General features: G+C 37.1%; 5 protein-coding genes across 6 annotated transcripts; 3 read left to right on the forward strand and 2 right to left on the reverse strand.

The window, feature by feature from the left end:
- Positions 1 to 770: 770 nt before the first annotated feature.
- On the forward strand, positions 771 to 24,455 carry LOC308699124 (immunoglobulin-like and fibronectin type III domain-containing protein 1; the record flags this gene model as incomplete). Its single annotated transcript, XM_081379712.1, has 41 exons — positions 771 to 807; positions 1,266 to 1,388; positions 1,729 to 1,868; positions 1,980 to 2,079; positions 2,231 to 2,272; positions 2,366 to 2,417; positions 2,513 to 2,702; positions 2,914 to 3,027; positions 3,106 to 3,274; positions 3,368 to 3,640; positions 3,750 to 4,205; positions 4,336 to 4,460; positions 4,539 to 4,680; positions 4,795 to 5,088; positions 5,171 to 5,470; positions 5,563 to 5,742; positions 5,939 to 6,067; positions 6,151 to 6,230; positions 6,320 to 6,512; positions 6,970 to 7,170; positions 7,437 to 7,667; positions 13,397 to 13,519; positions 14,245 to 14,268; positions 14,380 to 14,425; positions 15,956 to 16,142; positions 16,235 to 16,348; positions 16,424 to 16,592; positions 16,806 to 17,078; positions 17,478 to 18,341; positions 18,436 to 18,560; positions 19,299 to 19,440; positions 19,765 to 20,058; positions 20,332 to 20,628; positions 20,741 to 20,920; positions 21,004 to 21,132; positions 21,247 to 21,555; positions 21,648 to 21,733; positions 22,112 to 22,304; positions 22,425 to 22,721; positions 23,999 to 24,325; positions 24,451 to 24,455. 41 exons carry the CDS (start codon positions 771 to 773, stop codon positions 24,453 to 24,455), a joined length of 7,755 nt encoding a protein of 2,584 aa, XP_081235838.1.
- A 1,115-nt stretch (positions 24,456 to 25,570) lies between these two features.
- On the forward strand, positions 25,571 to 29,461 carry LOC308699404 (uncharacterized protein). Its single transcript, XM_081380183.1, has 4 exons — positions 25,571 to 25,991; positions 27,200 to 27,678; positions 27,803 to 27,950; positions 28,027 to 29,461. The coding sequence occupies exons 1-4, from the start codon at positions 25,728 to 25,730 to the stop codon at positions 29,116 to 29,118; spliced, it is 1,983 nt and encodes a 660-aa protein (XP_081236309.1). The 5' UTR covers positions 25,571 to 25,727; the 3' UTR covers positions 29,119 to 29,461.
- Positions 29,462 to 30,739: 1,278 nt separating this feature from the next.
- Positions 30,740 to 34,724, forward strand: tarbp2 (TAR (HIV) RNA binding protein 2). The gene is made up of 7 exons (XM_081380187.1): positions 30,740 to 30,980; positions 32,234 to 32,545; positions 32,658 to 32,727; positions 32,993 to 33,110; positions 33,227 to 33,354; positions 33,430 to 33,631; positions 33,768 to 34,724. The coding sequence occupies exons 1-7, from the start codon at positions 30,928 to 30,930 to the stop codon at positions 33,923 to 33,925; spliced, it is 1,041 nt and encodes a 346-aa protein (XP_081236313.1). The 5' UTR covers positions 30,740 to 30,927; the 3' UTR covers positions 33,926 to 34,724.
- On the reverse strand, positions 34,425 to 44,715 carry tespa1 (thymocyte expressed, positive selection associated 1). Of its 2 annotated transcripts, XR_014031186.1 has the most exons (12): positions 44,524 to 44,715; positions 42,399 to 42,564; positions 41,636 to 41,678; positions 40,656 to 40,696; positions 39,916 to 39,969; positions 39,018 to 39,057; positions 38,795 to 38,890; positions 37,985 to 38,193; positions 37,331 to 37,900; positions 36,951 to 37,241; positions 36,497 to 36,581; positions 34,713 to 35,974 (listed from the first exon to the last, which is right to left on the reverse strand). XR_014031186.1 is itself a non-coding variant. In XM_081380184.1 (11 exons), exons 2-11 carry the CDS (start codon positions 42,550 to 42,552, stop codon positions 35,880 to 35,882), a joined length of 1,767 nt encoding a protein of 588 aa, XP_081236310.1. In that variant the 5' UTR covers positions 42,553 to 42,564; positions 44,524 to 44,715; the 3' UTR covers positions 34,425 to 35,879. The 2 variants fall into 2 exon arrangements, 1 of the variants encoding a protein (XP_081236310.1); XM_081380184.1 differs by having other exon boundaries at positions 34,425 to 35,974; positions 36,951 to 37,900.
- Positions 44,716 to 46,509: 1,794 nt separating this feature from the next.
- oxtrb (oxytocin receptor b) lies at positions 46,510 to 55,327 on the reverse strand. Its single transcript, XM_081381844.1, has 3 exons — positions 55,216 to 55,327; positions 53,527 to 54,583; positions 46,510 to 49,390 (listed from the first exon to the last, which is right to left on the reverse strand). The coding sequence occupies exons 2-3, from the start codon at positions 54,446 to 54,448 to the stop codon at positions 49,164 to 49,166; spliced, it is 1,149 nt and encodes a 382-aa protein (XP_081237970.1). The 5' UTR covers positions 54,449 to 54,583; positions 55,216 to 55,327; the 3' UTR covers positions 46,510 to 49,163.
- Positions 55,328 to 71,717: the final 16,390 nt, after the last annotated feature.

Genomic DNA, 71,717 nt, shown 5'->3' on the forward strand with positions numbered 1-71,717 from the left:
TTGTAAAAGCATTGCTGAGGATCCTGTGAATCTTGGAATGCCAATAAGTTTTTTACCAGTCTAGAATTACGCAATGATATGCATCCAATCAAATTCTTAATATATCTTTATTGGTTAACTTTTTTAAGGTCACAGCATGATGCATCTTCCTGAGAACCATTCGGAGCAACAACAACAACAACAACAACAACAACAACAACAAAAAAAGATTCTGAGAAAAAAAATATGCCGATTTAGAGAAAAACAAAACAATCACAATATTACTGTATACAGCAGGAATAGGTCACTGAGAAAACAGTGCAAAAAAATATCTGCAAAAAATGAATGGAGAATGTAGTTAAAATGATACTTTAGGATAGGATTTACCAAACAAAGAAATCTTTTGGTGCATCAGCACAGTAATTATTACTATATGAACCCTCAGCAGAGAATTTAACATATTCAGTAGAAACAAACATTCATGCTCCACTTTGCTGTTCTCAGCCATTTCACTTTGATGTTACTTTCATAACAACTTCTAGTTAATGTGTGTCGTTGTGTCGTTGTCTCGGTACAAGTGGTTGGAATCATCAGTGTGTTCTAGACTCTGTACTCTAGTGATTAAAAGGCAATCCCTGACTTCATTTTTATGCCTTACTGTTTTACTAAATAAAAGCCAACCTTGGTTCTAATGCCATGGAAATATTTAAAATATTTATTTTTCATATACAGCCTAAATTCATAAAGTGACCACTGGAACAATATTGGAACAAGGGTAAAACATTCTGAAGATGTCACAGCCTGCAGAAGAGATTCCTGGTGGTCAGGGTAAGCTATATTTGAATCAAAATGCTGTAAATGCAATTATTTACATGTATTGTAAAATGTTAATTAAATATTTCCCAGACAAAAATTTAGGCCTAGGCCTATACTGCATGTGTTTGAAAGCTTTTAGTACTTCAAAATCTCAACATCTGCTAAGTTAACAACCCAATTTTAGAGCAGTTTCAAGTCAATTGCCAAGAGAACACAAATTTTACTTTTCACACACATATAATAAATGCACCCTCAAGCCTAAAACATTTATGGTAGGTAGGTTCAAAATGTTTTCTTAATCTGTTTTTTTATACCCCTTTATTTGTTTTGGTCCAAACTTTAAAGGAAACATTGCCCTCATGTGGTTAAATGAATATCAATTGTAAAGGCAGTGTATCTGGCAGTTCAATTTTGAATGACATATGCATATTTAGTGTATGGGTGGTAATCACATGATTTAATGATTCAAGTGGAGATCAAGAAGAGATCTAGAGTGCCTGGTGTTATGATCACCCAGTACGTCAAGGAACTACCACGTGGAAAAACTACACCTGATTTCAGCAGGAAGCCAATCTCCTTGACAGTGCAAGAAGGTAAGATAATAAATGTTGATAGTTAAAAAGCATATATATATATATATATATATATATATATATATATATATATATATATATATATATATATATATATATATATATATATATATATATATATATCCATGCCGTATTTAAATGAGTTGCTCTGCTCAGTTGTTAAATTTATGGTACAATTGATATATAGTCTATTAGACTATATTCTGTGTATTAGATTAAACATTTATGTGTTAGTTGAGCAGTCATTTAGCTATAATGAAAAAGTAGTAGCTTCGGGTAGTAGATGCTTCATAAGCATAAAACTCAGAAATGATGAATGGGTTGCCTTTCTCCACTGCAGGCAAGGTGGCCATTTTCAAAGCAATGGTGAGTGGAGATCCAACACCAACTGTAACATGGGCTCGCAACAAGGGTGACACTTCTGATCCAGAAAAATATAAGTTAAAATATGATGAAAGGACTAGAGAACATGCTCTAGAGGTAAGATACTGTACCAAACTCCAAAGATTTGAATCTGAACATTCAGTATACTACGAAGATGGGTCCTACTACAGCAAAAACTTGTATAATTTGATGTGTTGAAAACAACAGATACTAAATGCGCAAGTAGACCAAGCAGACACGTACAAATGCTTTGCTACAAATCCATTTGGAAAAGCAGTGTGCACAGCTGCTTTGAGTGTATTTTCAGGTAGGCAACATATTTTCATTAAACAAAGGACAACATTCAATAATATTACCACATTCAATGTGCATAACTAGGCAATTAGAATATGTTGTATAATCTGATTCTGAATGCATGTGTTCTTGTTCTTGTGGTAATTACTTTCTCTGTCTTTTAGTTGGATTCAAGAAAAAGAAAACTGACACATCCTCAAACAAAGGTCATCTAAAATGATAAATGAATGTATAGATTTTGTATTGATATTGTATGATATTTTCTTCTGTTTTGATCATTTTGACCATTTTCTGTTAAGATGGTCAAACCAATGATCCCGAGGACTTCAGGAAAATGCTTAAGAAAACCACGTAATTGTTTTACCACAATGAATCAAGTGTTTCAGAAATGTCTCTTATAAAAGCACAGCTGCTTTCTCTCTAATCAAAATAAATCTTCCATCTAGAATTGTCAAGAAGAGAAAAGAAAAACCCAAGAAAGAGGGAGAGATTGATCCAAAATTCTGGGAATTGATGCTAAGTGCAAAAAAGGCAGATTATGAGCGCATCTGTCATGAATTTGGAGTCACCGACTATCGCTGGATGCTAAAACAGCTTAATCTGAAGAGAAAGGAGAAGGAGGATGAACAAGCAAAGGTTACTGTCAGGAATTTAATTATCTGAGGCTGGGTTGTCAGTCAATTTCCACTCTTTTTGATTTGGATAGTGAAACTCTGCCTTGAGACACTTCTGTAATTGCAACAGTGCTTTTGGTCAATTTCTATAATAATTTACAGTTGTTTTTTAAAGAATATGCGGTAAAGTCTTAAATTTACTTCTGAAATCCAATTTATTTTATGTCTTACAGGTGGTTCAAAACATTGACAATATGAAGCAGATTGAAGTGAAGACAAGTGGCAGAGCTGAATTTGAGTTTGATATGAAGCTTAAGGACCAAAACAGTAAAATGTATCTGTACAAAGTAAGTTCTAATGTTTTTACATTGATAACAAACAATGTTATCCAGCAAAAAACACTTAAAACTCTTTACTCTTTCCAGAACGGTGAAATTATTGATTATGGTGATGGCACTGATGATTCCTCTAAACATATTATGAAGAAAACTGGTGATAAGTACAATTTTAGCATTAAAAATCTTGATTTAGATGATAGTGGACTTTACCAAGTGGATGTTGAGGATGTCAACATTTTCTCAACAATCTTAGCAAGTAAGAAGGCATTTAATTCTCAGATTTATTTATTTATTTATTTATTTTTTGCATTTTCAGTATACATCTGCTTCATTAATCATTTCCCCACAGTTCCTGATGTGGAATTCGATGGTATGCTAAAAGATACTAAAGTGGTTGAGGGGCAGGATGCAGTGTTTGAGGGTGTTTTTTCTGGTCCTGTACCACAAATCACCTGGTGTGTCAATGACATCTCTGTTGAGCATGGAGACAAGTACAATATCACAGTCTCTGAAGACAAGCTCAGCCACAGATTAGTAGTAAAGAACTGTAGCCAAGAGGACAAGGGCGTGTACACGGCTATTGCTGGGATTAAATCATCCAGGGCCACCCTTGCTGTTGATGGTAAGTCTTCAAGAGGAACAAAGAAACAAACCACCATCGTCAGCATACTTCTGCAATGCAATGTATATGAATCAGAATAATGTTCTATCATTTCTCTATGCCACATCAGAGGATCCTAACGCCAGGGGGAAAGGTCGAGGTGGTGCAATGGATGGAGCAGGTGATCTTGCAAGACGTCTGGCAGAAGAACAGGCAAGAGTGCAGAGAGAAAAAGATAAAGCACGCAAGGGTACGGATGGGAGTGGTGATGGAGCGGATGGCCATGATGGAACTGATGGTCGTGGTGACGCAGCAGATGGACGTGGTGATGGAGTGGATGGTCGTGGTGACGCAGCAGATGGACGTCGTGATGGAGTGGATGGTCGTGGTGACGGAGCAGATGGACGTGGTGATGGAGTGGATGGTCGAGGAGGACTTGGCTTGGGAGACGGAAGTGGAGGAAATGCAACAGGGAAGTACAAACAAGGAGGAGAGGGTACAGAAGGAAGTGGGGAGAGTGGAAAGGGTTCTGGAATGGGTTTGGGAGCAGATGGATCAGCGGTTGGATCTGGTGGTGACGGTACAGGTATGTTCATGGCAAAAATGTACAAAAACTCTGTCAGCCTTTTACATTGCTTATTCTTCAAGTTCCATGAATAACTTACCACTTAGTCAAAGTCAAGTTATTATAATTCATTCAAATGCATTCGTTCCAGATGATAAAGTGCACTTCGCAAGTGGATTATCAGACAAAAATGCCCTCCGTGGCAAACCTGCAGAGCTAGTGTGTAAACTAAATACTGACAAAATCGATGGTGTGTGGTATAAAGATGGAAAGAAGGTAAGTTTGTGTGTCGTAGCAGTACATCACTGACAGAGTCAAATTCATGTCAAATTCATGTAAATCTTTTTTCATCAGCTGACTTCCAAAGATGGAGTGGTCATCTCTAAAGATGGTTGTACACATAAGCTCATTATAGAGAACTGCAAGGATTCTGATGCAGGTCTATATCATTTTGAGGTTAATGGTTGCAAGACAGAGGCCATGGTGAGAGTGGGAGGTAATTACATTCCAATTTTTTTTTTTTTTACATTTGACTAAAGCATAAGGATGTTACTGTCAGTTTGGAAATTACAATTATATTTTCTGCGGTATATTGCTTCTTTTTTCCCAGATCTTCCAGAATTCGACCCAGACGCTTTGCAAAAGTTCTCTAACCCCGTGATAGTGAAAGCAGGCCAGAGTGCATCTTTTAAGATGTCATTTCCTCCACAAGCCTCGTTGGAGATTAAATGGTTTAAAAAAGGCTCTGAGCTTCTTGATGGAGGTTCAGTTAAAGTGGTGAAGGAATCAAACCACAGTCGTCTTCAAATGAAAGACTGTCTGCGATCGGATACTGGTCAAATCAAAATCCAGCTAAAAAACCCCTTTGGTTCTATTGAGGCTTTATCAAGTCTTATTGTACTAGGTGAGTACAATATTTGCAATTAAACTGTTTAAAGGTATACTGTTACTATATTTTAAGTAATACACATCTGTGCCCCTGACAGACAAGCCAGGTCCAGCACGAGGCCCACTAGAAGTGAATGAAAGCACATCTGCAGTCCTTGAATTGAAATGGAATCCTCCGAAGGATGACGGTGGCTCAGCAGTGACAAACTACATAATTGAGCGTCAACAGGTTGGGCAGAGTACCTGGAAAAAGGTTGGGGATATTTCAGCTAACCATCTAACCTTCAGAGATAGAAGCGTGTCCCTTGGCAAGAGGTACATCTATCGCATCTATGCTGAGAATCTTGAGGGCATCAGTGAGGCGATGGAGAGTGAAAAAATCATGGCTGGCTCATTAAGTAAACTCCTTAAGTCTTTACTGCTGAATTTTCCATATTGAGAAGTACTTAAATCATCTAATATTTATGCCTATATTACTATGTATTGGCAGTGTTCCCTGGTCCACCAGCCCCACCAAAAGTGGTCAGTGCGTTCAAAAACTGTATTAATCTAACATGGACTCCACCAAAGACAGACGGAGGGAATAAAATCTTGGGCTACCAGCTAGAGAAATGCAAGAAAGATACAAACCAGTGGGTGACTCTGAACCCAGTTAGTGAACCTATCCAAGGTATTTTTATTTTATTTAATTTTTTTTTCAAAGTTCCACCTTCAATGAAAAGCACTGACTTTCAATTCTAGGCTGTAAAAATGTTCTGGAAAACAATTGCTAGGGCAAATCAATAAATAACCATTAGCAAGCACCTTGCCTGAAGTTCAAAGACCTCAAAATATAAGATAAAATAAGTGGTCTCTACTTCTTACAGCTCTGAAGTATGCAGTGAAGGATGTGTCTGAGGGGTCAGAGTACGAGTTCAGAGTATCAGCCATTAATATATCTGGGGCTGGAGAACACAGTGGTCCCTCTGTGATGGTCTGCGCTAAAAACCCCAACAGTAAGTCACAGACATATATCAAGAAATCAAGATAATCTCTGAGATAAACGCAAACATATTTACTGATTTTGACCAATTTCCAGTGAAGCCCCATTTCAAAGATCCTGAAGACTTTATGGTTGTGAGATCGGGATATTCTATCAGAATCAAAATTGATTATGAGGTAAAAGTGCACATCTAGACACATTTTACACATTCCTTCCCTCTATGTAGTCAATCATCATCTTCAAAAAATGTATATTTGACACACAGGGCTCTCCACCACCAGACATTACGTGGCTTAAGAATGGTGAACCTGTATCTCCCTGGAACAAGATCATTCATTCTGATGGCACGTGCACGCTTGTCGTACCCTCCTCAAAGTACGACGATTCTGGTGTCTACACCATTGTGGCTAAAAACTCAATGGGGCAAGCCAGCTTTGACATAGAGGTCAGAGTAACAGGTAAAATCATGCTACATTATGTAAACTATAAAAAGGTGTAATCACACTAGTTTTTCTTTTTTTCTTCTGCTTTACTAACTTTCATTAATATTAGTGGGAATGCAAGTATGTAAATGGTTTAGTCTTTTGCTGCATACAAACTCTAACCTGCAAATTTGGGTAGCATCATTACAGGATCTAAACTTCACAGTAAATAAAATCAGCAAGAGAATTTAATTGAATATTATTTAATACAATTCAACAAAAACAGAAATCATGAAGTATAACTTTATCTCCTGTTGCAAACATTTATTGCAGGGTCCAAAGTAATTTTGCATGCTTTATGCCATAGGTGAGACCACACCTTGAGAGACTAGAAAAGAGCATTTGTCAAAGAAACAAAGAGTTACTCATAAGTGAAAATAACTATTGGATAAATATTCCTAACACTATAAAATTACTCTTTATGCGACTGCAGATGAACCCAAGCCTCCAGGCCCAGTGGAGCTAGAACAGGTGGTTTATGGTAAAGTCATTATCAAGTGGGGTCTGTCTCCAGACCATGAGAAAGATGACCGACTGCACTACATGGTGGAAGAACATAACTCCAACACACGCATTTGGCGCACAATAGCCGACCACCTACTCTGTACAACCTACACTACCAGCATTCAACCAGGTCGAGAATATCACTTCAGAGTCTATGCAAAAAATGATATGGGACTTTCTGATCCTTCAGATTCACCAACGTGGGGCGTAAACAGCAATAAAGGTAGGTAGTAGGACCACTACCAATGTAACTTATTTTACTGCACAATGCTAAATACTTAGAACTTTTCTTTCCTTCCTACCAAGTTGTAGCACCCTCAACAATGCCGCCTGTAACCAATTTAGAAAGGCCACCTTCCATCCTGGTTCCACTGAAATACCACACTCCACCAAAAGGATACCAGTGCTACATGACTTGTGCTGTACGCGGCTGCCCCAGCCCATATATTGCATGGTACCATAACGGGATTTGCATCAACTCTGACAAAAACTACTACATCACAAATATATTTGGTGTCTGCTCTATGTACATCCTCAGAGTTCGCCCCGAATATAGTGGCGAGTACAAAGTGGTGGCAGTCAACTCATTTGGCAAGGCAGAATGTTCTTCAACATTAAAAGTGAAAGGTATGACAGGTGCAGTGATCACTTAGAGGCTTGAGAAGTGTTTATCAGAGTCACCTGATTTACATACTGGTTTGTCCTTTGTGATCGAGTCATGTTGCTAATAATTTATAACATGGTTACGTAATGTAAGTGGGCAGATTGGTCTATAGCCTATGCCAAAGCCCATCAAAATGTGACCTGCGGGGCAAATATGGACCGTCAATCATTTTTATGCGGTCATAGATTGATTTAGACAAATTAGCTACCGCTTAATGAACACAAGAGCGCTTTCTGTGCAAATCTCTATGCTGTGATCAGAAGCACTAAGTGGTCAGCAATTAAAAATAAAAAACTAATCTTAGAAGACAGATTACATTAATGTCCGCAACACTGTCCCTTTTGACAAAATTAAGAATCCTGTGTGTACTTGCATTGCATTATCAATTCCAATATGACTTATTTTGAAATGCAACAACAAAAAATTAAGCTTGAGTAACCTTACTTGCATAAACTATGTTTCAGTTCTGAAAATGAAAATGCTACAATCTGATAATTACTCAAAAAAATAACTCTCATTTGGATAATATGGCTCTCTGAAAAAGTAGATGGAGAGCCATGGTCAACTCAATGCATTACACATGTAAATCAAAGTACTTTTACAGATGCGATTTTCTATTCAGCTTTTACAAAGAAACCAAGGTTTAAGACAAAAACGAAAAACTCTTAAATCAACCAATCTTGTTTGCATAGAATAGGTAGTAGTCATTCATTTTATTCTTTCTTCTTTTCTCTTCCCTATATTTCAGATTGATCTTCATTCTGCTGGACGTGGCAATTTTTGCTATGCTTCTGCCACAACTAATTTCATGCATACATTTTAAGCTAGGGCAGTGCATGCATATAAATGAACATAGCTGTTGTGGATTGCAATTGAGAACACATACAATTTGCTAATATACCACAATATGTACCAAAAATATAAGCAATTAGAATGTATTTAAGGACTTCTCAATAAAAAATAAAACATTTTCTGACAAGCATAGTTTCTACCATATTATTCTTTGAAATGTTAATCATCTCCAATAAAGTCTAGTTGAACCAGTGAACTATACTAGAGATTATTCTTGAAAATGGTTGAAAAAGCTTCACAGACATTTAATCGCACACACGTTCAACTTCTCCAGCATTATCCTTCTGATTGAAATTACAGTTTGAAAAAATCCAACTGACATGACAAAAATAAATAAATCCAAAGACATGCAGTAGAGTAATTCCATGTCAAATCAACCAAATTTGGCATACTGTACAATTCAACAAAGATGGCTAAAGTTGACCTATCTATCTCGGTGTAAAAATAAAATATAATGCCATCTTTCTAAATACATTTTTACCCTCCCTGTAATTTGGCTCCAAATCTTAGGTGAAAATTCTACAAAATAGTAGATTACTCAATAAATATTTATTCATGACATTTCATATTTTGCCTTTCTTCTTCGTATACAGTATAGTATGTATGTCATTCACCATAAAACAAAACATTTGAGCTGGGGACTTCTGGTAGAGTTGACACGGAATGACCCAGCACTCAATTCCAGTCTCAGCAAGGTCCCTTACATAAACAACTCCAATGTCCGTAGGCATCCCTGACTTCTTAGCAGTTGAAACTGAAACCACTATCAAAAAGCAAATGTATTTTGTAACATTTGTACAATAACAAATACAACAGCCTATAATGTTACATATTTCCTACTGTTTGGGCTTACATTTACATAGGCTACTACTATACTGAATTTGTAGGAGGGACTGACTCAGATTTGTAGATGACCATTCAATGACTGGTGTTCTTCCATTTTAAAGAATATCCAGACCACTTTTTTAACATGATGTAAGTGAATAAGGACTGGCTGTTATACTCCAAAACAGACCCACAAACATATAGGACTCTGTCATTGAAGTGAGTCCTCCTATATCATTAATAAAATTGGGCATGATATTCTTCAAAAATAATGTTTTTGTGTGTTTCACGGGGAGACAAATACATACTAGTTTGGAACAACATGAGCAAATGTGACTTTCATTTGAAGTCAATAAGGATGACTATCATTTTAAATATGAACTGTCGCTTTTGGAGTCTTCATAGATGGGGCTAGGACAGTCTCTCTTACATAGTTGCTACTGACTGACTGACAGCTTGTGATACACTCACCTGAAATCAACACTGCCTCGTCGTTGCTCCAATAAAGCAACCACACCTGCTGAATACCGGTATTCCGCGTGCATGAGTTCTCGTCATCCAGTGAAAACAAGACAGCGCCCACGCGCACTTTTGGATTTACCGCACTTCTGTGACCTTCCACCAAACCAGTGGTAGTTCAAGAATCGCGCATGCGCATTTGCGGTTGCGCTTTGATCCCTCACAAAGGAAAATGTTGAGGTGAATGTAAGATAGGAAGAATTGTTTGTATGTTCCTATTTCATTGTGTATGTTGAAGTTGGAATAATAATAATACTATTTAAAAGGAAAATAATGAGGAAATAATAAGGCAAGGCAAGAAGTTATGTCTCTGAGTCTGGAAGATTAATGATAATAGTAAAAAAAGAGAGATGTAAAGCTAATTTTTACTATGGCAATTAATACAGCTACTACTAGCCGCACTCCTCATCATAAATTGTTATAGCCTAAATTGGCTTCCCTGATATTGATAGCGCTGCAGTGATGATATATTTTTGTAGTTACATTGGAAGTAACACTGGTCTCACTGGTTCCCTTGACAAACCCCAATTAGATTTTTCCACTGGCTTTTGGATAATTGCATGAAATAATTAAGCTCAGTGACCCTTCAAAAACTAACACAACTCTTATTAATTTTTAAGTCTAAATAAATAAACAGAAGTAAAAAGCTAAATGTTGGCTATAAATCAACTACACCACTGTCACATGACTTTAACGTCACCGTCACAAGCTTCCGACAACTCTTTCAGTCTTTACGTTAAAAAATATCTTATTTCAGGCATTTAGCTTAGGGTCGATGGAAGCATGCTAAAATGCTAGCTAATTTCAAGGCTTTGGCCTACAAAAATACGTCATCCCCTGCGGCACTCTCTTGGTATCGGGACAAAGTTTCAAGTCATAAGGTTATGTATTTTATTGGGCCCAAATAATGTGACCACTATGTTTGTGAGAGCTGCTAAGCTGTCTGGGCATATAAAGCATGGTCAGCTCCTGTGCATGTGAAATGGCTCCTGCCTTCTGAGGCTACATACCCAACACATAAGTCATAATATCAATTTATTTATTTGTGCATCATTGTTATAAATAGCATGTCCCATTAAAACAAGAATTTAACATAGGCTCTCATATCGCCAAACATTGCCATACAAATTACAATATATGGTGTATTACTGAGATGAGTGCTGCTGTTGTGGTACATTCCAACATCACTTAGCTTATTTCTTATTTTACACCTAATGTAAGGTCATTATATAGAGATGGTGTTAGATGGTATAACTAACAACTAGTAAACTAGGCATAAATTAGATCCTTTTGTTTTCTGGCACAGGTGAGGTTTCTGGCATCTTGTCCCTGGCAATGGCAAATGAACAGTCATCATAAAAGTAACTTGAATGTCACCCTCACTATTTACAGAATAAGTATGACCATGGACCACGGACAGGGCATCTGTCTCTTTGCCGCTGTAAACCTCGCCCAAATAACAGATTTAATGTGACAGCTAATATGACTGCAGTGCTTGAGAGGTTTCAATTTGGCCCACTACTGTTTTATTGCTGAACAAAATAGAGAGACCGCAATAAATTGTGGTTGTCGAACACGGTTGTGTTGACAGAGCAAGTTAGCTACAAGTGAAGGTGAGTTGCTTCTCGTTCTTTCTTCTTTTACTTCCTTTTTTCAGATGAGAACATGAAAATAGACAATATGATACATCATCATGTATTAAAAGTTATATGCAAAATAATTTAAAGCATTTCTAAAAAATTGCAGATTTCAGGCTTGGTTTATAAATGGGAAGATACCTAGATCTGATTCTAAGTAGTGATGCATAGATCAGATTCCAGATGGTACTCTGTTGTGATGTTAAATTGCTTTCTTACATATAAATAATCACAAAAGTCAGACTGAATACATTTTCATACTATAGTAGCGTAGTTACTGTATGTTGAGTGGGTTATCAGTAAAAGATCATTAAATACAGTACCTTTTCTTGTAAATAGTTACATAGCGATTCTCCTCATATACTTCAAAACTTTGGGGAGTAAATATTATATAATTTTATATTTTCATTAGTATTTTAAATACGATTTGAACTCCAAAGCCAAAGCATAATTGGTCTGGTAGCACATCTCTGATAAGTTTATGAGGTATGTGACCGATCAGAGGCTAAGGGGTAAAGCTAGCCTTGCTTGTAAAGTCATTGAAAAGGATCCTGTCAATCAAAAGATTTTATGTCAGTCTTGTGTTACTTTACGTGCAGAATGTATAATATCACATCCTAATATATCTTTATTGGTTCAGTTAATGGCATACAGCATGCATCAAAACAGTAAAAAGTTATTATTTACATGTACATGTACATAGCATTTTACCATGTGCTTAAAGGTATGGTTTACAAAAAGTTTGACAATGTTTTTGACAGAGGGCATATTGCTTAAATTTTACTATCTTGTAAAAGGTGCATTCATGGAACACCGATTGACGTCCACAAGGTAGGCTATAGGGACATATAGCTGTCAGATAGAGTTTCATAATCCTTTTTCACACATAGGCTACTGTATCAGGCCTTCATCCGTGGAAATCCCTTATGAAAATATGGTTCTTAATGACAAAAACAAGAGTCTCTCTGTGAAACAAGAATAAAACAAATGCAGCTGCTTTTTAGAGTTAATCATATCCATTTGCTATGGTGAGTAATTGGCTTTTTCTAATATGCTATTGGCAAACTGGGACAGAGCTTTAGTTGCTCACTTCTGTCCAGATATTGTGTGACATGCCCCCTGAAATGATGCCAGAACAAAATAAGCCCTTTTGTGTCATCGCATTTTAGATTTGGATTCAGTTATTACTGATTTTAATGGAAGAATAAAGATAATTTAGCTTAGGTGTTCTACGTCAACCTTTTTTCACCCTATAAACTGCTATAAAGACAATTATAGTAATAATGATTACATGTGCAATTGAATGTTTTTGCCCTCTCTTTTCTCTTTTTGTAAGACACTGCAACCATTACGAATTCTGAATTTAAAGGCAAATCTTGCATTTTGAAGATGTCGAAGCCAGCAAAAGGAACGGGCGGTAAGTTAAAATCATGATACGAGACAATGCCAAATGACAAAATTCTTTAAACCATATGAATCATTTACTGTAGATTTGCTTTGTTCCATCATCAATGGCCTTATTGTTGTTAACCAAGCAGTAGATGTCCGGATCAGGAAGTATTCATGACGGAGGTTGTGATAAAACATCGCCATCATGTGGTCAACAAAAAGTCCACAGCTTCAAAGATCCTGCAACACTTTCCTGAAGCATGTTAATGACTTCACTTCATATGAATGCAACATGCTTCAGGAAAGTGTTGCAGGATCTTTGAAGCTGTGGACTTTTTGCTGACCACATGCCATTTGATGTTTGTTGGCCTTGACTCTGTATAGATCCAAGAAAACATAGGCCTATTCCACTGTTCTACCAAATTAAACATCATGGAATTGTTTTTGAAAATACTGTTCTGCTACTTCAGTGGCAATTAGGAAGAGATCCAGAGTGCCTGGTGTTATGATCACACAGTATGTTGAGGAACTGCCACCTGGATGTACTACTCCTGATTTCATCAGAAAACCCATAGCCTTGACGCTACAGGAAGGTAATTGTTTTCTTCATTTTTTACTATGGAGCATCTATCTATCTATCTATCTATCTATCTATATACAGTATATACGGTATATATGTCTATCTGTCTGTCTGTCTGTCTGTCTGTCCTTTATATAACATCACAGTTACCTGTTTCGTTTAATTTGCAGGCAAACGGGCCTGTTTCAAAGCTATTGTTAATGGAAATCCAGAACCGGAAGTTTCATGGGGACGTAACAAGGGAGACATCTCTAATCCAACAAAATATGTTTCACGATACGATGAGAAGAATGGAGAATATATTCTGGAGGTGAAATGAAAATGTGAAGTACCATGTTATCAGCTGTTCCATTTTTGTTCTACATGTTTATATTGTACCATTAGTACCAATTGATATTGGTAGTTAAGAATAAGATAATATATTTTATATAAATAATATAAAATTAATTTATGTATTAATTATATAAGTTTATTTCTGTGTTTTGCTTTCCCTAATCATATTTGGTTTGGCTTTTACTTCTTTCTTTAGATACCAAATGTAAATTCAGATCAAGCAGACACATACAAATGTTTTGTTATAAATCCATTTGGAAAAGCTGTTTGTACTGCTGCATTAAATATCATTGAAGGTAGGGAATTCATAAAGTTAATTTGAACATAATGATCTTAGTAGTCTTCCATTTATGATTAAACTTAAAGTATCATAGGCATGAATCAATCTGTTTCTCTTCTTTTCAGTTGGATTCAAGAAAAGAAAGCCAGGTATGTATGTAATTCAGAGCTAATGATGCTTGAAATGAAATAAACAAAGACCTATTGATTGGTTAAAAGAGTTCAGTGTCAAAATAACTTAAAATATGTCTAATTTTTCAGCCCCCAAAAGTGACCCTGAGGAGTTCAGAAAAATGCTGAAGAAAACGTAATGTATCACTGCATCATATATGTACATTTTATGCACATGCAACAAATATGATGCAATGGGGGGAGAAATAATAAAGTAAGGGAACCAGGGTTAGTTAGTTATCATAATAAATATTTTTCAGGGTGGGTTTTTATTTATTTATTTAGGCACAGAAAACCTATTATACATTTCCACCGTTATTAAAAGAAAAGGATACAGGTGATTACATTCGCATTGACCACGGGGGCATGTTGTCACACTACATTAAAGGGATACTTCAGGATTTAGCATTAAGCTTTGTATTAGTAGAAAACCTGTAGTATTTTCGAATTACCGTGCTTTCCACCCTCATATCCCCCTGAGACGAGAGATTTATGTATTTTTTGTCTGGAAAAAATCCTCCGATGATGCAAAAATCGTCATTTTGCGTCATCGGAGGATTTTCTGGCCAGAGGCTAAAGACTACAGCCAGTAGTAGGAGCAGTTCCGCATGTGTTCAACCCGCCAGTAGAGGGTGGGATCTCACTCACATAATGTACACACAGTCAGCCGTCTTTCTTTGGAAGCTAAGCTTGCAGGCTCTTGTTCTGTGAGGAAAGCTGAGTAGTAGGAGAAAGCTGAGTAGTAGGGGTTACCATCTTCCTTTTCCTGGACTTGTCCGGCGGGCGAGATCGTTCAAAATGTCCAGGATTCGGCTTTTGCTTTCTGCGGTCGCCATTCATTGTTTACATGCACACCTCTTGTTTCAATCTAACTGAATTCATTCCGATTGGTGAATCTGAATGTAGTGTTTACATGAACGCTAAACAAGTGATCGGTTGATGTGCGTTTTAACATTGCTAAGAAAATTCCTGCACCTCCGTGAGAGATACGAGACCGGCGGGTCTCAGTAATGATGCCACCAGCCTCGCGCCGTTCTCCCGCGGCCGTCAGCCTCGTCCTGCTCGCCACAGTAAACATGATGAATGGCGACTGTAGAACGCAAAAGCCGAATCCCGGACATTTTGGGCGATCTCGAAATCCCAGGCAGACTCGTCACGGAGACTCACTGGTAGCCTAACCTTGTTGTTTTCAACTGTACACTCTAACCGGTAGGTGTGGCCTCCTAGGGCAGCGAAGCAAGTGCATTCTGGAAGTTTTTGTCTTTCATCCACATAAGCCAAAAATACATTTTCTGGCTTTTCTCAGTCTAGAAAGCTCCAAATTAAAAAAATTCTTCACATTTCTTCTACATAAATGACCTATTTTAAATACACATTCATCTTTCCAGAGGTGAAGTATCCCTTTAAGTGGGAGTTGTAATAGTGATAACGTGTTTAAACAGAGTAAAACAGTCATAAAACAAAACCATTTATCCAGATGAACAGGTTCTAAGAACTTAAAATCTACCTTAATCATATAATTTATAATTGATTTAATGTATGCCTTATTGTGTTCACTTGTTTACTCAAACCTTAAGCAAAAAAACAACAACAAAACAGATGAAGATAATAGCCCAAGTTTCCTTCTATACATTTTTCAGTAACTGTTGTGGTACTCTTCATTTAGGGCTGTGAAGAGAAAGCAAAAACAAACGAATGAGGGTGAAATCGATCCAAAGTTCTGGGAGGTGTTACTGAGTGCCGCCAAGAAAGATTATGAGCGCATTTGTCAGGAATATGGAGTCACCGACTTCAGGTGGATGCTGAGAAAACTCAACCAGAAGAAGAAGGAAAGAGAGGCAGAACAGTCCAAGGTCTCTTTTCCTTTGAGTAGTCAATTGTATACACTGCTGTTTTTTATACATGTACCGTATGAAAAATCTCTACTCTTTATTTTTCTCTCAAGTATGTTGAAAAAGTCCACAGCATGAAACCTATTGAGGTAAAAACAGATGGAACAGCAGAATTTGAACTCGACATGAAGTTGAAGGATCCTAACAGCAAAATCCTCCTCTACAAAGTAAGTGCCCTCATTAAAATAACCTCAATGTCAACAATACTTTAAGAGTAATGCGCTTCAATTGACCCTTACCAGGATGGGGAAATGCTTAACTATGGAGATGGAACTGATGATTCCACAAAACATAATATGCAGAAATTTGGTGAAACATACTTGTTCAGCATTAGAGATGTTGGCCCAGAAGATGCTGGGTTATATCAAGTCGATGTAGAGGAGGCGAACATGTTCTCAACTTCCCTAACACGTAAGAATTTATAATACCAATGTTTTTTTTTTTTATCTGTAAATATTAATAGTAAATATTAATTATATTAAATTGTACAATGTTGCTGCTATTTGGCAACATACAATATTTGAAGCTACTGCCACGCTACTCTTTTACGCTGCTTTAATTTACACTCAAATTCATTTTTAGTTGTTATAACCTCAATGTTTAAGAGTTGTTTTGTGCCTCCAGTGCCTGATGTGGAGTTTAATGGCATACTGAAAGACACTAAAGTGGTTGAGGGGCAGGATGCAGTGTTTGAGTGTGGCTTATCGGACCCTGTGCCACAAATCACCTGGTGCGCCAATGACATCTCTGTTGAGCATGGGGATAAATATGACGTCACAGTGTCAGAAGACAAGCAAGTCCACAAACTAACAGTGAAAAACTGTACAAAAGACGACAAGGGAGTCTACACGGCTATTGCTGGGCTCAGGTCAAGCCAGGGGACTTTAGTTGTGGAAGGTAGGATTCTTGTTTTATTTTACCTCTTAGTTGAATTGTGTTTGGGTGCACTTTAAATGAATTCACTACTGGTCAAAAGTTTGGGGAAAAAAAATGTAAATGTAAAAAAACAAAACAAAAAGGTTATACTCACAAAGGCTGCATTTATTTGATCAAACATACAGTAAAAACAGTCATATTTTGAAATATGATTACAGAAATATTATTATAGTTTTCTATTGCTGAATTTTCAGCATCATTACTCCAGTCTTCAGTGTCATATGATCCTTCAGAAATCATTTCAATATGCTGTATTCCAAACTTTTGACCGGTGGTGTATTTTTGCCTGATCAAAGTACATCATTGCCAATGTATTGTATAGTATAGTGTGGTGTTTATTGTAAGTGATACTGTTTTCAGATGATCCCAATGCCCATGGGAAAAGTGCAGATGAACTAGCCAGGCGTTTAGCTGAGGAGAAGGACAGACTGCAAAGGGAAAATGAAGAGGCGGCCAGGAGGGCACAGGCTGAAAAAGATGAAGCAGCCAGGAAGGCCCAGGCTGAAAGAGATGAGGCGGATGGGAGGGCTCAAGTCGAACAAGATAAGGCAGCAAGGAGGGCACAAGCTGAGCGGGACGAGGCGGCCAGAAAGGCTCAGGCTGAGCAAGATCAGGCGGCCAGAAGGGCTCAGGAAGAGCAAGATGAGGCGGCCAGAAGGGCTCAGGAAGAGCAAGATGAGGCGGCCAGAAGGGCTCAGGAAGAGCAAGATGAGGCGGCCAGAAGGGCTCAGGAAGAGCAAGATGAGGCGGCCAGAAGGGCTCAAGATGAGGCGGCCAGAAGGGCTCAGGAAGAGCAAGATGAGGCGGCCAGAAAGGCAAAGGAAGAGCGAGATGAGGCAGTCAGAAAGACAAAGGAAGAGCAAGATGAGGCGGCCAGAAAGGCAAAGGAAGAGCAAAATGAGGTGGCCAGAAAGGAAGAGCAAGATGAGGCGGCCAGAAGGGCCCAAGCTGAAAGAGATGAGGCAGCCAGAAGGGCCAAAGCAGAGCGAGAAGCTGCTGAAATGATGGCAGTCTTGGCAGCTGGAAAAGGAGGTGGACAAAATGGCAGTGGAGGAGATGGGAATGAAGGTGACGGAACAGGGAAGGACAGAAAAGGAGGAGATGGTCCCTTGAGAGATGGAAAAGGAGATGGGTTTGATTTAGACGGATCAGGTGAAGATGGATCTGGTGATAAGTGCAAGAAGCGTGCAAGAGTCGTTGAATTGGTTCCTTACAGCATCATAGGTAAGTTTTCATGTCTGAAGCTCCATATTAAGTCAATTGATTCTCAGTGGTGAGATGATGTCATTTGACATATTTTCTGTGCACTTTTATCCAGACCATGGAGTCCACTTCCTGAACGGGTTGTCAGATACTGCAGCCAATGTTGGAAAATCAGCAGAGTTGTCCTGCAAACTTAGCAGCGAAGATAAAACTGGATTATGGTACAAAGATGGAAAAAAGGTACAGTATTTTATTATATTTATCCTACTTTGCTAAAAACAAATGTTTAATATAAATGAATGTCAATTATTATTGGTGCTCGATTATTAGCAATGGCTCTTATTATTACAAATGTTAAAAAAGTTTTTGCTGCTTAATTAAATTTTATGGAAACTATGATACATTTTTTTTTTCAGCTTTTTAAGGAACATTTGAAATACATATAACATTATAAATGTCCTTACTGTCACTTTTGATCAATTTAATGCATCCTTGTTGAATAAAATATTTAATTTATTTTCTTAAAAAATGTTTTACTTACCCCAAACTTTTGAATGTTAGTGTAACACGTTTTCCATAAAAATATTAAGCAGTACAATTGTTTTCAACATTGATTATAACAAGTTTCTTGAGCACCAAATCAGCATATTATAGTGATTTATGAAGGCTTTGCCATCATATTAAATAATAAATAATTATATATATATGTGTGTGTGTGTGTGTGTGTGTGTGTGTGTGTGTGTGTGTGTGTGTGTGTGTGTGTGTGTGTGTGTGTGTGTGTGTGTGTGTGTATTCTTTTAAATTATTTTAATATTTCACAATATTACTGTTTTTACTGTATTTTTGATCAAATAAACACAGCCTTGGTGATACAATTTTGACCAGAATATGTATACGTATATCGTATATGTATATATATATATATATATATATATATATATTTTTTTTTTTTTTTTTTTTTTTTTTTTTATGCATCAGTTAGAGTCCAAGGATGGAGTTACAATTGTCAAAGATGGGGCTCACCACAAACTAATTATCCATGACTGCCAAGAAAGTGATGCTGGCAAATACAAGTTTGAGGCAGAAGGACGTAAATCAGAGGCTTCATTAATTGTTGAAGGTATGTGTGTTTTTACTTTGCCATATATAAAACTGGCAGTAAAATGCCAGTCATTTGCCTTAGCCACTAGAGGGCAGTGAGCAATGTTGGGGCAAGTAGTTGGAAAAGGTGTCAGGTAATAATAACCTCTCACATGTAGAATTAGACAGGCACCTTAGATGATATTCTATTTTGATGTGATGCCTTCATTAAATGAGTATCTGGACCCATAAAAGAGACATTGCTGTGTGAACATTTATTTCCTTCTATGAATAAACAACACCTATACAACCCTGCCCTGGTTCAAATCAAATCAATTACAAATGATCTTTTCTCTCTCTTCAGATCCACCCAAAATCGACGCAGATGCCTTGAGTAAATTCTCAGAGCCTGTTATTGTGAAAGTGGGAGAAAATGCTTCCTTCAAGCTACAATTTTCAGGAAAAGAACCAATTAAGATTCAATGGTTTAAAGAGGACGAAGAGTTGCTGCACGGTCACAGTGTCAAGATTGAAAAGTCTTCAGCTCATACCCACCTACTTCTTACTAAGTGTCAGCGCAAAGACACTGGAGAGATAAAAATCAAAATCAAGAATGAATTTGCCACTATAGAGGCAACATCAAAACTAATTGTACTTGGTATGTATTGCAAAGATTAAGAAAAGGCCTAAATATTGTATGAAAGCATATTTTGAAAGAATATTAAATGTACAGACATCATGCATATTTGTAGCATACAGTTCTTACAATGCTTTAGCTGTGTGCATGCAAATTAAAAAAACAATACGAAAAAATATCAAACCTCTGAGATAGACTGACTGAACTAAGCTATTTGGTTGTTGGAAGACTAGTCAACTATTCTACTATTTTTAATACTACTACAGTATATATTATATTTTTTTGTTTTTCCAGACAGACCAACCCCACCACAAGGACCTGTAGAAATTGTAGAAAGTACGTTGTCTGCCATTGATTTTAAATGGAGGCCCCCAAAGGATGATGGCGGTTGTCCACTGACTAATTACAACCTGGAGCGGCAGCAGCTGGGACGAAACACCTGGACTAAAATTGGAGACATTCCTGGACAGCCTACCTACAGAGACAGAAACATAGATTGTGGCCGAAAGTACTGCTACAGGATCCGGGCAAAAAACTCGGAGGGCTTCAGTGACGCCATGACAACTAGTGATATTGCTGCTGGCGTTTTGGGTGAGATTCCTTATTTCTGTCCATATTTTGATGTAGTAAATGACCAGTTGTTTGTCTTTAGAAAAAGTAAGTGTGTTTTAAACATAATAAAATGCGTTCTTTGTGTTCCCAGCATTCCCTGGTTCTCCTGCTCCTCCTAAAATAGTCAGTGCCTTTAAAGACTGCATTAACTTGGCCTGGCTTCCTCCCTCCAGCACTAGAGGGGGAAGTCTCATCGGCTACACTTTGGAAAAGCGCAAAAAGGGCAGCAATTTATGGAGTCAAGCAACCCCAAAAGATGATCCAATCAGAGGTCTTTGAAAGTTAATTGAATTTTAATTAAAGTAGCTTAGATTTTAAAACAGCACAATGTTAATTTTTTCATATGATATCTAGACAAAAAATATGCAGTAAAAGATGTCATCGAAGGTGTGGAGTATGAGTTCAGAGTGAGCGCTATTAACACATGTGGCCCTGGCGAACCAAGTGGGCCCTCTGAATGTGCAATTGCAAGGGACCCCAAAAGTAAGAAAAGTTCATACTCAATGTCACAATATACAGAAATGATGACTTGTCCTATAGAGTACAAAAAATATTTCTTCATTTTTAAGCAAATATTTGTGATGTCATTGCCCCCAGAGCCTCCTGGTAAGGTCAAAGACCTCAGAATAACTGGATCTAGCTACACCAGCCTGTCTCTTTCCTGGACTAAACCTACAGAAGTCAAAGGTGAGGAAGATGAAGCAAAAGGCTATTTTGTGGAAATCAGGCCCGCAGAACAAGTCGAGTGGAGCCGTTACAATACAAACGCAGTAATTCAGACTTCCTTCACTGTTGTGGGATTGAAGTCAATGGCCATGTATTGGGTTAGTGTGATCGCCACCAATGAAGGAGGAGAGGGGCTTCCACAGAGCTTTGACAATTGCATCATCGCCATGCCTCCTCCAGGTAAAGATTCATATTTTTTTATATATCATTTTGACTTTAACTTTTAGTTTCACACAAAAATAAGTAAATCTGAATTTTTTTTTTTTTTTCAGTAAAGCCAAAATTCACTGACAAAAAAATGAAAAGCTTTATGGTTGTTAAAGCTGGAAACACAGTTCGTGTCAGCGTCAGTTTTGAGGTAGAGTATCAAATCATTATGACAAAGCCAAAATAGTTAAAGAGGACCTATTATGCCATTTTACAGTCTTGATTTTATTTTTGGGATCTACTAACATAGGTTTTCATGCTTGAATGTTCAAAAAACACATTATTTTTCTCATATTTTACATTGTTGCATTACCTCTCTACCCCAGAGTTTAGTTCCTGTCGAAACCCCTTCTTTTGAAAAGCGCACTGTGCTCTGATTGGTCGACTGGACCAGTATTTTGTGATTGGTCAACAAGTTTCAGAAATGTCACGCCCCTTACCATAACCACAAGTTTCAACACACTACTAAGGAAACTCATCCCCCATCTGTTTTTTGTATAATATATATTGACTTTTATTTTATTCACAGGCCTCTCCTTTACCAGACATCACTTGGCTAAAGGATGGTGTTCCAGTTTCCAAACATGTGACGATTACTAGTTTTGAAAAAGGTTCTCAACTATTTTTTTACACATCAGAGCTGTCTGACACTGGCCTCTACATGGTCAATGTGAAGAATATGGTGGGTCAGGACACCTTCGCCATTGAAATAAGAGTCACTGGTAGCAGTTCTAATCTTTCTAATCAAATTTCTTACCTAAAACTTCTATATATACTGTTTGAACGACTAGCTAATATACTGATGATAACTATACGGGCACCTGTTTATTTTTCATCTTCAGATGACCCCAAGCCTCCAGGTCCAGTAGAACTGGAACAGAATGTCCATGGCTCCGTGACTCTGTCATGGACTCCTTCTCCCGATGAGAAACGAGACAACCATCTGCATTACATGGTGATGAAGCGGGACTCTGTCAAGCAAACATGGCGCACAGTGGTTGACCGCTTGTTCAACAACAAATTCACAGTCATTAACATCTTGCCTGGAAGAGAGTACAATTTCAGAGTGTTTGCCAAGAATGATATAGGTCTCTCAGAGCCTTCAGTGTCTCCAGTTTGGGGAACCACCAAACAAAAAGGTTTGTGGATGACTTTGTTGACATTTTTTGGTTTAGTTTTTTTCTTGGTTTAGTTGGTTTAGTTGAATTTTATTCATACTACCCTAGTGAAAAATAAATATACTAAAATGTATTTGAAATATATTTATTTTATGCTAAATATACTATAAAATACATTTACATATTGATTTAATATAAATACCCTGCAATTGTACTTTTAGTATTCAAAATTGTTATACTTAAAGTCTGCTAAATTGGAACAACTAATTCTGTACTTAATGCACTTTAGTTTTCCGGAAATAGTGCTGAGGTCCAGCTAAAGATATAGTTAAGTATATTTAATTGTGCTAAAGTGGAACTATTGAGAGTATAATTTAGGTCCACTTTAAATATCTTGCATTTACTAATAGGGATATTAAAACTTAATATTAAGAAATGTGCATTGTGTACTCCAAATAAAGTTTAATTATAATATTTATTTCAGTCAGTCTCAAGCGATATGTCAGTAAATATATTAATTATTTCTAGTATTCCTAGTATGAAATAAACATATTTTAAAATACATTTTGGTGTAGGTTTTTTTTTTTCACTAGGGTATGCATGCAGATTACAGGACCTCATTGCCACAGGGACATTTAAAATGCATATGCAATCATATCAATTTTAATCTAAAATCTTGATGGTGATAAAATAAATCCATTGACACATTATGCGTCAACTACCCAAATAAATAATTCTGAAAACAAATTATCTTTGGGCAATCAGTGGTCTAAGCTGCAGAACCAATGGTGCAGTGGTCTAGGCTACTTTCCATTTGAACAGGCACCTTTTCCCAAAGCAATTTACAGAACACTAATTGCTGTGAGTCCCTTGGAGAAACCAGAGATAAGTGTCTTGCTCAAGGGCAGTGATGATAGAAGATCTATGAAACTCTCTTTATGGGTCACCCTTATCCAGGTTCATACATCTGGGATTTGTGTTGCTGTCTCTGACACAAACTAAACTATCTCTGCCTTGTCTTGTTCTGAAAATGTTGTAACAATAAGGTTGACGGCTGCTATAAGGCTATCTATTACACTAGCTCTGGATTATTCTTTTGCCAGTGATGGTCTGCACTTTTTGTGCTTCATTTGCTCACATCCCTCTAGCATTTACTATACCTTTACTTGAACAATATTACCCAGATGCTAAAAACAGAGATGTTGCTTTTCTTGTGAGGTGACCAAAATAAATATTATTAAACTGAAAAAATTGCTGTTTCAGTTGAATTTAATATAAATATTCTCTATCATTTTCAGAAAAATTCACATACTGCATGCCTGTTTTAAGGACCCTCGACTTCCAGGCAGCCCCCAAATTTATTGTCTCTTTAAAACTTCACAATGCTCCGCCTGGTTATGAGTGCTACATGAGCTGTGCTGCAACGGGCAACCCAACCCCACATATTACCTGGTACCATAACAATGTCAGCCTCAACACAAACCCCAACTACTACATAACAAACGTGTGTGGTGTTTGTTCACTGCTCATCCTGAGGGTTGGACCCAAAGACATGGGAGAGTACAAAGTTGTAGCCGAAAGCCCTCTTGGTCATGATGAGTGCTCCACCATATTTAAAGTCAAAGGTATGTTTTCTATTTGAATATTAATTCCGCTATTTATAATTGTGCAATGAGGTTTGTCATTAAAATGACTTACATTTGAACTTTTAGGTATCTAACTACAACTTTTCTGTTTTCTTGTCTTACAGAGTAAAGAAAGGATGACTTCAAAGAACATTTTATGTGATCATATTTTTTTGTGAAATAGATGTAGTAACTGATATGCTCTTATTAAAAAATAATAATAAAACATGTATGTATTCAACATATATCCATCTATCCATCCATCCATCCATCCATCCATCCATCCATCCATCCATCCATCCATCCATCCATCCATCCATCCATCCATCCATCCATCCATCCATCCATCCATCCATCCATCCATCCATCCATCCATCCATCCATCCATCCATCCATCCATCCATCCATCCATCCATCCATCCATCTATCTATCTATCTATCAACTTGAGATGTCTCAAAGACTAGAGGCCATCCATGACAAATTCAAATGAAAGGTCACAAGTCACAGCAGCCTACATGTCAAGTAAAGACAATCCAGCCATTAGCTAATTTCATTTACATCCAATAAAAATGATACCCAGATGTATAGCTCCATAATGTCAGTGTTTATCATCAACCAGTCTGAAAGCTTCAGAAAGTCTGCAAAATAGAAAAAAAGAAACAAAATTAAATGAACTGAAAAAACACCTTCGATAAATTACCAAAATGACAAGTTCTTAATATTTCAGCAAATTATTTTATTGTAATATAGAGGGCTACTAAGATAGATAGATAGATAGATAGATAGATAGATAGATAGATAGATAGATAGATAGATAGATAGATTAGTAACCATAACTTAGTTTAGTTTATTTTGCACGATGTAATATACAGTATACACTCTAAAAAGCAAGAAAATGCAATCCATATACAGTGCAGGAATAGGCGGAAAACCCATAGGCCTAAATGCTTATTTGAAGCCTCCATCTAAAAATACAAAATTTTCAAAAAATTATTTTGTGTTATTTAAAAAATTCTTTAGAAAAAAAAAGATGCATTTTTAATACTCTATAACATTAAAACAGATTTTTTTTAAATAGATTTTTTTTCTTACTTAAATGATGCAATATTCAAAATAAATTAAGCTTTTTGATTAAATAATGTATTTTTCTCTAAAAACATTAGGTAAGTAGCTACAGTACGTGCTGCACAGCGCCATGAACCTGAGACCGCCTCCAGTGCGCAACGCCCCCTACTCACGGTCCTCTTGCTTAAAAGTTCACTTTTGATTGTTCCCCGTCGTTGTCGGCCAATACAGCGTTAAATTCTGGTAGAGCGGTACCAGATTTTATTCAAATCACTGAATAAATCAGAGTAAGTGATAGTGTTACAGTCTACAGTGCAGATCCTCTGCGAAGCCAAGATGACCAAGCGCAAAGGAAAAAGTGCCATTAAACAGGACGACAGTTTGCTGCTCTTGGAGACGCCATCTATAACACCACAGAGGGGATATAAAGAATATGCTGTCCCTGCCATTGTTATCTTTATTTTTGCTGTCGGGGGATCATCGTCACTCTGGTTCTCCATTCAGCAACAGCAAACCATCGACAGTCTGACAGAGACAGTCAATGCAATGCAACTTAGGATAACCAAGTTTCAACAGCAGTTGGGGATGGGTAATGCACAGGTATTTGATTTTGGGATACTCTACAGTTAGTTAACAAGTGTTTTATTTTTTATAAATTAACTTTGAAATGAAAGAAATAAGTTTCCTTACTTTTACGCACAGGAAACAATTTGTGCGTATTGGAACATTTTGTACTAAGCACATAGTACTTGCTCAAGTTTATATATTATGGTGTACATGTATATTATTTGTAATTTGATTGTAAAAAATACTTAATAACAAGTCTCAATGCATGCCTCATGTGCCCTTTGAATATTCCATGCGCCGAATTGTGTCATGTGGCTCCCAGGCCATTAATAGTCTGCAAGATCGTGTTTCCTTTTGCCAGGCTGGCTTGTTTAAAGGACTTTATACAAATGGAATCCAAACCAACATGTAAACGTGAAGATATAAATAAACATGCAAATTACTCCTCCAACTGAAAGGAAGTCAGCACTGCATTAATGATCAGAAATGCAATGTATTAATGTATCACCAATTGTCAAGCAATTTTTCTTTCACTGATGATCATTCGATAACTGCAGTACAAAATGCTGTCTTTTTAATTGAAATTGAATTTAAGAAAATTTCACAATGCTAAATTTCAGTGGTTTTACAGCAACTACACTCAATAGGTGCTTTGTGGAAAACACTCTAGGAAATCTTTCAGTTGGAGGAGCGAGAGGCGTTTTTGGGTACACATTCAATTAAAACCTTATGATGCTTTAAAATGTCAGTGGTGTTGGGCTGTTCAATTGTATTATAATATGATTATAATCAAATTGAAAGTATACATTTTAATTACAGATTTCTTTAAAAACCTTTTTTTAACTCTCTAATCAACTAAAGATCAACACCAGCATTGTTTTTATAATACCTTCCTTATAAAAATTAATAGTAGTGTAATACTAATTATTAGCAATCTAACTGGCTGGCAACAGAGTGTCTGAGCCACTTATAAATTCACCTTATTTTTTATATCCTAAATTATTCACAGTGGCCTTGTATGTAATGATAATCAAATTACTATAACACTGTAGATTGAATGTATGATTGATGAATTTTCAGATGCTGATTGCAATTGTAGATTGACATAACACTGGACTGAACCAACACTAACAGGCAGCTAAGTTAGGCTCAAGAAATGGCTAATTGAATGAAATGTTGCATAATAATCAGATGGATAATTGAACTTCATTGAAATTCAAATATGTTGTCTATATATCTAGATCGCCAATGTGGGTGTTTTTGAGGAGCGTCTACAAACACTGGAAGAGGCCTACACGCAGGCCCAAAAAAAGGCAGACGTCGCCCTGGCCACCTCAGAAAAAATCAAATCTACTGATCTTCAAAGCCAAGTCTGGTCTCTTCAGTCTGAGATGAATGGCAGACTTTCTGAACTCCAGCAAGAGTTTGTTTCAACTGCAGCGTTAAATGCAGTGGTCAAGAATAAGACTGAAGAGATTGAAACTCTGAAGCAGAGGCTTAATTCTATCCTCACTGCTAACACTGAGGTAGCTGTTACCATTTCTGGGCTAACAGACACTGTTTTGGTCACCAAATCACATCTCGACGAGCAGATGTCTACTGTACAGGGTCTCACATCTGAGTTGGAGGAACAAAGAATGGAACTTAAAAGCTTAAAGGAATATTTTGTTAGAAACAAGAAGGCTCTTGAAAGGAACAGACAAGAGGTGATGGACATCAAGTGAGTAGGGGTTTTGTGGGATCATATATAATGGAATTCTCTTTAGCATTTTGGGTCTTATCAATTTGGTGTTGTTACTGATACTGATTATTCCTAATTCATCTTTATTTGGTCTCTCTACCAGGGATCTGCTGGAGATGGAACATACAAGAAGATCCCAAGCTCTTGAAGAGCAGCTTGTGGCTGTCCGTAGGAGTCTGGAGGACCATCAGAAGAGTACTCACAGCCTTCACTCTCACCTTGCTTCCCAGCTTGAGATCGTCCAGAATCAGGTATAGTACTTACGGTTTCGTTTTCTCCATATGTGATCATTTGGGCATTTGGCACAATGTTCTTTATGTATTTCAGGTGGTATCTGAAAGCCAGCAGCCCAGTTCAGAGGAAAATATTCCAGTAGAAACCCAGCAAGTGGAGAGAGCAGCAACTCAGGAGGAAGTTCCAATCAAGGATCAAAAGGATCAAACCGTTACTGAGGAGGAAACTGTAGCCGAGGAGGTTCAAGTTGAAGAAGGGGAGCAAGTGGTACCTGAGGAGAAAGAGCTAGATGAGGTTCATGTTGAAGAAGGGGAGCAAGTGGTACCTGTGGAGAAAGAGCCAGATGAGGCTCATGTTGAAGAAGGGGAGCAAGTGGTACCTGAGGAGAAAGAGCCAGATGAGGTTCATGTTGAAGAAGGGGAGCAAGTGGTACCTGTGGAGAAAGAGCCAGATGAGGTTCATGTTGAAGAAGGGGAGCAAGTGGTACCTGAGGAGAAAGAGCCAGATGAGGAGGATCAGTTCCACAGAGAAGAACCTGCTGAAGAGGAAGCCGGTGTGAAGAAAATTCCTGAGGAAGCTGAAGTAAAAAGAGATGCATCTGAGGAGCAAGTAGTAACTGAAGAGGATGAACAAGCTGATGAGGTTCCATTCCACAAGGAAGAAGTTGAGGAGGAAGCAGTAACTCAACAAGATGAAATACCTGAGGAGCTGCAGGTATCTGACGAGGAGGAACCAGAGGAGGAGGTTCAAGTCCTGGGGGAAGAAGAAGTTATTGAGAAGCAAGTAGTAACTGAGGAGAATGCGAAACATGAGGAAGTTCAGATCAAGGATGGAGATGCTTTTGAGGAGCAAGCACTAACTGAGACGGATGAAATAACTGAGGAGATTCCAATCCAAGAAGAAGAAACTCTCATGGAGCAAACAGAAAGCATTCCTTCTGAGGAAGACCCAACTTCCACAGAGGAGAAGATGGAAATTGAGGCAAGTATGGTCGAGGCTGTGGAGAACTTCTCACAAGATCATGCGGTTGAAGATATCAGTCAGGAGGAGACACCACAGGAGCCACTAGATGAAACTGTGAATCAGAAAGACTTTGAAGAAGATGTGCCAGACTCTGAGGAGGAAGAAGAACCTGCTGAGGAAGAACTAGATGAAAAAGACATTTCAGCCAATGAAAGTTACTAAGATAACGATTCAAAATAAAAGACTTTTTCTGAGGACTTTAAATGATCCCAATTCCCCACTGAATTACGTGAAACATGATACTTCACATTTGTTGAAATGTTCCTCAGTCTTACTTTGTACTCAAAAGTGAACTTTGAACCTAGCAGCGATTTTTCAAATCCAGTGATGGATTTGGTTTTCTAGTGATATCTTGAATTGCTCCGTTTACACTGAAAATGTAGAGAGGGTTGATATTGTTATACTAGGTTACACATTTAAAGAATTGCATTTCATACCGTGGTTTGCCAGCTCACTAACCTCAGGAGTGTCACTTAAATAAAACTGCTTTTTATGTTTTTTACTATTTCCATTTCCCTCCCTCTCTTCTGGTGTTTAGTTGTCAGTTGAAATGGGACACGTGCTGTGTGTGTGTTTATTTGCAGCTCTTAGGTCAGGGGTTCAGGAATGTGGCTCTGATCTTGGGCACTGGGGACATGTGTGTCCCATTTGTAACTTTAGTGCTGATTTAACCTGAAAGATGAGATGTGTTGTGCCCTTAAGCAAACCACAATTCATGTTGAAACTGAAATGAAATGAAACATTTTGATTATCTACAGTTGAACAGGAATAGAAGTGATAAATGAGAATACACCAAGATTTAAGAATAATACCAAAAAGGTATGCATAATATGCCTGCAAGATAAATCTAATCAGCCTGACTTTTCTGTCTGTTTCACCCTGTTTTCTTCCTTTTTGGTCTTTGAGGCTACAGGGGTTGAAGTGGAGAGAAGTTTTTGCTTCTCTGCACACTTCTGTTTTAATGTACACTCTATGTATGTGAGTGTGTTTCTTGGAAAGCAGCCTAGAAAGGGTCCCTCTTTTTTGTTTTGGAGAGAGGGCCCGAAAGGGCTGCCTTCAGCCGGAAAGTGTCCATAAATGGACTTGTCTCACATTCTATAAGAATGTAATGTATATTCTCATTGGTTGGCTGTTACACCCCCCTGAACCCTGCATAAATGCTGATGTTTGCAAGTAAAAGCAGAGAAGGTCGGTGAACACCAATTGGCTTCATGTTCCTGACTCTCCCAGGCCTGTAATTCTTTTCAATCCATGAAAAAGGAACAAGACTGAGAATGAGAACTATTTGAGAATTTTAAAATAGTTGTATCTCAGCCAAATATTTTCCTATCATAACAAGTCAATAACAATGGAAAGCTTATTTATTCAACTTCCAGGTGATGTATAAATCTCAATTTCTTAAAATGTACCCATATTACCCATAAACCGACTGGTTTTGTCGTCCAGGGTCACGTATATGCATTTAATATAGAAAATACATTATTTTTGCAATGCACATATATACCTCAAACATACAATATTATGGGAAAGGCAGAATCTGAAGGCAAATTTGTTTTATTGAATCAACTTAAAGCCAGTGAGTGAAGTGGACCATATTCTGATTATCATCAATTAAGATTATCATAACATTAATTTTAAATGATCTTAATGACGGTAAAAAAATGCTTTATGAAATGATTTATTTTCTTTATCTTTGTGAAATATGACCCGGACATGTTTTTGACAGGCTTCGTGGCATCCGTCAATGTCGAGACTTTTATTATGAAAAATAATGGCCGCCCTTGTTGTCCGCTTCATAATTCAGTTCGCTTGTAATGTGTAATGCGGGAAGGTGTGAGAGAGGGGTTCACTGTCTCCTCGTGCCTCAGTCTTCCCCGCACTGAAACTTATTAATGATACCAGGGGGGTTACAGTCACCTCGGGGGGTTTCTGCAGTCCGAAGCAAGTCAGCTCTCTATCTGTTATTGGGGAATGAACGACGAGAAAAGCCCGGATAACGGCAAGAGAAACTCTGGGTATACCAGGTAAAAATGAACCACTCACCAGCTTTTAGCCCAGAAATGACTACAACAAACAGATTTGTTTTTATTATTTTGTAATAAAGAAAAACGAATGGCAAGACAAACAGAACCCGTGTTTCCTGCCTTCCAACACACTTTGAATGTAACGTTAGAACATTCGAATTACTAAAATCGATCCTTCGAATCACTGTCTAAAGACTGGAATACACCGCACATCTTCTGAACGAATCTGAACAGATTTTAAAATACCTGGCATCATACACCTGCCGACTTTGTAAATGGTTACAGAGGAAAAACTACGCATCATACAAAACGACTGAGGACACACACCACCAAGTTAGTGATGAGGAGTCGACTCCAAAAGAGTTGATTCATCGACCTCGATTCTTAAAGGGCTAGCTCACCCAAAATGTAAAAAAAAAAAAAAAATCCCATTATTTACTCACCCTCAAGCCATCATAGATGTATATGACTTTCTTCTTTTAGCAAAACACAATCGGAGTAATATTAAAAAATATACTGGCTTTATAATTGGAGTGGAGCCTGAGTTTTTGAAACTCTAAAAAGCGCATCATCCATCCATCATAAAAGTAATCCATACAGCTCCAGTGGGGTAATAAAGGCCTTCTGAAGCAAAGTGATGCACTTTTGTAAGAAAAATATCCATATTTATAACTTTATAACCTATAATCACTGGCTTCCGGTAACGGTCGTATTGTGATCTCTCACATGATACACCTAGGATGGCTTGAAGGTGAGTAAATTATATGATTGTGTCAGAGTCGACTCCAGCACAGGAATCGATTGTCATTAATCAATAAACTAATTAAATTTAAATAAATACGTTTTTGAAAAAAAAGAAAGAAAGAAAGAAACAGCTCTTAGGTCAAAAAAAGGTCTAAACTGATCTCATCATCAGTATTACTGTATAATTCGAATTGTTGAATCACTGTCTACATCGAGCAGTCAAATTAAGGATGTCCAAAATGCAGCTCACTAGGTTTTAAGACAAAAAATGTGATTTTATATGATTATACAATACATACTTCTCTAGATACGACCCTGAATCTCTGGCATCTTGTTATTTTGATAAATGACTTTTACTTAAGCTTGTACTGTTATTGTTTAACACAGGGTAGCGATGCATACCTAGTTGTGTGTAACTGACAGAAGTATCTTACCTGAAAAACCAACTCATTTAGAGTCTGATGCTGTAACATCCTTCTCCATGTGTTTTTATGTTCCTCTGTTCACAGTATTGAGCAAATGCTGGCTGTGAACCCCGGGAAGACGCCCATCAGTCTGCTGCAGGAATATGGAACGCGGATAGGCAAGACTCCAGTGTACGACCTGCTTAAGGCTGAGGGTCAGGCCCACCAGCCCAACTTCACCTTCCGTGTGTCTGTGGGCGACATCAGCTGCACCGGCCAGGGTCCCAGCAAGAAAGCTGCCAAGCACAAAGCTGCCGAAGCTGCCCTGAAAATGCTGAAAGGAGGAATGCTGGGAGGGATCGAAGGAAATGGGATGGAGGGAGAAGGGTTTGTCGGAATTGATATGGAGGGAGAATGGTAAAGATATGATTCTGTGCTTGGAGTCCATTTGAACAGAAACGGCATTACATTTGGCATACTCTAAAAAAACAACATTAACAGAGGTTTCTCTCTTTGCGTCATGTTTTAGCTCTCAGTCAGAGATGAAATCATCCAATTCAACACAACAAGCTGAGTGCAATCCAGTTGGAGCTTTGCAGGTGAGCGATCATGATCAAGATCCTTGGCCTTCACTGAACTGCAGATTTAGCATGTGCTTTGTACTTCATAGACTACAAGTCAAAGGAAAGAGGCCTGTGTGTGCTGCTTTTTGATGTAGCAATTAAGCATGCATAATATATTGACTGATATTCTTGTTTTTTAATTATTAGCGTCAACCACTTTAGGCCAATATTGGAAGCAGATAAAATAAATGTTGATAATCAGCCATAAAAAATAATGCCAAATAAAATGCAATTTCCACAGGAACTAGTAGTGCAGAAAGGCTGGCGTTTACCCGAGTACACAGTCACACAAGAATCTGGACCTGCACACCGGAAAGAATTTACAATGACCTGCAGGGTGGAGAGATTTGTTGAGATAGGTACGTATTTCTTTTTCTAAATTTCTAAATATGCAACCCTTTCAAAGGATGAAATGTCTGTTGTTTTGATGTTTCTTTGTCAAAACAATTTTTAATTGTGTTACATTGTTTTGAAGGAAGTGGCACGTCAAAAAAGCTTGCTAAAAGAAATGCAGCGGCAAAGATGCTCTCTCGTATCCATGATGTACCAGTGGACATGCGGAGCAGCCATGAGGCCGAAGCAGAAGAAGACACCTTCAATACGGTAAGATGGGGATTATGCTGTATTCAGTGTGGTTTCAAGAACTTGCCTGTTTAAAAATGCATCTTCTTTCAACAGCAAATGGGCGGCAGACTAGAGGGAGGGAAGTCTAAAGGTCTCGGCTGCACGTGGGACTCTCTGCGGAACTCCGCTGGAGAGAAAATCCTGCAGTTGCGCTGCCATCCTCTCGGCCAGCCCGACACCAATGACTCCAATTTCTGTTCTCTGCTGAATGAACTTTCTGAGGAACAACGCTTTGATGTCAGCTACCTGGACATAGGTGAGATATTGAAACCACGAACTACTTTGCTCATGTGAATAAGCAAAACGAGAGCCAGCCTTAGTGCTTGCTCAGATTCGGAAGATGGATGTCTTTTAGAAATGTAATCTTATTTGTACTTTATTTGTTCACTCAGAGGAGCGCAGTTTGAGCGGCCTTTACCAGTGTCTGGTGGAGTTGTCCACACAGCCGATCACCGTCTGCCACGGATTTGCCTCCAGCCTGGATGCGGCACGTGCCAGCGCTGCCCACAATGCCCTTCAGTACCTCAAGATCATGGCAGGGGGGAAATAAGCCAGAGCAACAGCTCACCTGTAACTTTTTGTTTCCCAGGGTAAAATAGGAAAATCAGGTGAATTTAAGTTTTACTCCTCTACCACCAGTTCTGTGACGGGGTAGAATGCACTGTTTGCTTGACACAGTAGATGCACTTCAATGGTCTGCAAGGCTTAATGGTCTGTTGAGTCCCAGTTGGAGGACGTACTGATTGCATCATTTTCTCCTTGAATATGACACACACAAAAAGTCTACCCTTGCTCCACAGTGTCTCCAAACAAAGACTGGGTGCACTGTTCATTTGAAACCTGAGGACAATTTCTACACAAATAATTTGCCCAGAAGTCTTCAACTTTTAACTTTCCCTCTGATTTTCTTTTTTCATTTAAATTATGGCATAGATACTGTATGGACTTGATGAATTGATTAAACTAAAATAGATGGCATGACTTCTTTTTTTTTTTAACTTTGTAAATATTTGACTTTTGTATATTTTAATTTCATCATTTTTTTTTTTAGTAATAGAAGTTAAAAATAAAGTCTTTTTCTCTCCGCCATTGAAGATATATACTTTTTAATATGAGCCTGACAGTTTGTGGTAAATATCTACCTCTGTGTAATTGTTTCTGCCTCCCAGGCTTCATCATTACATTTGGACTGGCAAAGATTGAACTCTGTAATTTTCATATTCAGTATAATAGAATTGATGACCAACAGTAGTACTGTGACAACATATGTAATTTGTAACAAATTGGTTAATCTGTAATCTATTGGATATTTTATCTTGAACAATAAACTTGAAATTGACATTCTTTTGTATTTATTGTGGCGTTTAGTCATTTAACAAATTCAATTCATCTTAGACAACAGTATATTACTAGAAAGTGTGTATTAGAATGTGGTCTTGTTGTAATAACTGAACATGCTTTATTGCACCACAAGGGGGCAGTAGAGATGACTTTTAATGTCTACAATGTCAGTGGTTAATCTGAAGAAGAATGTTCATGCTAATACACCATTTGAGACATGCTGCTACAAACTGAAACCGCTTGTTTTGTGTTCACATATTTGTGTAGAGTTTCAGGACTTGGCTTTAATGACAGCTGTTTGGAACAGGTTTGGGTAAAGTGAGTTTCAAAATATTAGTATTCAAATAAGTAACTCTTGTCTGATAACACACCAGCCAACCAAAACTCCATAATTCAAATAAATTATGTATTACTATAGACTAGTAATTACAAATAAAGGCAACATGTACAGCCGCTCACTCATATGAAAAATAAGACCAAAAAGTGCACAGAGTGAAAAGCCAAACACAAATATAGCTAGTTAAAAAACAGAAGTTAATATTCATCACTGTAGGCTGTTGGTTTACACGTTAAAGTCAACATGAAAGCAACATTAATGCATGCTCCAGGGGCCAGTTGCATGTCTTAAGAACTTATGATACTAGCAGTTAGTAATCTATTTTTTTATGTATGAGACATAAAAAAAAGTTATGACCAGTCTTAAAGGGTTAGATCACCCAAAACTTTTACACATTTAAACACTGATCAGCAAACATAAACAGAAGCTTAAAGGAATAGTTCACCCAAAAATGAAAATTCTGTCATAATTTACCCTCAAGTTGTTCCAAACCTTCTCTGCTGAACACAAAAGAAGATATTTTAGAAGATATTTTGTGTTCTGATGATGGAACGACGTGGGTGAGAAATTAATGACAGAAGTTTAAAAATGAAAAAAAAAAATGAGATGACTAACTTTCAAGATTAGTCTAGCAGTTTGTGCAACCAGCCACGGTCTTATTGTGCATGGTTCTTCTGTACAGGATATTCCAATGAAAAAGTAAATCCAATAAATTCCTGATGGATAAAACCACTTCGAAAAATGTATTTGCAAACACCATTTCATGTTGACTTAAAAGGTATTAGTAGACACACTTTGTGCTTCTTCATTAGCCTAAGTTTTGATGTTATGTTTTCTCTGGGGTGAAGAGGGAATGGTGCACATCCTCTTCAGCATATCCACTGCTGTCTGACTGAAAACTGTCCCCTCGCAGAGGCGACGCTGGGAAAGAGAAATGATAAATGTGTAAGAAAACTGATGAATTTAGGCAGTCAAGACACCCAGACAGCAACATAGTGTCAGTCCAGATCCGGCCCACATCTGGTACGCGTGGAATCCACTATGTTGCTGTCTGGGCACCCAATTCTTTTTCAACTGTTTCTGTGAACAAAAATGATAGTTCGCAGATATTCTTGCTACTTCCTGTTAGGTTGTTTCCCCATGAAATGTTTTAGCGATAAGGCAGAAAAGATAAGCTGATTAGCAAATTCTTGCATTTCACTGCAATGTATTTTTAACAAGTCAGCACAACACCTCCCTTTCTCACCACATCAACACATGCTGCTTTCTGTGAACTTGTAAGGGTGATTTTGCTTATTTTGGTGATAACACTGCATGGCTGATAAACCGATATTCAGTTGACTTGGTTTTACTTAACTGAAAAATAATTAGTCAAATAAGTGGCTAAATATTGCCTCACATATTCTAATCATGGTAAGATTCTAGTCTACTCATGTTACTTACATTTGGAATGCTGTGCCGAAACAGACAATGCGACTGTGGAGCAGAATTCTGATGAAGTGGCTTCCTCTTCCTCTGCACTGTGAACCTGAATTGAAACCCTATACTTAGTGATAACACCACAACAGTATAGAAAACTAGATGTTTACATTGGCAGAGGATAATGTCAGTGCTGTTTTCCTTAACTAAACTCTTGCTAAGGTGTTCTTTATGGTTTTTAAATTCCTGACCTGAAGTAAGAGCAGTAAAAGTGTAAAAAAGTTTGCAGCATTAAAAATAGCAACAAGCTGCATTGTAATCTCTATGCAGAGGAGGGACACGAAGAGGAAGTTTGGAGGTGAATTCGTCAATAAAGAGTTGAGTAATATTCTGTTAATGACGTCTTATGGGAGAACTCGTGTGGGCAAGCTTTTGCTCTTGCCATAAAAATGCATTAGAATGATAGGAGATATCGTACCTCTTCCAGTTCAAAGGAGTTGCCTTGTTTGCTCAGGTTTAGTGGTTTTACTGGGCTTAGGTACCTCTTGATGTTGGATGAACACTGCTCCTGTGTGTCTCTGTTGGGGAGGGTTGTGTCGTCCTCCCATCCAGTGACTGTGATCTGACATAACGACTTGTGCAAATTCATTGCGTTAGATTGTCTTTCATAAGATTTATTTGTCGTCTGGTGCTCAAAAGGTGAGTCTTTGGCATCCATAGTATTTGTCTCTAAGCAGCGGTAAGGTGCCTGATTGACACATTCAACAACCTGAGGACATATGATATCGTGAGTAATGATAGGAACAGGTTTCACAGTAACGTCGGATCTATTCGAGTGAAGAGAAGGCAGGGAACCACCTTTGGACTCCATGTCTGTTTTTGGCTCCTGGCAAGGTGTACACTCTGCTAATGTATGCCTGAGGTTGTGTATGTTTTCGTTTGTCGTCTCGGATAGTGGATGACAAGGTATAGGCTCAAAATAATCAGTCCTTTCAGTGTTTTCCTCGTATGTCTTCTCCTCAAGTTCTTTCTTGCTCTCTACAAACCAGTCCAAGTCTTGTTCCAAATCATCTACCTCCATTTGAAGGCATAAATCTTGGTCATTAGCATCGTCATTTTCTGCACTCTTCTCAATTACACCTGACAGACTATATTTACGCTTACGAGGTGAATTGCTTGGTGACGTGGAGTCCGAGCCACGGGATCCCGTGTACAAGCACATCTTGGAGATAGTGTCTTTTAGTCTTTCAACAGGAGAGCGCGGTTCACTGCGGACACTGGTTCGAGACATGGTCCTCTCCACGATCGGGGAGCTGAAGGTTAACTGGGGTGGCGCAAGCTTCTGAAGTGGCGTTCGGGACACGTGGGAGTACAGCGAATAGAAGGCGTTGGCCATCGCCGTCAATGCCTCTACTTGTCGGAAACGACCTGTGCCAAAACAAGATGAGCGGATGTGACAATGTCTCTAAAGTTGTAGTGGGAGCAACATTCTGTAACTCTGTGATTCCTTACTTGCTAATGAAAGACAAGGGTCTTCCTGGCGTATCCTGGTGAGTTGGGATTCAAGGAACAGACGGAAATTGATGCCTCTGAGCTGGGACGGAAAGTTGAAGAAACGGACTGGGATGCGGGCAGTCACCTGTGGTTCCTCGCAACCGAAACCCAGCTGGAAAAGGGTCTCTTCTGCATCGTCGGCACGCATCTGAAGGACCTCAGACACACTGGGGGATTTTTTTAGACATCATGAAAAGCAAAAGATATTTTTTAAAAAGTATGTGCGAGAACTGTGGTTCAGGTAGACATGCACAGAATCTATGCCCACGGAATTCCAGTGCCTGTCATTCACAGAGTTCTACACATTCTTCATTCCTTGCATGTTTATTGGCTGGATAATTTGCACAATTTCATGATGCAGATACAAACAGGAGTGTAATATGTCAGTCCAAGGAATTTTGTTTATGTGAGAAATGAACAATTCAGAAAATGTGAAGAAAAAAAATCAGCTTCAGGGTTGGCCTTATCAGTAAGAGCCACATATTCCACATGCAGGTTATTGTCATGCGAGTGGCATAAATGTACTACTTAATTATGCATCACTCTGCATTTGCAACCACTTTTTTGAGTTTTTCCAAAACCATTTACAGTTTACCTTCATCAGAAGAACAAATCAGTTTTAAGACTCTTAAGCATGAAAACAAAATGCACAGTGGAGGAAATCGTTTTGCTTATTCCTTGTCAGGCACTAAGCAGGTAACCTTCATCCAATAGGCCAGCTAAATGAGGTATTATTTGGTCCATTGATTGCCTTAGCCATGCCCTTACCTGGAAGCAGTCCTGCTGGTAGTGGTTGAGAAGGCACTGGATGCGACACTCTGGCCCATGTTGAACAATGGCAGGTTAAGCTTCTGTTGAGGAGTGCTGTTGATACACAAATAATCAGTGTAAATACAATGAAAGAAGGGATTTAGAAGCATAAACGAGAAACCATGAGCCAGAGAATGAAGGTGGTGAGTCAATGGTGCGGCAAAGTCAACCTGTTTCTTACCTAAAATGTGGCGCACCTGATGCAGCATATAATGCATTGGCTGTGAAATAAATAATAGCAGGTATAAGTGAAGGAAAGAAATGTACAATACCCTTCAAATTTTTGGGTTCACATTTTTTTTCTGAAATTAATACTGAATACTGAATAATTAATACTAAATATTTCATGCATATTCCCATCATGCATTTTAAAATATATAATTTTTTTTAATAAATATTAATATTAAATTGTAAAAGTTTTTAATAATATTTCCCCAGTTTTTACTGTATTTTTGATCAAATACATGCAGCCTTGGTGAGCAGAAGTCTTCTTTCAAAAACATTTTAAAAATCTTCAACTTCAGACTTCTGGTAGTGTATAGCTTAAAATAAACACACTCCTGTCCCAAGAGACCATTTATTCATTACTTCCTGTATCTGGCCTTGTGCAAGTGTGTTACTTTCCGAAGGTAGGCCTAGAAATTTTGTAAAAGTGGCTCATTATAATAAACAAGATGTGCAGGAGAGTGAGGGGAGGTTCGCTCTAAAACATAAATGTAGTGCTGCTTCGTACAGTATACAGTCACTGCCATCAGACCGACTATGAGACCCTTACTGACAAGTACAAGGAAGTCACTCAAGAAAGATGTTTGACATTACAAAGAACCCAATTATTCTAAATTTATTTAGGCGGCACAGGGGTCTGGCACAAAACTGCCTTTAATTAGCAGTTAGCCAATATGTTGTGGAATATAATGCATCGAGGGTTGCTAACAAAATGAATATAGAGTTCAGTTTATGTGAAACTATTAGTCATTCAGCAGACATTTTTAGAAGAGAACTGCTCTTCTACATTGTTAAAACACTTCCAGCTGTCATTATACCTGAGTTACTGTTGCTATTGTGTTGCTTCTACTCACCTTCTGCACCCAGACTCAGATCATCCTCAAAACTGGTGCCTATCCTCAAAGGGCCTGTAGGGTTACATTTGACAATTTTAGGAGGATTTAGACGTGTCACACTGGTAAGCCTGCACAGAATCGGCACCTGCCGAGGTCTCGAAAAAGCACAGATTTCTGCAAAATTCGAATGGACATCGTTCATTATTTAAAGCTGTACACATCCCGCACCTCTTGCGTGTTTGTTTTTAAAATATTTTAGCTAATTTGATCATGTTTTTATCTATGAATTTGATCTATAATACAGTTTAACACAGTCTTTAATACAGTCAAATAATTTGGATTTTACTGTACAATCATCCTGTAAAATGTGGAAAAAAGTGTACTGTATGTACATTATGAGGACCCAATGTCCTTATCATAATGTATTGTGTATTCAGGTTTTAGGCCACGCCCCCTACATTATAAAGACATGCTAAACTTTTTTTTTTAAATGTAAAAATGCAGAAAATATTCTGTGACGGTTATGTTTATGGCTAGGTGATAGAGAATATCATTAGCTCAGTATAAAAACCATTACACCTATGGAATGTCCTCATAATGATAGGTGTACCAACATGTGTGTACAGATTCTGTGCAGGCCTACTCGACATATGTAAAAATGACATATTTTGCAATTCTGCTCTTGGATGTGCAGGTTTTGTAGTCAAGAACTACTTTTTCAAAGAAAAAGCCAACAACTTGTTTCGCCTTCAACCCACCTGTTGTTAGGTGACTGCTTTTGGCAGGACTGGCTTCATTCCTACAGATAAGATGGAGAAAAGAAAACCGAAAGAGAGCGAGAGAGAGAGCGAGAGCGAGAGCGAGAGCGAGAGAGAGAGAGAGAGAGAGAGAGAGAGAGAGAGAGAGAGAGAGAGAGAGAGAAAGAGAGAGAGAGAGAGAGAGAGAGAGAGAGAGAGAGAGAGAGAGAGAATTCACTTTTATCAAGTCTGAATAAGCACAGGTCTGTGGGCGGGTTGTGGGCATGCAGAAAAATACTGCGATAAAAATAGAAACAGACACGCACATAAGACGTATTTCAAATCCTTGTGGCAGTATGTACTGGTAGCCCTTATTAAACAAATGTCAGAATGATAGATTATTAGATATTTTGCTGCTTGTCACAGAGACAAAAGTCGCTTTCCAAGCTCTGTGTTGTCTCGCATCTGACTACTGCTGCTGTGAATGTGAATAGATATCCTATTTAATTTACAGGCTTTGCAGAATATAATTCAATTACCTAAATTATGTGCATTTAATGTTAAAAAAGTTTTTTCCATTCCTAATAGATTGGAAAAAAATGTGTTGATCCTTATTCTTGGAAACACTTTCTTTGTGGCTTCTCTAGGAACTTGCAAAGCCTAAACAGTGAGAAACAATAGCAATAATGTCAAGTTTTTCTGCGGTTTCCTGATCCAAAAAAAAAAAAAAAGGAAAACAGATTCTTCCTCAGCACAATCTATAAATAGAGAAAAACAATGTAACTCAAATATTTTTTCACTAAAAGCTTTCAGGTGAAGGTACCTTGTGGAAACATGGTCTTTGACCCTCAGAGGTTGTTAATGTTTTTTTGTTTTTTTAACCTTCATGACCGTCAGCAAACAAGTTCAAGAACATTTGTGGTTTTCCATTCACTTGCTGTTATTGTATTACAATTGAATCACAATGACTGGCTTTTATAGAAAGACACACAAACACTCACCCACAACCTTGGAGCCAGGTTTCAATCTTTCCTGCAGAGCATCCTGTGGAAACAAAAAGACGCACATAGCGATCTTAGCCTGTCTGTTTGAGGATGGGTGTGTGTGTGAGAGAGAGAGAGAGAGAGAGAGAGAGAGAGAGAGAGAGAGAGAGAGAGAGAGAGAGAGAGAGAGAGAGAGAGAGAGAGAGAGAGAGAGAGAGAGAGAGAGAGAGAGAGAGAGAGAGAGAGAGGTGTAAATTAGCTTTCTGGTTTTGGAGTTTATCTGGTGGCAACCATGTTCTGTTTGTGGTCTATCCTTTATCTCTCACAGCAGCAGTTATAATGTGGCTTCATTTAGAAGTGGCATAATTCAAAGTAGCTGCAATACAATTTTATTAACATTTGAATGCCAAATAACCTCCCGATCTATTGCTGCACATCTGATAATGTTTTGCTTATTACCAAGTAAAGCATGCAGTTGTCCCAAAAAGAATATTTGGACTGCATGACTATCATTAACAAAATATCAGGCCAAGTGGTGTTTTAGTTAAATAAATATAGCACAAGTGCAGTTTTCAAGCAAAGCATTTCACTAATGAAATAATTTTCATAATTTCATAATTTTTCAATAATTTACACAAAAGTAAAGCCTTCTAAACACTTAATCGTCCTGGTTGTATGTAGTTTTGAATTACTTGGTTAAGAAGAAATGAGATATGCAGCTTCTTTCCATATTATAGAGCTATTGAGACAGCTGAATGTTAAACATTAACCTGGTGCTCACCATCCACAAAGACGTCATCTTGGAGAGAGAAATTAGGCTGCTGTTCTGCTGTTGGGCTGCGGTGTTCTGCATCTCTTACGGTAAACTTGCGGCGGCTGCTGCTGCTGCTGAGCGCCCACGCCTGTCGCCTCTCCATTTTCGAAGGACTCTCCATCTCTGTGGCCACCTGCCATGAAAAAGCACTTCTTACACAGGATCATTTAACAAAAAAAATGGGAAAATGTTGCAGATGGTTTTGAAGTAAAATATATGCAGCAAAATAGACAAAAATAAAACCAGAAACAAATATAAACTTTGTTCAAAATAAAAATATTACATTTTTATTTGTAGGCTTTAGCACTTTTCACAATTCACATGTTTCAAAGCAGTTTTACAGAAAATCATGATGTTGATGTGTATAATAGCCTACATTAGTGCTAGATTAATCGTAGAGATAGAATTTTCACGTTCTTTCCAGGACTGTCATTTAAAATGAATAATCACAAATTAAGTTTACTTTTATACCTCAAAAATTGAGACCAACATCTTAAACTATAATCATCAGGAGCGTTGAGGTCATGTATAGATCATTATTATTAATCATTATTATTCACAGCAGCGCCATCTTTGATTTTTAAAATGAAGAAACGCTATGGCTGTGAGGGATAGACATAGGCCTACATCTCTTCAGAGGGTTGTACTGTTTTTTAAACGTGTTTCTAGAGTGTTCTGCTGACAAAACACTGCAAAAATATATTTCCAAAGAATTTCAGTAAACAAAAAACTCCAGACAATATAAGCTGTGGAAAATTATAAGTGATCTATGAGCTTTATCATATGCCGCTTTTTTTTACAACGGATGCCATTGAAAACACAGTAAGTCACAGCGTCGCTTTTATACCCGTCATAGCGCTGCTCTGAATAAGGATTAAGATAGTGTTTTAACTCCTCTGTGGGCTCTAATGTTTAACTGGACAGTGTGCAAACTAGACTTTCTGAAATGTACATTCATGAATTTTCAGGAAGCGACAGGTTTCGCGCAACGCAACCCAAATTGTTTCTAATGTCCCTAGCAATGATTCATATTTGAAACATAGTAAAAATTATAATAGTCATGTTTATGTTTGCCCAATATTTGTGAAAAAGATCTTGACGAAAAGTCTTTAAACGCTGTTGCTATGGTTACATGTGAACGTATAGCATCAATGTAAGGTCTATAGACCTTATTCAAAGCAGCGCCATCTTTTTTTAACGGGAATGAAAGTGAGGCTGTGAGGGATGGATATGCATCTCTTCAGAGGGTTGTACTGTTATTTAATGTGTTTTTGGATTGGTCTGCTGACGAAACACTGCAAAAATATCGTTCCAAGAAACTTCAGTAAAACTCCAGACATCATGAGCTGAGGAAAACTATAAGTGATTTTGGAGTTTTATGCTACAGTTTTTTTGGGGTTTTTTTTTCGGATGCCATTGAAAACATCGCTTTAATTGCCTACTCATGGCGCTGCTCTGAGTAAGGTCCATAGATGAAAATCATAGACTGTAAAAAAATTCAAATGAAAAAAGTGAAAATACACAACTAATAAGGCTATCTAAAAGACTTTTAAATCAAAAACTACAATTTTGTCATATATGACAGTGTTTTGTCAGACAATAGCCTATGTTTGTGAATATGTTGTGAGCTGCTAAACGGTTACTGACTGTTCCTCACATCTTTATACCGAAGGTGATACGCCCCCTGGCTAGCTTTTACTAAAAATGTTTAAAGGCAAAACTGAAACACAGCCTACCTATATCATATAGGCTGTCCAAATATTACTTTAAAAAAAAAACCTTCCTTCCTCATACAAACCCTGCATAATTATCTCAACCTCTCCATTCGCACTCTGATTTACATAAAGACAGCTTGCGTTATAAAGGAAATCACGCGCAAGCAGAAATCGCGTTCGATAGAGGAACACCACATTTCCATATCACTTTCACATAAGATAACGTGATATTTTTTATAAGTGGATTATATTCTGAAGTGCCTTAAACACACACACACACAGAGAGAGAGAGAGAGAGAGAGAGAGAGAGAGAGAGAATACGGAAGTTTATAGTTAGTCTTTTCTAAATGATGGTTTCCATTGCGCATCAAGCCTACCTTAAAAAGTGCCTCGATCAGTCCATTCTCATGGCAACGGCATAATTCACCGCTCTGATGTCCTGCATCCCGCTCACACTCTCATCTTAAAGGATGTCCATCGCAGAGGTATAACAGAAGGCAGATTGAGAGCCATGGTCGATTGAGCCGCCAACGCAAACTTTCATGACGCGCTGTTAGCTAACTGACGGAAGCGGTAGGAGGAAGATGTGCTGAGAAGAATAGAAAGAGTACTCTGTTGTGGCCACACACTGGTGTAGGAAATACTGTTACACACCATTTACAGAACGAGTTTTATCGATTGAAGCATAGCAGACATGTGCATGATAAAATCGAGGCATAAAGGCTACTTTCAATTAAAACGCCACTTGTTTTAAAAAGATCTGTATCAGTTTTTTGTTTGATCTGTTTTTGTCATAGGCTGTCTGTTACTGTGGATTTGTGAAGCGTATGTGTGACATTGTCATGCTTTACTGTAAAATAAGTGTTAGATTTGAAGATATCAGTGACACTGCCAGTAAACTGCAACTGACACAGCTAACTTTAACCGTTAGGCACCATCAAAACTGGCAATTCGTCTTTTATGGAATATTGCATTATTCATTATTAATTATTTTTCCATGCATATCAATTAATGTGCTCTCACAACCCTACTTCTCTACTATTCTCTACTATTATAAAAAATAAAAAATAAAAAAAAAATAGGCAAGATATCCTGGCTTGCTCTCTCTTCCACTGTCGCCCATGTCTTTTTTCTTTCTTTTTTGCAATATTAAAATATACAATCTTAAGCTTTGAGGAGGCAACTTTGATATTTCAAAAGAGTGGAGTGGGTAGAGGGAAAGGACAGGGAAGCGGTGAAGAGCGGAGGAGGGAAAAGAGATGAAGGGAGAGAAATAGCAGAGATGTAGGATGAGGAGCGAGTGAGAGTGCTAGGCATTGAAAGAGCAAAAGGAGAAGTGAGCATGCAGGAAGGGTGGAAGAGGAGAGTTGAGAGGGAGCGAGACTGAAGAGGCTCAAATGGGATAAGAGCTACTCTGATCATGTTATGAAACACAGAATAGAGGGTTCAACCTAATGTGAGCAGACCAGTCTGGCCACAATTTCATCAAAAAAGAAGAGGAATGTCATAAGTATGCCACGGCCAAGAAAATAATCTGTGTAAAAAGTTTCATAACACAGTAAACGTTCAATAAATTAAGAGGCTAGACAGCTGTAGTCATTTAAAATGTTTTAAGTTCGGTAAAATCTGTAAATGATGCTGCATATACTGTACAGGTGCTGGTCATAAAATTAAAATATCATCAAAAAGTTGATTTATTTCAAGAATTCAACTTAACAGGTGAAACTAATATATAGACTCACATGCAAAGTGAGATATTTCAAGCCTTTATTTGTTATAATTTTGATGATTATGGCTTACAGCTTATGAAACCCACGAAATCAAAAATTAGAATATTACATGAAATCACACAGTAATACCATGGTCATTGAACCAGGTTTTGGTTCTTTTGGCAGTGTGGGCAGGTGCAAAATATCTCAGCTTGAAATATCTCACTTTGCATGTAATGAGTCTATATATTAGTTTCACCTGTTAAGTTGAATTCTTGAAATAATCGACTTTTTGATGATATTCTTATTTTATGACCAGTACCTGTATATTACCCTTTAAAAGTTATTTAAAAAAAAAAATAATAATAATACTTTTATTCAGCAATGAGGCATTAAATTGGTCAAAAGTGGCGGTAAAGACACCCATTAAAGATTTTCTATTTTTTTCTTCTTTCACTTTTTCCACAAAAAGTCATTTTCAGCATTGAAACTAAAATGTAATCAGTAATTCCAAAATTACTGTTTTTAATGTATTTTTGAACCAATATGCAGCCTTGGTAAGCATAAAATAAAAACACTGAAAAATCTTACCAAACCCATACTTTTGAGGAGTGTACAAATTAAAAAATAAAAAATAATAAATAATACAATTTAACTTTTTAGCTGGTCTTTATTCAAACATCAGGATATCCATTTTCTTTTTAGTGGTTAATCTCATATCTTTAGGATATTGAATATAAAAAGAAATAGCAAAGATAGTGTTTGCAACAATGTACTGTCAAAAGAAAAACTGAAGAGCACAAGCAATAGCACTTTCTTGCAGTAAATTTGTATTTAAACACTAGGTGTCAGTATGTGTTCACTTGTAATCAATGAGGTTTTTAGACAGCTCTACGTCTGGGAATTTTTTGAGAGATTGGAAATCATAAACTGTGATTTATCATTTGGCTGAAGAGTTTGTCTAATTATCTGTCAAATAATTTATAATATTGCTTAAATGGATTTTTGCCAAAGGAAGAGTTTAAACTTTTAGTACATTCACAGATTCATAATGAGGTTTTAATGTGCTTCTGTCCCCAGTTAGACTTTAAAGATATGACTGATGGGTCTGTATGAAGTGGTTACATTAGATAATTTATAATTAAAATGTGCAGTCTCTGTTAATGAACCAAACATTATTCCAAGATCGATTTAAATTTAGTCCAAATCCAAATACGTGACCCATTTCATCCCAGTTGAAATGGCATATTTGGCCATGCCATTTCATTCAACAAATAGAAAGCTGTCAGGCCTATTCTTCCGTTCTTGAAAATTAAGATTGGTTTCATATTGAGAATAATTGACTCTTATTTATGTGGGCTCACAACTTCTCATTGGTAACCAGGAAAACTGGAATGTATTCTTTAACGCTATAGCCATGGTTTGAAATTGATTGTTTAGTCAGTGAGTGTTCAGATTCTAAATCAGTTGAAAAGGTTGTCATACAAGAAGCAAATACATTTTCCATCAGCAATTTATCATGTTCATTCTTATCCACATTCACAGTCAAATGCACTTATTATAACTCAAAAAATATTTAATAAATACAATTTTATTCTTTTCAAATGAATCACAGCGACAGCCTTATTTACAGAATATTTCTACAAAATACTGATGTGGGAACTGTTGAACATCACAAAAAAAGTCCTCATTTACTCACCCTCACATCCACATCCATATGCCTTCTCTCTAACTGATCTCTGAACTGCTCCTATCTAACTTTATGAGGAAAGCATCGTGTTACCATGTCGTCAGGCTTCATGAAAGCACCACAAAAGTCACAAGTAATACACTATAGGCTACTCAAAGTCTTCTGAATCCATGCAAAAGCTTTTAATTTAAAATGATATGTAGGCTACTGTAACCCCATAGCTCTTGTATGTCATTTGTGCACATGCATATCCAAACTCATGACACGTCAGGTTTGAACATTGACTGCAAATGACATTTGGCATGTCTGTTCCTAAAACTATATTGCATGGCTTTAGAAGAATATAGCAAAGTTTTGCATTGATTTTGTGATCCACAAATGAAGAGAAAATCAAAAGGGTTTAAAAGAATGTGAAAGTGAGTGAAAAAAAAAACACACATTCACATACAAAATGTGCTCATTCTGAATTTATCACTTTATAAAGTGTGGTTCATAACTTCATATACTAGAATGAAAGGTGCTGACATGATAAAAGTTAAGAAAGATACGGTCAACAGGTCAAATGCTGTATTTAACTGCAGTGTATTTAAAGCGCTTAAATGTTACCTGGGGCCGGTTGCATAAACTGCTTACTCATAAAATTTGACCAACTCATTGGTCTAATTTGATACCGAAAAGTAAGACTGAATAACCCCATAACTAACTAACTGTTAGTTCTTAACACAATGGCTTGATCTGAAAATATAAAGTCTGAAATCAAAGACCTTTTTTTGTACCAGGAGCTTCATAACTCATGCATGCAGGATACAAGCACCTAATTGTTGTGAGGATTCTCCATCCAGCATCTCTCCATTAGCCTACCTCCACTTTTATTAAAATATTGAACCCTTTTAAACAGGATACATTTCATCCAAAAGCAAGAATCTGTCATTGTGTGAAAGTTCTTGTGTAAAATTACAGCGTACCGGTTTGGAATGACATGAGTGTGAGTGTTTAATCTAATGGCAGAATTTTCTTTTTTGGTGAACTGTTTCTTTAAGCATACAAAGGCAGAGGATAAAGGCCCGATCACACCAAGGAGGACATTAACTATAATGATAATAACGCTAAAGATAGAGAACTAAAAATTATTCTAAATGAATAGCAGAATCCACACCACAAATATGATAATTGCGCTAATGAATGATAAAAACAATGACAGCCAATCAGAATCCTGCTTTAAAGAGCTCAAGCTTTTAATGTGGCAGACATAACTGCAGCAGATGCTAAGAATAAACAGATTGATATCATCCGCTGATGTAGATGCTAATATAGTTATCATTCTATTTATCTTTATAGTTATCGTTCTTGGTGTGAACGGGCCTTGAGCGGTTTGGAGAATGCATGGATAGATGTACTGTACTGTAAATGGCTCCTGTACCAAAAACTGCTACAGGTCAAGCATTATACTTTTGTTAAGATACATATGTTAGGCTGAAGAGGAATTGCATGGCTAATGTAGCTGACGTCTACTCTGCACCACATGTGAAAAAATCATATTAATGATTCCTTAGCTTATGTAATCTTCTTGTTCTTTCCATGATGGTTATATACGAACTGCAGGTATTCCAACTTTCTTTCATGTAGTAGAGCACTGTGTCACACTCTTCTGGCTGCCGGTGTTCCTCGTTGCACCCGTGCCTGAATGGCTTTCGGATCTCCACTGCCTCCTACAGCCACAGTGAGATGCCATTAGACAGCGCTGCATGAGATCCCGGAACAGATGACCAGCGAAAAACATGTAGATCCAGGGGTTACAACAGCTGTTTAGACTGGCCAGAAGCATTGCGATGATGAATGCCATAGCTATTAGAGGCAAAATAAAAACAAAAAGTTAATGACACACAAGTCATGAGACTATTAAATATGAACATTATGTACTTGATTAAAATTGTACCAAAGATTATGTAAAATCTATACTTGCCATATTATGCCTAGACAGACAGACTACCAAAGACCATGTAAAATCTACACTCACCTAAAGGATTATTAGGAACACCTGTTCAATTTCTCATTAATGCAATTATCTAATCAACCAATCACATGGCAGTTGCTTCAATGCATTTAGGGGTGTGGTCCTGGTCAAGACAATCTCCTGAACTCCAAACTGAATGTCAGAATGGGAAAGAAAGGTGATTTAGGCCATTTTGAGCATGGCATGGTTGTTGGTGCCAGACGGGCCGATCTGAGTATTTCACAATCTGCTCAGTTACTGGGATTTTCACGCACAACCATTTCTACGGTTTACAAAGAATGGTGTGAAAAGGGAAAAACATCCAGTATGCGGCAGTCCTGTGGGCGAAAATGCCTTGTTGATGCTAGAGGTCAGAGGAGAATGGGCCGACTGATTCAAGCTGATAGAAGAGCAACTTTGACTGAAATAACCACTCGTTACAACCGAGGTATGCAGCAAAGCATTTGTGAAGCCACAACACGCACAACCTTGAGGCGGATGGGCTACAACAGCAGAAGACCCCACCGGGTACCACTCATCTCCACTACAAATAGGAAAAAGAGGCTACAATTTGCACGAGCTCACCAAAATTGGACAGTTGAAGACTGGAAAAATGTTGCCTGGTCTGATGAGTCTCGATTTCTGTTGAGTCATTCAGATTGTAGAGTCAGAATTTGGCGCAAACAGAATGAGAACATGGATCCATCATGCCTTGTTACCACTGTGCAGGCTGGTGGTGTAATGGAGTGGGGGATGTTTTCTTGGCACACTTTAGGCCCCTTAGTGCCAATTGGGCATCGTTTAAATGCCACAGCCTACCTGAGCATTGTTTCTGACCATGTCCATCTCTTTATGACCACCATGTACCCATCCTCTGATGGCTACTTCCAGCAGGATAATGCACCATGTCACAAAGCTCGAATCATTTCAAATTGGTTTCTTGAACATGACAATGAGTTCACTGTACTAAAATGGCCCCCACAGTCACCAGATCTCAACCCAATAGAGCATCTTTGGGATGTGATGGAACGGGAGCTTCGTGCCCTGGATGTGCATCCCACAAATCTCCATCAACTGCAAGATTGCTATCCTATCAATATGGGCCAACATTTCTAAAGAATGCTTTCAGCACCTTGTTGAATCAATGCCACGTAGAATTAAGGCAGTTCTGAAGGCGAAAGGGGGTGAAACACAGTATTAGTATGGTGTTCCTAATAATCCTTTAGGTGAGTGTATGTACTTTCTATACAATGCCCTGATAGACAGACAGACAGACAGACAGACAGATAGATAGACAGATAGATAGAAAAAAAATCACTCAAATCTCATCTTGCACCACCAAAACGTTACTCATTTACTGTATTCAACTTGTTTCTGATGATATTTTTAACCCAAGGCAAAACTTAATTTTTGCAGGTGGTACAATGTGAAATAAATGAAGAAATTGCTATAATAGTAAGAATCTGTACCTGTAATCAAATGTTAATGGCTAATAAACTGAAATTATATATATAGTTCATGCTCTGAAAATCATTGTTGAACAAAGACAGCAGAATGAGAGTTTCTGTCGGGTCAAGATCTGCAGACTGAATCATTTTTCAAAAAAAAAAAAAAAAAGGGTAGCACTTGATTTTTCAGTCCTGTTTCGCATGTACATATTATGTACTTATCGTAGTAATGACACAACTGGGTAATAACTAGGTACTAACCCTGAACCTACCCCTAAATATAACTTAACCCTAGTAACACAGTATTTGTGTGGGTGTTGTAAGTACATTGCAAGTACACGTAATGTAAAATAAAGTGCAACCAAAAAACCTTAATGTCAGCATGATTTATAGCAGTCTCTAAACACACTCTCTGCTCTAAAGTAATTCTGAAATAAGTTCACATAATGGATTGATAAATGGGTAGGGGGTGGATGTGCACCTTTGTAAATTAATCATTCTCTTAAAAATGAAAAAACATGGTCAGTATAATCTGCCATAAGGGAAGAGCAGATTCTTCAGATTCTGTTTCACAGGAAAAAATCAGCACAGCACACTCATGAAAGACATGAGCATAGTAATGATTAAAATAATGATCAAATGTTCTAATATAATAATCATTTTTGGATGAGCTATACTTTATGTGAGACTTTAATATCTAATTTAATCTCTAATGTCCTTTCAATGCCTTTTGAATATTATTTTGAATCCGATTATTTTAAATGTATTGTCCTATATGGATAATTCTTTCAGCTTATAAATTTAAAGCCTAGACTTTGAGAAGGAGAAAGTGTCATCTTAATGCAGTGTTTCATAAGAAAGAGTCATTATAAAATCTCTCATCTGTTTCTTTAAACATGATTTGAAACCTATGTATATAAACTATGTTTATGAACACTAGAGAAAATATACTTCTATTGTGTTCTATTGCACAAGTATAGTTTCTTTGTTTTCTTTTTTCATAAGAAACATTGTTTATGTTATTAATCTTAAATAAAAAGACTGTCAGAATCCACATTTTCAATGTAGTCTTTTGCAGCAGCCCACTTTATGCACATTAAGCATCTTGATTGCACTCATTTTCACCCGTCTAACTTTACTGTGGAGGAGTAATGGAAAAGGATATATGTAGCAGATGGATCCCTTGCAGTTTATCTTCATATGGGCCTTGTGGGTTTAACAACAGCACTAGACCTCCTCACAAATTATGTTATGAAATTACACGGAAATGGCACTCCTAAAGATCTTGTCAGGATAAATAGGATCGCTTTGATGTCATGCTACATTTACTTGACCAAAACCACCTGAGGGTGTTTAAGCTTTGAACCGCTATAACTTTTCATCTTTCTGAAATATATTTTTGGATTTGTTAGAGCACAACATGAAGTTAAATAGAGATGACTGGGGGAATGGGGGAGAATGCCTTTTCAATGAAAAGCATGAAACATCTTGTTGTATTGCCATCTTGTATATATGTAACATATTTTTGTATTGCCATATAATAGATTTCTCACGCTTTTTGAAACTCATAGACCAGAAAGTTGGATAACCTACAGATTAGTATTTATATTTATTCATACTATTCAAAATACTGTAAATATTTATTCTGACTAAACCCAACTGTGACCTTATACTTTTATACTATTTTCATATTTTTATTCTTAGAATTTGTAATACTATGTTTCTTGTTGTATTTGTATATGTCCACTGGAAGCTTCAGTGCCAAGAAAAATTCCTTGTGTGTGCAAACTTGGCAATAAAGCTCCTTCTGATTCTGATTCTGAGATTACATGGATGTAAACTGTTTTCATGACTGTTTGAGGGCAAGATCTAGGACTGCCTTGATGGGCCAAAAAAAAGTATTCAAGGGTTCCCAATAAAATTCCATGCATGGTCTTACCAGTAGTTTATAAGGATTTCTTTTTAAAAAAAATATAAATATGAGCACATGATGCATAACTAAAAATTAAAGCATATTTGCTACGGAAATTTACGCCAAATACAAAATATATTCATGACTTTGTAAGGCACAAATTCCCTGTTATTTCCAGGTTTCCCATGACTGTTGGAACATTGCGAATAATCACATCTAACATAAAAGTTTGTGTATAATATATGTGTGAGTACATATAATATGTGTGTGTGTGTGTGTGTGTGTATGTAGCTATGCACATATGCGTGTGTGCATGTTGTACACATTACACAAACTTTATTTTAGATGCGATTATTCGCGATTAATCGATTTGACAGCAGTATTCAAAATGTATAATTTTCATTGCTTTAGATAGCCAAATATCAATCCAAGTATATTTTTGGTGAAATGTTTTGCTTAAAAACGTGCTTGTATTAGGCTATATCTGCTTAAAACAAATGGTTTTAAATATGTAAGTGATAAGTGATGTTTTACTAATGATATAACAATAACCACGTTGCATTAAAATGTTTATGCACATGTATTTTACACATTTTATGACCTGTTGATCAACAGAATTTCCACGAACCTTCTCTTGGAGCCATTGGATCCCAGGCTGACCACATCTGAACGAAGAAAAAAGGCGTCCAGCAGATAATATAAGCCAGGACGATCACAAACGTCATTTTCACCGTCCTGATCTTAGCTTTGGAGATCAACTTGACGCTGCTGACGCGCGAGAGCGCGGTGCCCTTGGTGGGTCGCGGGGTCAGCGACAGGCACTGATTGCGTCGGGTCTTCAGCTTAAAGTTTTGCCATATTTTATAACTAATAAGTCCATAACAAACGCTTAAAATAGCTACAGGAATGATATAGATGGTGAGACTAATCCATGTGACGTAAGCCTTTGCGCCCCAGGGCTGAACAAAATCCCCCCAACAGTCGAAAACCCCATTACCCACTTCTCTGAGAGAGAAGATGTAAATCTGTGGTAAACTGAAGAGCAGGCTTATAATCCAAGAGGCCAAAACATAAAAACGGTCCCTTCGACGTCGCAAGGATCGCAGAGGCTGCCATATAGCCAAACATCTGTCGATAGACATCAGCACGAGCATGTAAGTGGACGCGAACATGCCAACCACCTGTAGGTACTTCACCAGGCGGCACAAAAAGTCTGGTCCATAAAAGCGAAAGGTGATGTCCCAGATAAGCTGGGGAAGAACTTGAAAAACCGCCACCACCAGGTCAGCAATGCTCAGGTGTTTCATAAAATAGTACATCCGCGATTGACCGTGTTTACTCGTCTGGATAGCCACAAGGACGCACAGGTTGCCGGCGAGCGCCAGCAGCAGAATACACACAAGGACGGTTACTTCGACTTTAGCCACTTCTTCGTTGCGCTTGAGAGGGTTTACGGTTTGGTTCGATCCCCTGCTGTCGTTTCCCCTGCTCGAATTCACCCAGGAGTCGTTGAAGTGCCAGAGAATCACGTCTTTCAGCAGGCTCTCCATCGTGCGTAAAATGCGCGAATGAGCGCGCTTTGTAGCGGCTCTCAGGCGCTATATATCGTGACACATGAGTCGAAGGATGCCGTTATGATGGGCAATTAGCAGTAAGTGTCGATGACAAAAATTCGGTCCAGTTCACTGCAAAATAAACGTTAATTAAGATGTTTAAAATGATCTCAAAGTGGTTGATTTTTTCAAAGACAATTTCAATCATTTTAAGACGCTATCTGTCTTGTGAAACCCAAACTGTCTTTATATCGCAGTTAGCTTACTGTCAACTATCTTGAAAACATTTTAAATAAAACACTACAGTTTTTATCAGATATATTTGTAATATAAAAAGTTATAATAACGACGGTGTTTTTGTTTTGTCAATGTTCCGACTGACGAGGATACTGACACTGTTCCTATAGTAACCTCGAACGCGATTACGGTTTCGTCTATTCACAGTCAGGTAAACAAAATAAAAAATGCGCCCTGATTAACTTTTAAGGGTTAATGAAATATTCGAAACGCCAATTTAAACTTGCATACATGCATGTAAATATAATAGGCTACTACTTAAAAACAGGCTTTTGTTTTTACTTCTTTGGTGGGTTGAAAGTCTTCTTTACCACAGAGCATAAACAATATTTATTATTAACAGTGCGCTATTTAAATTTGAATTTTAATAGGAAATAATAATACCAGTTGACTATGATAAAAAATTATATTATAGAATTTTAAACATTCATATTATTGTGACAATTACAGTTTTAAAAAAAACCTACCTGAAATGTATTTCATTCTGTATGTCTTGGTTTGAAATGGAAGTATTGCTCATAGCAAAACTGCAGCGTTTATTTTCTCCTATGGGTTCTGGGATACAGCAGGTCTGTCTGCACAAACCTGAAAGCAGAGCACAGTTATATGCGACTGCACTGGGTGGATTTGTCCTGCTGCACTTACACATTTCTACCACTGAGTGCCTTTGTGCTTTGCTGGATTAATACATTTATTTTACCATGCAGAAACAATAAGCAGCTAACATGTAGCAATTTCCCAGTATACTATGACAACATACTCTGCTTTTGGGGCACATTGTCAGAAAAGTTCAGTGTGTGTTATCTTTTCTCCTGAGCAATAACAGTGGGGAAGTTCAAAAGCTGTTTTGACCTTAAAGGGACAGTTCACCCAAAAATGAAAATTATGTCATTAATTACTCACCCCGTGAATCCCACGTTCAGTCATGTTCAGCTCTGTCCTTTCATTGCATTTTCCACTGCTCTAAATATTAGTTTCCATTGTTTCTGACAAACACTGACTTCTTCCTCATGACTTGCTGCATGTCTTTCACTTAATGCCCTGTCAGGTACAGTATAGAGTCTGCCAGCAGAAAATAAATCCAGTTTAGATGCATAAGAGTTTCAGGACACTTTCTACTGTTTACTTGAGTTAAACTTTGCCACAGCCAGTTTGGCCACTGATTAAAATTTATAACCGGTCATACATATTGATTAAAATATTCCTGCTTGGACAAACCCAAACCAAGATCAGTCAAGACTGACATTTCAGAATAATCACTGATTTGGTCTTCATTGCAAATGAAGCAGATGAGCGGCTGAATTTAAAACAGTGAGGGGAAAAAATGGCCTGAGAAACGTGTCTGCTGGGTTACTGCGACAAGAAACAAACATTTATTTAACAGTGAAGCTGTGCTCCAATTATTTTTCAAGGCTAATAATATTCACATAAATTCCTTATTTAGCCAAGTCTCGGAAGTTGAACATTGTTTTCAAACAGACAAAAAAAATATTCAGAGAGTTGACACGCAAATAGTTTCTCTCCTGACAAATGGAGGATGTAACCCCCTCCGATACACCTCCATGTGTTTTTCTCAATACATTTATGAAAACGTCCTTGTAGAATTCTTTGCAGAAAACAGGAATCACAAAATAGACTTTTTTCACCCTGTTTGTTAATGAAATTACAAACACAATTATACATTACCCATTCAGACAATTTGAAATAATTATATAAGTTGCACCATGAATGGTAATTATAATGTCACTCTTGCAATAAACCTCAACAAAGAGAACACGTATAATAAACCACTGATTAGCACTGTGATTGCACATCATCCTGAGTACCTTTCTGAAAAGACCAGATTAGACCAGCATGAATTTCTAACATGATGATAATGGTTGAGCTGGTGGGAAGTTGGGAACACCATAATTTAAAACTTAAAGCATGTTGGTCACCAGGTACTGTGTTTTCAACAGGGTATCTTATTAAAGGCGGCTACCTGACTCAAAACAATTCTATTTTGGTTTGCATTGTTTGAACATTTCATCATCAAGTTCAAGGTCAAATGGAATTTTCTATTGGAAATCTACAATTTGTGAAATGAGTGTGGGGTCAGTAAGATTTTTTTTTTTTTTTTTAAGAAAATACTTGTTCAGCATTAAATTCATCAAAAGTGACACTAAATACATTTATAATGTTACAAAAGATGTTACAAAGTGCTTTGTGTTCAAAGAAAACTTTCTATTCATCAAAGAAAGAAATATGTTTAATACAGTGTAATTTAATTAAAGGTAGAGTAGGCAATTTTGGAGAGGCTAGCGCTGAAAGCATAAGATTCCACCCTCCCTTACAGGGTCTCCAAAGCCGCCACTCCTTCAAAACACGAAAGCACACAGCAGAGTTTGCAAAGCGACACGAGATGAAGAGACTGAGATTACCTCATGTCTTAAAGTACATAATATTACAATAATAATGAACATAACCAGCTTACAGATCTCTTACTTGTACCACCTAACTGCTGCAGATACATTTTGACGCTGATAGTGTTGACATAGAAACGCATAAATTCGAGTCTGATGACTTACACAGCTCCTTGTAGAACGTCACGGGTTGCCATCTTGTAATTACGGTTACGGCATAGCGTGAACACAGCAAAAGCTCGTTATTTTAGTTTGGTGGAACTGTAAAAGGCGGCTTCTGTTTATTTGTGGCGCTCAGCGAGTGTCTGTCTGCAACTCTGCATAGCCTCATTGACGCGCTGATGAAGTGTGATGTCTGTGCGAGCAGGGTGTGTGGAAACAGGGGCGCCGTTATGGGGGTGCAGAGTATGCCAGGCATATGGGCCCAGGACGCTAGGGGGCCCAAATCACGACTTTTTTTCTTACATACACAAACACGTTAAATACGTGGTTAAATTAAATGAAAATCTGTGAATTAAAGGTGCATTAAGCAACTTTTCATGTTAAAAATACCCGTTTTCTAACCCATACGTGTTTAAACAATTGCCTGATGGGCTGAATGAGCCCTTCTCTGATCACTGAGATTGTCTCTATAATCCTGTAAAGTAAAATAAATAAGAGGGATTCGGGCTGGAATTTTAGACTGGGCGTGACGTCATGCGCGTTCACGGCACGCTCACCTGGCTATGTCTGGCAGGTTTGTGTATTCGCCGCCATTCTCCGTAGAAGATGGATTCTAAGAGACCGGCTTGTAGTTCATTTCAAACATCAACGCAAACTCCACGTAAGATAAAAAAAAAGAAAACTTTTGTCCGTGAGCGTGCACACTTCTGGTTGCAGTTTCGCTTGCCGCCAGAGGGGGCATAGTTCTGCAAAAACTCAGAGACTTGCGCAATGCACCTTTAAGTAGGAAAGTGAGCGTGAGCACGCTCTCTCGTCACTTCAAAATACAGTCTGAATTTTTTTTTTTTTCAAGTTAAAAAAAAAATACGACCTCACGTTGTGTCAATCATGTTTACACACAGCCTCCGAAACTTTCCAACTAAAAAATTGGACCGAATGCAATGATTGGACAAAATTTACTTCCACAGAAGATATAGGCTACATACTGTACTGTACATGGTTTAATATTTAGACCACTTCTATTATTGATTGAATAAGTGTCAATGAAAAAAATTGGCATCTGCAAAGAAAAAAAAAATTGTTTGGTTTTTAATTTAACTTATTTTAAAGTGGGATGTAAACGTCAAGGTACTTTTTGATTGACATGCCAGCATGCATAGTATGTAACTTAATAGCTGAGTAAATTAAAAAACGCAATGAACATGCAGTTTTAACGCACATGCGCTGTTGGATGTCTGAATGAATGTAAATTATCCTGCATGCAGGGGCTGAATATACTCAATAGATTTCTAATGATCAAAGTGCAGCCGATTTTATGCAGGTAAGGGCTTCTGTCTGGGGGGAAAAACTGGTTGTGACTCTGTGACTCTTTCTTTTCTGTGATGGTTTTGAAATACATCTTGTAATGTATAGAGACTGAAAGATGTCACTGTTCTTACAAACCTGTAAAGGTCCTGAACTGAAGGCATAGTTCAACCAAGTAGAGATCAAACCAATTTGGACAAAATCAATTTGTTGGAAATGTACTGATCTGTATCATCAAGGCTTGCAGCAGTTTGATCTTTGAAAATCACTGGCTCAGAAAACCGTTGTACCTTTCTTTTCTTGAAGGTGTTTGCTATTTGAGGTCCTAGGTAATTATGGTTATCAGGAACCAAAAGTACTCAGTATAGAATACAGTCATACACAGGTGTAATTATCCTGTGTGTAGTCTTGTCCTGTCTGTTTGCATGTGTACTCAGCATTACATTGATTAGTATTCAGTCTCTAAAGCAATAAACATCTCTCCAACTAACAATTTCCTTCATTCTCTGCCACCCCTGTATTTGCATTTTATCTGTTTGTAAAGATGGAGCATTTAAAGGCTAAACTGCTCAATTTGATAAATATTCCATTTGTGTGAAAACCGGTTTTGAAATTTGAAGCTGTGTGGATAAGTGAGGGACAAAATGTTCAGAATGGTTCACACAACTGTGCCACTATTGCAGAATCAACCTCTTTATCTAAAGGAAAAAACATTTCTTCCCCTGAGATGTGTGGTTTTCCTAAACTGCTCTCTCCTAAGGCAAATCCTGATTGCAGTACATGTATGCGCTTTTTGTGCCAATGAAGATTTAGACTAACAATGCGTATAAATCTTGGTGTTAACCAGTAATGTAAACAAACTGATTTTTTCTCATCAGTTTGATGAGAAAGCCCCATTACATTTTGGTAACTTTATTTTAAGGTGACGTAGTTACAGTACACGTTACTATGTGTACTTATTAGGAAAACAGTAAATTATGCATAATTACAAGTAACTAACCCTAAACCAAACCTAAACCCTATCCGTAACTCTATAGTAAGTATATGTAGTAAATTAATATTAATAATCAGTACTTATTTGAGTAAGTACAATGTAACTACGTCCCCTTAAAATAAAGTGTAACCTAATTTTTCTCTGTTCTTCTAAGCATTGAAATACTTGTACGTACTGTTAGCACATTATTCATACAGAGACAGTTTTAATTGTAGTAATAAGCCAGAGGTCTAAATTCACTGGGGCTGGTACTATTTTTTTATGTTTTTGGAAGAAAAATGCTCGCTATAGTGTAAACTAGTAATGGTGTGAAATATTATTACAATTTAAAATAACTGTTTTCCATTTTAATCTATTTTATTGTGATGGCAAAGCATCATTACTCCAGTCTTCAATGTCAAATCATTCTAATATGCTGATTTGGTGTTCAAGAAAATGTTGTATTATGATCAATGTTGAAAACAGTTCTGGTCAGTTTTCTTTCTTTGATGAATAGAAAGTTTTATTTGAACACAAAGCACTTTGTAACATCTTTTGTAACATTATAAATGTATTTAGTGTCACTTTTGATGAATTTAATGCTGAACAAGTATTTTCTTAAAATAAATAAATAAATAAATCTTACTGACCCCACACTCATTTCACAAATTGTAGATTTTCAATAGAAAATTCCATTTGACCTTGAACTTGATGAAATGTTCAAACAATGCAAACCAAAATAGACATGACAACTCTCAGAAGATTTTTAGCATGGTGATGGATATAACTGTGTTAATGCATTTGGTCTTGGCAGAATAGATCTGCTACACTGCTGCTGCATAGTACGTACAGGAACTTGCAACTGCCATGCATACAACGATATGCTGCTGTGAGTTTATATGACACGCTGCTGCACAAATAGTATATATAAAATAACCTGTGGAGCTGGGGGAGGTGGAGGGTTTCAGATGAACTCTAGTGAACGCTAACCAGCTGTTTAAATGTTGAGCAGAAAGCTCATTGGCTGCAGATGCAACAGGAACCAATCAGCTTGTGCCATTGTTAAAAATATCAATATCATCAGGTTCCATTAAGGACCCATCAGCCTGCACCATCTTTCATTACAGAATTTATTTCAAATATGTCTTGTACCATACTATACACTCCATACAGTATGTATTGTGTATGGTGCTTTATTGTGCTATATTTAATACAGTAATAATGTTGAATATTGAACGTAAACTATTGTATATTATCTGTGTGTATCCCACATTGTATGGCATCTAGAACAAAGAAGCTGCTCTCAGAGTCAAATATATAATGAGTGTAAATTTGATTGGCCAATGAGCTTCATTCTGCATTTTGATTCTAACTGCATTGCTTTCTATTATGCTGCCTGAAATCTTTGGAGCAACAAACAGCCATTTTGCAGGAGGCCTAAATCACTGGCCATAAAAGCACATGAAACCACATTAAGTGAATGAGTTCATAATGGAAAAAAACACACATCTAGCCTGGCACTCTGAGAAACATGTGAAAAGACCATATATGCATTTAGATTTTTTCATTTTCTGAAGAATCCGTCGTTATGCTAGGACGTTGCTATGCAGTTGCTAAGGTGTTGAGTGGTTGCTAGGGTGTTCTGGGTGGTTGCTAAGGCATTACTTACTGGCCTATGTCAAGTCAAGTCACCTTTATTTATATAGCACTTTATAATACAGTGTTTCAAGTCAGCTTTACAGTGATAAACTGTAATAAACGATTCTGTATGAATTTGTATAATGTGATTCGTATGGAAATAAAAAAAAAAACATAAGCATGAAGGTCCACCCCTAACCCCAATCGACAGTGGGGCTTACGCAGATTGTATGAAAACATATGAATGAGATTGTACTAACTCATATGAATTAACCACTAATTTGCCAAAATGTAAAATAGTTATGAATTGACATGAGCATATGGCACATTTCTTCTCAGTAAACTGCATGATTTGAGGTATCATTCATGTCAGGTATTCACACGAGTTATCAGCATGAACAGTGAAGGGACCAGTGACGCACCAAAGTTTAATACTTAAAATAGAGGCTTTGAAATATCTCAAGCAAGCACCACTAATGATAGCAATAAAGACCTCGGAATTTTCAGTATCAAAGCAATCAGATCCTGTGGTCTGTATCCTGCCAGGCCAAATCTGCTCTTCATTGTACCGTTTAGCTCTGGTTTTTGTCTGCTTGAAAATTTGTTAACAGAAAAAACAAGAACAATGAAATTGAACCAAACTAGAGTGATTAAACACTATATGTCATGGGAAAAGATTGTTCATCATATTTGAGAAACTCTGCTAAAGCCGGACAGGACAGATACATCTGGGCTTCATCATTGCATGTGTATATGGATTACAGTTTGGGGTTTGAGGAGGCATCAACTGCGCTCTGTTTTATATTGTACAGTGTGTACCTTACTGTCAATCAAGTAATCCGTAGCCATGAGCCAGAACAAGCACACTCCATGCTCCTGTGTTCCTGCATTTTAGGGTGAAAATATTTGGTTTAACTCAGATTTTGAGATTTGTAACAGTTCGTAAAAAAAAAAAAAAAAAAAAAATGAATGAGTCAAGTAACAACATTCAGGATAAGCAGATGTTTTTTGGATAAAATGGATAAAAGAAATAAATAAAAGAAATGAGACATTCTCAAATTGGTTTTTAAAGATTATTAATATGCTTTTGTTCAGCAAGGATGCATTCAATTAATCAAAAGTGACAGCAAAGATTATTACATTGTTACAAAAGTTTTCTATTTTAAATAAATGCTGCTTTTTTGAACTTCCTATTTATCAAAGAATACTTTCCACAAGTTTCCACAAAAAATATGAACTCTTTTCAACATTGATAATAATAAGAGATGTTTTTTGAGCACTGAAGATATTAGATAGCATATTAGAATGATTTCTGAAGGATCGTGTGACACTGAAGACTGGAGTAATGATGCTGAAAATTCAGGAATAAATTACATTTTACAAATGTATTTAAAAATTAAAATGTATAATATTTCACAATATTACTGTTTACTGCCACCTTGGTGAGCCTCTTTCAAAAACATAAAAAAGCCCAAACTTTTGACTGTTAGTGTATCCGCCTTTTACAGGCTCACTTGTGTTTAACTGAATGAGCAAGGAGGAATGAGGAGAATTTGACCTTTCCGAAATACATTTCACATTATTCATATCTTTACATCTTCATAATCCTGAAGGGTTCAAGTTGTGACTGTTGATAATGTACAGTAAAACCAGTCAGTAAAAACCAACAGAAGCATAAACTACCTGAAAAGGGAAACATTCATGCTTGGAAAATCTTGTGAAACTCCCATGAGAAATGGTATTTGAGAAATGAGGTATCTCACTGAGTGTAATGCACAGATCTGAAGCTGAGACACATACTGTTCTTACTGGATTAAGCTTAAAGCCTGACAATGTGCGTGCGTGCGCGTGTGTGTGCGCTCAACAGTGCATGAGAGCTGTGTTGACGTGCGAGTGAGCAGTAAAAGCAGTAGATGGTGTACACGTGCAGACTTTCACACCTGTGTACTTAAATCCACAATTACAATCATTCTTCCAGGGACAGGACAATCAGCGTCCATTTTTTTATAATGGACAGTCAATTTTAACCCTCTCACACTTTCTCTCTTTCCACACGATATAACAAAACCCAATGCCCCCTTGTAAATACCAGTACAAGTCATATTCCCTGAATGAGAGCTGCAAGATTTTCACATTTGCAGAAAACATGTTTTCTTAATCAAAATCAGAATATTGTTACACTGCTCTTAGGTGACTCATACATACTCAGGAGATTCAATCCTTAATTTTGTGGTATAAAAAAAAAACAGTCAGAATATTCAGATTTATGTGATTTGAGGCTCTAAGTTTATCAGAAAACAAATATACAGCCATTCCATAAATGAACAAAAACTCATTTGTGCATTTGTAATCTTAATTGCTTTCATTGTACAGTTTCTGTAGCAAAGCATTTATGTAACACAACTGTGCTATTAAACCAGATGAAAGGTCAACAGTCTTTTGAATTTGTTGAGAGATGGAAAAATCAGTGTTTATGAGCAGCCACTAGCATTTGCTCAGAGTGGACAGTCATCTCATCTGGCCATCTTAAGTGCTGTAATCTGTTTAAGATCCATAAACGTGTTTCAGGACGAGGAAACAACGTGACCTTTTGTAAATGCTCTCTGTAGCTGTAGGTAATACAGACATTCGTTTTCCAAAGAAGTGGGATTTAAAATAAATAAATAAATACATAAGTTAAAAAAAAAGATTAGGCTCTATATATATATATATATATATATATATATATATATATATATATATATATATATATATATATATATATATAAACACAATTTTTTTTGTTTTATGTATTATTTATTTAATAAACAACAGATGTGTTCAACCAACATTTTTTCTAAAAAAATATTTGTTTGTGTTATAGGAAACCTGTTTGAAGATTTCATTATTTTTGCAGTTCTGATTATTGCCACTAGAGGGACAAAAAACTTTTATACAGAGTTTGCTTCAAGGAACTGTTTCTGTTTTCTTTCTTCCCTTTTGTTTTTATGGAGAGACCATGTGTCCAGGAAAGCCATCTGACTTTAATACCCACAGTATGATGCTTGAGAACCCAAAAGGTCAACAACAAAAAATTGGTCCGCAAGTAACCAAAACTCCCAGAGTCAATAATCCACAAAACTGGCCAGAGACCAGATGTGAAGCTGATCAGTGTCACCTGAACAAGTTGGCAAAAATCTTACTTCACTTTCATTATTAAAAGCTTTTATGTCCATTTAGACCGTGTAAGCAATCTGACATACCACAGGCCTCCAATTGGATTTCAGGCCACTTTTTTTCCAGTTTGTATTACAGAAACAATGAGATTTGAAACCATCCTCTTTATTTCCTGCCAAGTACCTCAAATTAAATCATACCGATCTCACTAGAGACATTAAATCAATCTTCTTGGAGATTCATTAATTGAGATTTGCATCAGATATTTAGACAGGCAGACTTCAAGAAGTGACAACACTTTCTCTCATCAGTTTAAATGTATTGGCAGACCCAAAATGAAGATGTGTGTATTTCTGTCAGGGTCTGACAGAAGTTATGCAGTACATGTTCAGAATGTGGTAGATGTGAATAAATGATGCAAAAGAACATTGAGAGTCATACTGCACCAGATAAAAAATGGAACGAGGACAGATGAAGCAAAGTATTTTGTTATTGACATGTAAAAGCACCGGCGGTGCTTTAAAAGTTGATTGATTTTAGAAAGGGATTCTAGAAAGTCTTATATATTTATCACCTGTGCAGTTGAGGATAGAAAATACAATTAGTCGTGCTGATCTGACTTCTCCCTGCCTAGAACAGACTGTTCCTTGGAGTGTTCGAAAAGCCTTCTATTGCACAAACAATTAACATCAGAAGAACTTTTGAAAGTGTTCTGGAAACACGTTTCTTCATTTGCATAAACTGATATACTGGTAGGCTACAGTATAGTGTGCGCGGGTTGATAAGAGAAGAAATTCAAGGCCAAGCGCAGGTTGCTTCAGTTTATTCTATTTATATTTAAAGAACTATATATAAGGAATGAAATGAAAAAAAAAGAAAGTTTTATTCAGCAAGGAAGCATTAAACTGTGCTGTTCTTTTGAACTTTCTATTGATCAAAAAATCTTGAAAAATAAAATTGTATCATGATTACCACAAAAATATCAAGCAGCACAACTGTTTTAAACATTCATAATTATAAAAAATGTTTCTCGAGCATCAAATCATCAATCATTTCTGAAGGACAATGTGACACTAGACTAGAGTGATGATGCTAAAAATTCAGATTTGCCATCACAGGAATACATATGACCACATATGAATTTATGATACACATATACTCACACATACATACGTATATGTGCACATGACACATACAGTATATGGATACATGCAATTCTGACTCCAAATGTGGTTTGAATGATCAGATCATAACACTTTTAAAGAGACATGATCAGGTCATAACACATTTACACCTGTATTTAGCCTGTCCTAGTGTGACCCTAAATGTTGTAGCACAGATTTTTTTTTTTTTTTAACTATAAAAATCCTACCAAGAACATTCTCATTCAAGAATATTTACACAGGCATTGAAGGCCTGAGGATGAATTGCCACATTTCAACAAGATACATAAATATCTTGAAGCTCTACAAAGGATAAAGTTAGAGATGTCTTGCAGGTTTTTGAGACCAGCAGGAGCCTGGGAAATACATCTTGGCAGATGAAGGCTTCACCACCAAAGGGAATTTCCAGTGGTAGAGCAACACTTATAAATGAATGTGCTGAGAATGCATAAAATAAACAGCCAAGATAATACTTTTGTGAACAGAGCTAAATCTATAAGACTAGCTTAGAGTACATACAAAAAAGGAATACTCACAATCACCCATCATCACTGTGAAAACATAAAATGAAGTGAGAATCAGAATCAGCCACTATATTTTCACTACCAAACATGGTTCATTTGTGTAAGTGAACCCTTTTATGTTCAGCATAAATTCAATCCACAGCCAAATCATTCTTGATAAGTATAACAAATCAGTCTTGTCGCTGCCAAATGCCAGCGGGATTTTGGTTATGGTGGTCTGACTATTTACAATGTTGAAGAGATGTCAAAAGATCTGATCGCTATTTGTGTTTGGATCCAGGGCAAACTTTAAACTGTTTAAAAATTGTGTAAAACATCTTTGTCATCGTCACGTTTGATTCTTGCAGTTTATCATCCAGATTGCCAAATGCCAGTTTGATGACTCACTCTGCACGATGAGACATGTTTCACAAAGTTAATTAAAAGTGAGATGAAGCCAAACTTAGTTCAACAGAGGACATGTCTGGCAATACAGTCAGCATGAAACTGTGATGAACTTTTTTCCCCCCTGTTGTGATGTATATCCGAGTGAAATGCAGGGCGGGACTTGATTTTGTCTATCGGGTATTGATCGTTGGATTGTTGTGGTTTGTTACTTCTGTGATGTCATGTGAGTGACAGGTTGCCCCGCCCTCACACAATTAAAAATCATCAGAGAAGAGATGACACTGAAAGAGGAGGCGTGGAAGTTATTTTGATTCGATTTTGATGAATTTTAAAAAGAATGATGTGTATGGATAAATCATTTATAATAAATACTGCAATATTCCATAAAAAAATAAGAATGGTCCATTTTGATTTCATAGTAACAGCTAAATAAACTAGTTGCCATAAGGAGCAAAACAGTTCACAAAAAAATGTTGGTGAAGGATTTACTTTGTAACTTTTAATTGCTATTAACTTTCACGAAGAATTACAAAGAAGTTACAAGAAACACTGAATTAAATGTGAATTTTTAAAAAAGCCTGAAATAGTATTTTCTTGTAAAACATACTCCAACTCCAATAATCTTTGATTTATTTACAAATCTTTTTTATACAGTTTGCAATATCTTGTGTGTCCTGGCATGGGAAGTAGTTAAATAACAAAAGGTTATGACACATTGCAGGAAACATTAATCAGCCTAATCAGCCTCTTAATCCATGTTGTGGGGTAGATTTTCCAATATTGCACACTTTTCCCAAAAGAAAAAGGGGGAACCCTGAATTTTTCTTCCCATACTATTTTGTACTCCTCCCAAGCTCTCGTTAATCTTTTGGGATTAGCGTCCCACCCATTTCTTTGCTGAAAGACAGGCTCAACAACTAAATCTTTATCAAGTAATATGATTTAGTGTAATACAGTTTATATAGTCTCCAGTCAAACAATTGTGACTTTTTGCATACATGTTTTCAAAGAAACTTAAAGAACTATGAAATAGCACCCTGTTCATTTTCGCTTCAAAGCAGGAAAGGCAATCAATCAGAACAGCGTAGAAGTCTAAAACACAGCTATATTAAAGCCTGTGTTGTAACTGTTGGTTTGGCCATTTTAAAACTGACATATAACTTTTAAATCATGTTCTGCTCTGAATGATTGCTCCACAATAGGTGCTATATAGTGTTTGCAACTGTAATTCAGTACAAACCCATGGTGAGTTTGGGCCACCAAAGACTGTGTACACCATAAATTCCATTTATATTACTTTGTTGTGTCATTTAGCACACACACACAAACAGGAATTGCAATGACATTAGGGGGCATGAACAGGCAGACATGTACCAATTTTGTAAGGGGTAGCAGTGGCAGCCAAGATAATGCAAAATAATAAAATAAAAACATTATTATTATTATTATTGTTTATATAAACCATGTGGTTGCCAGTATCAACAAATTTAGCTTGGTGACCAAGGTCGATTCCAGAATACAATTATTATGAACACATACAACACAAGCACACATACACTCATTAGTGTACTAGCACGGGATCAGTGAGGTGCAGAGCAAAATCATGTGCACCTTGGAGGCTGTTCGTCCTTTGTGCAGTAAAGATAACCTTGCATGTGCTCTGCAAATATACACGTGGTCATCTTTCTCTTCTCGCTAATTGGTCTCAGCTGCAGACTCTATCTTCCAAGATGTTCTGTTGTTAACAACTGGGGATGAATATTAATGAAGCGAAAATAATGTCCAGGGCTAATTTAAATGTTGTCATATGCAACATAACATAGTTTATTTATAAATTTGCATTTTTGCATAGGATGTGTAAGTCTTACAGCAATTGATTTATTCCGGAGGGGGAATGCTAAATGTGTAAAAATGTGTACCGACTGTTAATTAGTCGATTTTCAACTTCTCTGGCAAGGTAAAAATATATTTCAATACTTGGGAATAGCCTTACAGCTTTATGTGCAAACATTTTATGATGTCAATACAAGTCAACACCATTGTGACTAAAAGTTTGCTAAGAAGTATTTCCTACTAGAGCAAGACCGTATTACTCTAGGTATTTCGCCCCGACTCTAGGGGGATATAAAAACACTAAAGAGGCGTAATAAATAATGTTGGGTTGTGGAAATGGAATCCCAGCAACGAATCACTCCGGTCGATAATAAAACACATACAATCTAAGCAGAAAAAGTAATAAATGTATTAAAGAATAACAAGTGAAAATATAGCTGCGAGCAGCGATTACGGGCCCAAGCCGGTGGCACCGCAACCCCGGTGCCTTTAGGGTGGCGGTGCCGCCGGCTTTGGCCCTTTATCGCTGCTCGCAGCTATATATATATATATATATATATATATATATATATATATATATATATATATATATATATATACACATACATATATATATTTATTTATTTATTCATTCATTCATTCATTTTTTTATTTTTTTATTATTATTATTATTTTTTTATTCAGATTTTATGATACACTCAAAATATTCCACAACAAATCCTTTAAATTTAATGTAAAAGTAAAAATGAAAGTAAGCAGTGTTGGGCTCACGTAACCCTCTCATCAGAATCAAAATGTTTCAACATTTGCGATGTATTTGGATGCTAAACTATTCTTTATTATAGGCTTTGTTCTTCACTCGTGTTCCAATATTGATGGAAAAAATCATCCTCTTCACATGCGCAAAAATTTGCTTGGAAACATCACAGTGGAGCGAGGGGTGCTTACTGTGAATGTACGAATTGTACTACTGACTATTTAGAGCAGTGTAATTTTTATATGTTAGGTTGACTATTTTATTATTATATTTTATTAAGGCTATAATGAACAGGCTGCGATGTCAAGATTGTAATGCTGGAGTGTGTGTGTGTGTGTGTGTGTGTGTGTGTGTGTGTGTTCATGTTTTTCTATCCCGGTGGGGACTTTAACCTGAATGCACACAGACTCATGGGGACTCGTGTCACAGTGGGGACCTAAATAGAGGTACCCATGGGTAAACAAGATTATAAATCATACAGAATGAGTTTTTTTGGAAATGTAAAAATGCAGAAAGTTTTATGGGATAGGTAGGTTTAGGGGTAGGGTTAGTGTGAGGAGATAGAATATACAGTTTGTACAGTATAAAAACCATTAAGTCCATGGAGAGTACCCACAAAGATAGTAAACCGTGTGTGTGTGTGTGTGTGTGTGTGGCGTGGGCGCGATTGAACAGTAGACACATAAAAACATACTCCATCATTATACAGGACGACATTCAGACTGCAAAGTGTTAACTTATATTTGTGTACAGTTGCAATAAAACACAAAATTGTGCTTTTGTAAAATAATTTCAAGCAATCCACCCCCCGAAAGGCGCTAATTTTAAAATGAAACTAAAATGCTCATGGCTGCACGGGCATTCATAACGGTGCACGTCCACGGCGAGGAACGAGCAGAACAATTTTTATATGTTAGGTTGACTATTTTATTATTATATTTTATTAAGGCTATAATGAACAGGCTGCGATGTCAAGATTGTAATGCTGGAGTGTGTGTGTGTGTGTGTGTGTGTGTGTGTGTGTGTGTGTTCATGTTTTTCTATCCCGGTGGGGACTTTAACCTGAATGCACACAGACTCATGGGGACTCGTGTCACAGTGGGGACCTAAATAGAGGTCCCCATGGGTAAACAAGATTATAAATCATACAGAATGAGTTTTTTTGGAAATGTAAAAATGCAGAAAGTTTTATGGGATAGGTAGGTTTAGGGGTAGGGTTAGTGTGAGGAGATAGAATATACAGTTTGTACAGTATAAAAACCATTAAGTCCATGGAGAGTACCCACAAAGATAGTAAACCGTGTGTGTGTGTGTGTGTGTGTGTGTGTGTGTGTGGCGTGGGCGCGATTGAACAGTAGACACATAAAAACATACTCCATCATTATACAGGACGACATTCAAACTGCAAAGTGTTAACTTATATTTGTGTACAGTTGCAATAAAACACAAAATTGTGCTTTTGTAAAATAATTTCAAGCAATCCACCCCCCGAAAGGCGCTAATTTTAAAATGAAACTAAAATGCTCATGGCTGCACGGGCATTCATAACGGTGCACGTCCACGGCGAGGAACGAGCAGAATAGAGTGAACGTTTTTCAGTTAATTCCTACTTCCATAGGAATTCATTTGAAACGCTCGCTCAACCAATATAAATGTCAGTGCGGAAGAACATATTTTACTTTAGTTTTTAAGTTAGCGATTAAAAAGCCCCCAGCGGTGTCACACGTCAGTTAACCGGTGGTAAAATATTCTCACCGTCACATACCTAGTATATTTATATATAGATATAATAGGCCTACCTGATTTTGAACACAAGAGGGCAGTATAGCACTATGTTTGACTTTATTTATGTATTGTTTAGACTAAACAACCATTCTGGCAGTTTTTAAACTTAAAATTCATTCTTAAATTGAAAAAAAAAAGAATAAAATGTTTAGTTGTGATGTTTGTATACTTTTATATAGAAATAAATGGTATATAATTACATTTTTAGAAAATTTGAGGCTTTTAGTTTTTCCTTTTTGGACATTACTTTAATCCCTCGCCATAGCAAAACCGTTTGAGATATTTATAATCCGTTCACAATTGTGACCCTGGATCACAAAACCAGTCTTATGTTGCACGGGTATATTTGTGGCAATAGCCAACAAAACATTGTATGGGTCAAAATTATAGATTTTACTTTTATGCCAAAAATCATTAGGATATTAAGTAAAGATCATGTTCCATGAAGATATTTTGTAAATTTCCCACCTTAAATATATAAAACATTTATTTTTGTGAATGGATGCAGCACTATCGCCAATAGAAATGGACAACTTTAAAGGCGATTTTCTCAATATTTCGATTTTTCTGTACCCTCAGATTCCAGATTTTCAAATAGTTGTATCTCGGCCAAATATTGCCCTATCCTAACAAACCATACATCAATGGAAAGATTATGTATTCAGCTTTCAGATGATGTCTAAATCTCAATTTTAAAAAAATTACACATAAGACTGGTTTTGTGGTCCAGGGTCACAATTTAGCATATTTAATGTATTTTCATCATGTTGAAAAAGTTTGGTGGGAATAAAATAAATAGTTTAAGAGGAGTGGCTAAAAATTCATAGGCTGATTTTGCAAAAAAATCCACATTCAGACCAAAATATCTGACTTCCTTTTGCTCT

Source organism: Scardinius erythrophthalmus, assembly GCF_964197995.2.
Source record: "Scardinius erythrophthalmus genome assembly, chromosome: 12".
NCBI lineage: Eukaryota > Metazoa > Chordata > Actinopteri > Cypriniformes > Leuciscidae > Scardinius > Scardinius erythrophthalmus.

Coding starts and splice junctions, on each gene's coding strand:
- LOC308699404 (XM_081380183.1), top strand. CDS start 25,728: ATGACCAAGCGCAAAGGAAAAAGTGCCATTAAACAGGACGACAGTTTG. Junction 27,679..27,802: donor CAAGAGGTGATGGACATCAA/GTGAGTAGGGGT, acceptor TCTCTCTACCAG/GGATCTGCTGGAGATGGAAC. Junction 27,951..28,026: donor TTGAGATCGTCCAGAATCAG/GTATAGTACTTA, acceptor TATGTATTTCAG/GTGGTATCTGAAAGCCAGCA.
- tarbp2 (XM_081380187.1), top strand. CDS start 30,928: ATGAACGACGAGAAAAGCCCGGATAACGGCAAGAGAAACTCTGGGTAT. Junction 30,981..32,233: donor AGAAACTCTGGGTATACCAG/GTAAAAATGAAC, acceptor CTCTGTTCACAG/TATTGAGCAAATGCTGGCTG. Junction 33,355..33,429: donor AAGAAGACACCTTCAATACG/GTAAGATGGGGA, acceptor TTCTTTCAACAG/CAAATGGGCGGCAGACTAGA.
- tespa1 (XM_081380184.1), bottom strand. CDS start 42,552: ATGGAGAGTCCTTCGAAAATGGAGAGGCGACAGGCGTGGGCGCTCAGC. Junction 41,679..42,398: donor AGATGACGTCTTTGTGGATG/GTGAGCACCAGG, acceptor TTGTTTCCACAG/GATGCTCTGCAGGAAAGATT. Junction 38,891..39,017: donor TCAGGTGCGCCACATTTTAG/GTAAGAAACAGG, acceptor GTGTATCAACAG/CACTCCTCAACAGAAGCTTA.
- oxtrb (XM_081381844.1), bottom strand. CDS start 54,448: ATGGAGAGCCTGCTGAAAGACGTGATTCTCTGGCACTTCAACGACTCC. Junction 49,391..53,526: donor TCCAATGGCTCCAAGAGAAG/GTTCGTGGAAAT, acceptor TGCCTCTAATAG/CTATGGCATTCATCATCGCA.